At 29.5% G+C, this 60948-nt stretch overlaps 4 protein-coding genes across 5 annotated transcripts; all 4 read left to right on the top strand.

The window, feature by feature from the left end:
- Positions 1-11973: 11973 nt before the first annotated feature.
- LOC116770764 (uncharacterized) lies at positions 11974-13846 on the top strand. Its single transcript, XM_032662364.2, has 3 exons — positions 11974-12335; positions 12872-13064; positions 13137-13846. The coding sequence occupies exons 1-3, from the start codon at positions 12078-12080 to the stop codon at positions 13415-13417; spliced, it is 732 nt and encodes a 243-aa protein (XP_032518255.2). The 5' UTR covers positions 11974-12077; the 3' UTR covers positions 13418-13846.
- Positions 13847-14042: 196 nt separating this feature from the next.
- On the top strand, positions 14043-17602 carry LOC116770731 (uncharacterized). Of its 2 annotated transcripts, none has more exons than XM_032662326.2 (3): positions 14043-14338; positions 16530-16719; positions 17318-17602. In XM_032662326.2, exons 1-3 carry the CDS (start codon positions 14105-14107, stop codon positions 17581-17583), a joined length of 690 nt encoding a protein of 229 aa, XP_032518217.1. In that variant the 5' UTR covers positions 14043-14104; the 3' UTR covers positions 17584-17602. The 2 variants fall into 2 exon arrangements, 1 of the variants encoding a protein (XP_032518217.1); XR_004353552.2 differs by lacking the exon at positions 14043-14338 and adding an exon at positions 15913-16161.
- Positions 17603-18603: 1001 nt separating this feature from the next.
- LOC116770703 (uncharacterized) lies at positions 18604-20297 on the top strand. Its single transcript, XM_032662295.2, has 3 exons — positions 18604-18918; positions 19023-19215; positions 19588-20297. The coding sequence occupies exons 1-3, from the start codon at positions 18661-18663 to the stop codon at positions 19890-19892; spliced, it is 756 nt and encodes a 251-aa protein (XP_032518186.2). The 5' UTR covers positions 18604-18660; the 3' UTR covers positions 19893-20297.
- Positions 20298-27781: 7484 nt separating this feature from the next.
- LOC116770660 (uncharacterized) lies at positions 27782-29805 on the top strand. The gene is made up of 4 exons (XM_032662229.2): positions 27782-28094; positions 28316-28508; positions 28600-28903; positions 29358-29805. Exons 1-4 carry the CDS (start codon positions 27837-27839, stop codon positions 29371-29373), a joined length of 771 nt encoding a protein of 256 aa, XP_032518120.2. The 5' UTR covers positions 27782-27836; the 3' UTR covers positions 29374-29805.
- The last annotated feature ends 31143 nt before the right edge of the window (positions 29806-60948 follow it).

Raw genomic sequence — 60948 nt, 5'->3', positions numbered from 1 at the left:
TTATTTGAGAGAGTAATAATTTGTATCATACTTAAAATTTTTGCAGTCACAAAAATAAAGTGGCTTCATCTCTTTTAAAATAATCTAGAAATATAAAATTAACATTCAGCAACGAACTAAAAACCTAGATTTAAACAAGTCACTAGAAGTTCTTTTAGCAAGTTTGCAGGACTAACCCACGTTATATATACATTCTAGATTCAATTCAAAAGTATCCTCGTCACGGAGCTAACACTGCCACTTATACCAGTACCAAATGTATTTTTGAAAGTAATTAAAAACATGATTCTTATTTCCTTTACGGTATGGTTGAATGTCGCAAAAACAGACATGTACCTTTTATATACGTTTGGGAGAGGTCACTGGATAACGTCTAAATTAACAAACATATAAACGATGAATTACATAAATTCAACCGAACAGGGTCAAGAGGCCGCATTCAGTGTTTCACAGTGTAATTTATACGTTTTGAAATTCTGAAAACCCTAAATGAACTTCATTAGTATTATACTTTATGTGAATTCCCAACTTATTGATGATTCCAAACTTAAGTATTTAAATTATTGAAGTCTACTTCATATTACAAATTTATTAAAATTCATAACATCCTTCATGTCTTACATTAAATCTTAGTTTGGATTATCGTGGAAGTTAGAGACATGTGCTGAAGACTTACAAACGAACTAGATTTAGCTGACTTAAACAAAGTTACGTGCAGCGGTTGGTGCTGTTCTGTGTATGACGTTCATTCAAATGTTCCATTTACCAACCGTCACTTGAATATGAGTGATGTCAAAACAGGTCAAGAACTGGCACTTCTGTTGCACTGTTAATTAATGGTACCAAATAGGATTGATTTTAGAAGAATGAATTGTTACCTCAGTTAAAATGTTACGTTTATAAAAGAAGGTACATTTTTCATAAAGGCACTTACAGAAAAAGCAACGTTTTATTTGTTTATAATATTTAAAATTAATTCAAAAAATACCCGGAATTATATTTGTGACAGTAGTACTTAACAGAAAATTCTTAGGTGGGTATTTTATTCCATTTTTAATAATAATGACATACAATTGTGCATTGGTATTTAGGGGTTACCATTGGAATTCTGATCGCTTAAAGCAAGTAGACGTATATATTGGAGTTAATGCATTCCGAAGGGGAGTTCAATAAGCTATAGAATGTATAGATTAATGAAGATTTTCAAATTTTTTGGAGTGTCCATGTATTTATTTTGTACAATGTATATTTTTATTTATGTTTCTTAAAGATAAATGTTTGAATTAAAATTAAAATAGACAATTCTAATCAGATATTCATCGACACGAGTAGAATTAGAACCTGTGAGTATTGGAATTTTCCGTTCCAGCAGAAATACTAACAAAATATTCCAGAACACTTGTAGGTTTTAAAGTACATTTTTTGAATTTTTAAATTATACCCAATATATTTTCTAAAGTTTAGTACAAATATAAAATTGCTCTAAATTATGATGACTTTCAAAATATTTTTAAGTAAAAATAAATAACTTGTCTGAAAACATTTATAGCCGTAATGCAATATAAAAGTTCTGATATTTATACTCTGTGTGTTTTGGATAATCCTTGCTCTATGGATCGAAGTTTCCCGCCCTTACAACTGTCAACGCAGTTATTCACCCTACGTCAAGAAGGTTTAAGAAGTTATCGCAAACCCAATGGGGAAAGTAATAAACGAGTTTGCATTTACATTTCGATTTAAAGGAAAAACTTTATTGATTGTAGACACCAGTTCGGTCCTAAAAGTGCTTGGAGTGGTGTTGAAGTTGAAAAAGAATCGTATTTTTCTTATTTAATGTCTTCTGACATAGTTGTGACGCAATGTTTATTTCTTTTTATATTGTTAGCATTTAGTCAATAAAACAGTTATGGTAAAATAAAATACAATTATTTTTTGATAATGCAGGTATCTAATATATGCTGCGTGTGTTTGTAATTAATTTGAAATTTGCCCACTAAATTTAAGGACACATTGATGTTTCAACTAGACACGGTCAGACTGCATACATTATTATGTTAATGTCAAAGGGGTCAAAAGCTTTAAGCTAGCTGTAACTGTTATAGAGCGCTCTGTTATAACTGCAACTGACCAAAACGGACATTTGTGTTTCAATTTGCTCTTAAACGTGATTGAATATAGGATTGTAATATTTCTTTATAAATTAATTTAAAATTGCTTTCCGTACGTCATAAATAGTAACAGGTAGTTGTTTTATTATTATTCAGTTATCTAATAAAAATTGTGTGTATGTAATAACCTTCATGAATAAATATAAAAAAGTTCGTACCTTAATGTTAAAAGTTAAATTTTAATGTGGGTCACCATAAAACCTCACTTCAATGAAGTTAAAAACATTTGCAAAAAAAAAGGTTTATGAAAATTAACGTGACGTATACACAGATTAAGAACTACATACATACGTTTAACATGGTACGGCTAGCAGATAAATTGAATGGAATATTTTAAATTTAAAATTCATACACCGTACTAGATTTTATATGAATACTTATTCTATGACGTCAAGCCGCTCTTATAATCTTTTTCCTTCTAATTGATTGAATTAAAAAATAGTTTCATCTTAATTTCGAAATGGTTTTTTATAACTGGCAATTATGTAATGAATACCGATAATGTATAAAGAAATAGTCGTGACGAGAAACATAAATACAAGATGTTTGTTGTAGCTTACTAACTGTACTACTGGAAGCTGCGGTACATTGCGGTAAAACTATAGAGCTCCAACTGTGGCTAGGCATTGTACCCACATTGAATTACATTTGCAACTTGTAATTTGCTTTTATTGTACTAGTTTTGTATGATATTACTGTACAACGTTTAAATGAATAACACCTGGAGCCTTGTTGAGAACTTGTGAATAACTTAAGAAAATACTCCGCTTTATCTTTGTCCTACTTTTATTATTCGTTTTCGTTTTAAAAAGAAACTACATAGTGAATGATGTGTATGGAAATGACATTCTTGACTTTTTCATATGGTCTTATTGGTTAGAAGGGATTGCCGCTGCCACTCGATAGTGTTAAGTGTTGTTTAAAGTTCGGTGTTTATGGTGAACTATGAGATTTCAAAAGAATTTAGGAAGGAAGGATTTTCGATAGGAAGCGTTTGGTAGTCGTACAACAAAAGAAGCACAGATCAATGCAAACATCTTTACTTTTTTAACTCTAGGTACTTTGTCGTTGTTCTGTACAATTTCATTTAATGTTGTCAAGATTTTAGTGCCATTTGCTTGACGGAGACGGAATGAATGTTTCTGATGTTTTCTTATTTAAATGGAATTTAATATTTTATATAATATGCTTTGAAATAAAGACTCGTATATATTTCGTACACTTCATTGGCAAGTTTACGATTTGATCCGTGTAGTAGAAATAAGTCACCTGCTCGTAACAAAACAAAATACTTTTTGGTGCAAAGAAATATAAAATCATTGCTAAAAATTGTTTTTAAGTCAATATAATGAAAAACTTTTTTAGAATCTAGACATTGAAAGTCTTCTTACTTTTCCTTTAGAGCAAGTTGTGTATAAGAAAGCTATTTGAATCTCAATTATCAACATTCCTTTAAGTTTTACCGTAACTAAAAACTGCAGTTTATTTTCTTGTATACAAAAATAAAAATAAAATAACCAAAAACATTGTATTAACTCAACGAAAAAATATAATCATTGTAAACTGGGTTAAACTTTTAAATCTTAATTGAGTTGCAAATGAATTGTCCGTCGTGGCAATACTTATAAATTGGCGTCAAATAACGCATAATTACCTCGAAACTTGGAGTGGGGTCTCGCTTGTTAATTGTAAAACAGAGGCTATTGCCGTACAATAAATCTCCGTCGACTTAACGTCGGCACTGAAATATTAACCGCGCGCCGCTTTTGACGCCCGGCCTAGACGAATAAATAACAAAGGCATGGAAGAACTAGCAATACAAATTTGTTAGGTTGTTATTTGTTATTTATTTATTATCTGTTATGTTTGTCTATGTTTGTTTTGCTGCAACATATACATTTCAACTGTATATTAGAATGATTTTATTACATTAATAAAGACATTTACTTCTTGCTATAAAGACAAATTATTATGTAACAAATCATTCTCTTGTTTAGATTTCATATTATAACTACATTAACATACATATATATAAATATATATTTATTATAAATCATATCTAGCGTAATTAGAATCTTTGATTTCGAATGTCTACTATGCATTCTGTCTGTAGGAAGGGCGTTTTCGCATCAATCAAGGAATTAGAGTCCTAATCTCATTTGTCCTATTACTGCTCCGCCCCTAGTGGTAAGGCGCGAGCTTTACGTAGCATGCTACTTTTTTTGGACGTTAAACCAATTGTATTAACATTATCGATAATTTTCTTTGACGATATAGAAAAACTAATAAAAGCATTAGTTGTAGGATGCTTATGATTCCAATGCTTTAATAGGCATGAAGATTACACGTACAAAAACTTAACTCAGCTTCTCGAAATACATTAACATAATGGATTACATTTTTATGTAAATTGAAGCAGTAAAACTTTTAATGTAATTAATTTGAAAACATTTATTTTCCTATAAAAATAGTTCTGTTGCAATTTGGTAAGTTTTTGTTCGTCCACATTTTAACTTGCTCCAATTTGTTGTCCGTGGAGGACAAAGGTGTAGATTACACAAAATGTCACCAGTACATTTATCATCCAGCTATCTGTACGGCAAACATAAAGTTTCAGCTATCCTATATCCCATACATATTGTCAACGGTCACTAAAATAGACGGTTATCATGGAAGCTATCACAAACGCAGCACTTCCTTTTTTTGGCGTTTTATTTACACGACGGCCACATTGGTTTTTAAAAGTAAGGTATAATTAGAAAAAAATCTTTTCCATTGATAAATACATAGTTTAATATTTCACAGATAAACTTTTTTTTAAAGCTATTTTTTAAATTACTGTTCTATAATTCATTATGATATTATCAAAAGTAACCTGAAATCTTAATCTAAATAAGGAACTTAAGAGTAAGGACTTTGGGACCATGAATATTATAAAACGATAAATTATGAACACATTAAATTAATACGATATATATCGTATAGACTTTTAATTGTAATAATGTTCGTAATATTTTACTAAAGTGTGGAATTTTAAGTATGGCTTCACATACTTGTACAACTGGACAGTAATACAAATGTTTGAACAATATATCTGAAGCGTTAATCACGAGGATGTATATGTTCAAATTACTGAGTAATAAATAAATTTACATTTTACTTTAACATTGCTACTCTTCAGTAAGCGCTTAATGAATTACAGCAATATTTATTAATAGCCACAGTAATATTTAAATCGTTATATCATGTCATAAATGACGTCACCACCGGATCTATGCCAAGGTCCAGTATTCATTTATAGGTTGTTAACAAATTGTCAAGTTCAATGATTTATGTTCTAGACATGAAACAGCTCATTATATTATAGGCCACATCACTTCCTGAGAATGATGTATCGCGTTGACATTGACCCGTTAACTACGGTACTCTAGCATTTTGAGTAAATTATAAATATACATATAACTTTTCGGAAATACTAATCAATCTGAAATATAAAGATTTAGTACAAGATTATTTCTGTTAATTAAATAGTTGAAAGTTTTTATATAAATAAATATATTTTGGCATTGACAATTCGGTTTAACATTTTAACTTCTACGATTTAAGTTTTGTAAGCTATTATGGGCTCTAAGCTGTGAAAAAATAAACTAGTCGCGAAATTTTTGAATCTACTATCATTAAATTTTTGTTATAAAATAAAACAACAGATGACGTTAAACAGATAATAAGAATGATAAAGGTTTAATAGGTATCACTTAAATTTCTTTCATATTAATATACATATATATATGTATATATATTTTGAAATAATCCAGTAGTGAAGCTATCGTTTAGAAATTGTTATTTCAAACCAGTGCATATCAAGTTGAAGATATAATACTGAAATGATAGTTTCAAATAATTAAACGAGAGGATTGCAAAAGCTAATTTCTAGATCTTTCACGAAATTAAATTTATATAATGACGTTAAAGATTTGTGCCATTGTTACTCGACTTTACGGTTACTGTTAGCTTTACTGCTGGCATAAATTGCTAAGTTTATTCATCGTCTTTCCTCAAGCATGAAACAATAAACTTCAGGGCCTTTTCTTGTGCGTCATAAATATCGCATTACTATAAGTGGCCTTAATAAAATTTTAATATTGCCCTGTCATAATATGACGATTGCAATAAAAACAGGAATTGTAACGCAATGTTACGGTCCTTATAAATGATTTGTTTATTTCAGATTTGCATTTTCTTGTCCGTACAGTCAATATGTCAAATCAAAATATATGACTGAGATTATAGCATGTGAAATAAATGAAATGTTTAATAAAAATATTCAAAATAAAAAGTAACACAATACTAAAATAACCCTAAAATATTTGATACATATCTTATGATAGGACTTCAATACATTGTTTACTTTACAATTTCCTTGTTTCAAAAGCCGAATACTCGAAACACTTTCAATGCATCTCCACCGGCGCGCGAGATATTTCCTGTCTTCGACTTGTTAAAAGTTATTCCTTTATAACAACATACGTATTTCCAACGTCAATGAAGTTTTTGTTAATAAGTATAGACTAAATTAAATACTTCTAAAGTTATTATCATTCTTAGAAATTAATTAAGATGTTAATTCAAGAGTTTCTCGTTTAATAACCAGAAGTTTTTCAATAATAATTTAAAATCGGAATCGATATCGTTTTAATGAATAGGGGAAGATTCTTTCTGCATAGTTCTTATAAAGAGGGACGTGGAAACTTCAAATTAAGATTCTTGGGAGTTCAGCGGGGAATAAGATTAATGAAGGGAGCCACCTGGGGTCGCTCCTAACGACGCTAGGGTCAGAGAATAACTGTTAAAAATAATAAGCGAAAAAATTTATAATAATCGGTAAGTTCCGGAGACAGTTTCTCCCGAATCGAAATAAAAGAAATTATATTTCATAATAACTTCGTACATCTTAATCTCATTGTGACATTTTTGTCATTTTAGTATATTGTCACAGGTAATACTCAAGTTTTCATTCTATTCAGCCGATGTTTGAACAAGTATTTATTACCTTCCGTCCAATAACACAATACATTATAAAATAAAATGTAGATTAAAAATACTTTTAACGATATCTTGAAATAAGTTTTATACAATAATTGATTTCTATATTTTATATTTTAAAATTCCAAATAGGTATTTTATTTTAATAATAATGTTGTCTTCATTTAATACATTTTGAAACACTGTTTCCTTTTCTGCTTGTAAATAATTCTTTATAGAGTTTAATAACAATGGCCTCAAGTATTTTGTTAAAAGCGGATGTTTTGCATGGCCGTAAAGTGCTACATACTATAGTGGCACATTAAGAAACTTAACATTTATGGTTTTTCATCTGGATAGATTTTATGATGTATGCCGAAACGCGTAAAATGTTTATAGCAATAGTAATTATTATATTATACGAAACAAAAATGTTAATGGTCTAAAATATATGTGGAAAATAATTTTATTGGTGCTAAGTGAGATAATTTACAAGACCTTTACTCAGGATACACACCTTTATGACAATTAAAGTTACAGAGTGACTGTACAGAGAACATACGGACATTTTACAACAAAGCAATGTTTTTCCAACGTTTTCTATACTAACCTGTAATATGTTCTATTTTACTCCTTTTGAAATTCACTGGAGCGTTAATAAGACTATGTAAGCGTTACACAATGAGAAAATTAGGGCTCATAATAGTGAATGAAAATAGCTCGTCAACTGTTACTCTGGATATCACAATGAGGTGGCAACAATGGACCTATATTCCACATGGACTAAATGAAACAAAACCTCTATGTCGAAAGAGTTAAAAATGCTAGAATGTTTGTCTATTCAAAACGATGAAAGGTTTAATAACGCCAAAGTGAATTATGTATGTTATAGCTTCGTGTAGCCAGTAATTTAGACGTGTATTGCAATATGGGATGGTGCTACGTAAGGCATAAATTGAGAAGCGCTTTTGGTAGCATGTTGGTAAGCTATAAATATTTTTAAGAATTTCAATCTAACGTTGCAGTACGTATGCATCCAGTTGCGAGCTTTTGTTTCATTCAATTTCAGATGCAGGGTAAGGTTTTGTTCAAGTTTCGTAATTTATACCGGAGTGGAATGGAGATATTGTCCTTAATAAATTTGATTACAATGAATATTGCTTGGAAATATTTAGAAACTATATATATATATATATTGTCCATTTTCGTTGTATCGATTCCATGTATTCAAAGTAGTTTAAGAATTAGTTTTGATTTAAATATCTTTTAAAGCAATATTAAATAGATACCTTTATAAGCGGTGGTTTGGAATTAATTTGATACTTATTGTAGATAGATTAATTTTTAATTAAATTAAATTTGTTTATAATGAAGGAAATTATAATGGCACGACAGTTCTCGAAGGTGCTAGACATAATAAATATTTTTTTTGCTTTTGAAACACATTTAATGGTTTTACGTAGAGTGAGACAACTTTATATCCGTTTAATCGATCATGCAATAAGTTATTGAATGTATATAAATTTATTATTTCTAGATTAATGTTCGTGCATATAGTAAGTTTTTCCATATATAATTAAGCTAGGCGATTTCTAATGTCTAGTTTGTTATATGCTAACGTAGTCGATCAAATCGCGAGTTGACAATGTATTTGATGTAGATAGAGTAATAATGCGGATTTTATGCACTTCAGTACACGGCGCTGAAGCTGCATTGTATTTTATTACTTTTTGCATGTCAACCGTGAAGTTTATGGACGCAATTATTGTTGAAACACGCTAGAGATTTATGGCAACAATCGAGATGTGAGGTTCTGTTATGCTGTTCACAGGATGATAATAAATAATATGTGACAAAATGCTAACAAGATAACTAAAATATAACCTTTCTCCTAAACTCTTTAAATCTATATATTTCAAAAATCTTTGTATCGCTTATGAAGAATTTAATTTATTAAAAATAAATGCAGATACTTTAAAACGAGAAGAGATAAAAAAATTATAAGCTTTCATATATTATTTTAATCTCTTTCTTTGGTTTTGTCTATTGACAAATTAAATGATGTATATTTATATTGTTTCAAAGGATTAGCTTCTAGGCACATTTGCTTCAAATGAAATGTCATCCGTCAAATATAGACGTTATTGTGATTACCATTAAAGTCATTTCTGTTTTCCTTTACAGTCCCAGCGCATAACCTTACGTCACACCAATTATCTAAATTAAATTTTTCAAACAACATGATAAATTTATTCAAAGAATTCAAGCGTCTATTATTTACATTCTGAAACACTTTAAAGTGGGAAGTACGTAGAATGTGTGAGTGCAAAAGTTCGTATACAGCACAAGAGCTACAAAACAGTGAATTCTAACAAGAAATACTCGAAGACGCTGAGAACATCTCATTTCGAGAGAAATACAAGACAATGCTTTTAAGCGATTGTAGGAGGGTCCAGAGCTCATATTTTACATTACTTGCAGTATGTGGGGATTTTTACAAAGTTTCATTACCCCAAAATTTCATAAATATGCACCCCTTTAAATGGGACTTCCAAGTATTATGTCTGGTTTCAGTAATTTGTCGCGCACTTATTGCACCCTTTGTACGATTAATCTTTATTAATATGGTTAAAAGCCAAACAGAATAGAACGTCGCTACAGCTTTTCTTAATAAGATTTCAAACGTGATATTTAACGAAAGTTAATCGTTATAATATAAATTTATATTATAATTACTGTACTGAAACTGGTTGTTTTGTTAGGATAGTAATAATATGATCATGCATACAAAAATTATACTAATATATTTAATGAATCAGTAGAATAAATATTACGTTTTCTATACGACGTTGACTCGTAATGACGAAAAATATAATATAAATGATGTTTTCATATTAAAGTAATACATCGAGACTGTTGGGTGATCATGTAAAAAGCTTTAAATAATCAATTTTGCTATAAATAAAGCTGATAGAAACACTTGTATCGAGTGCAATAGTACTGTTTAATCGTCTTCGTCGACATTTTTGATCACTATGTAAATTCACGCGTCTTAGTCCGATGATATATATTGTAATAAATGTCATGAATCACTGAACGTCGTGACTGCACGTAATTGCTTTGCCAATCGAATTAATTTCTTCGGTTAGTACTTTACGATACTGTTTTTCAAATTGATTCCTTTGAGATATCAATAATTTTAAAACCGATTTAATATTCGCTATATTTTTAAAGATTTATGGCAACGTCGGTTTTGCGGTATTGAATTTTATAGGTTCCTTCATTATATTACGTAAATAAAATCTGGTTTCGAACTAAAAATGTATATATATTTTTTTTCTGTTATGCATCTGTAATAAAGATTAAATGATAAAAGAGGTGACTTCTAACATTTTAATAGAACATTATTACTTGGGTTTTACTACCGAAAGTCGGATCTCAAATTATTAAATTTGTATTAAAAAAAAGCAAAACCGTGTAACCCTCTGTAATAAAAGGTAATGATAGTAGCTTTTGTTATTCTACAAGGAGGTTGATTCTCCGAGGGAACAATATTCTGACGTGGATTATGATCTTGTTTTTGAATAAGCTTGAATAAAATGAGCCTTTCCATGTGTAATATTATGTTTTATAAATTTTGTTAAACAAAAGGCTTTTTTTAATACTATGTGGAAACAAAACATTGAATATTTTACAATGAAATTAGATAGATATTTGAGAAAAGGTATTTTTAATGTTGAGCTATTTGAATAAAATGCAATAGATATTAATTTGTTTGTTTATATATAACCTATTTATAAGAATCTTGTAATTTTGTTGTTTAGGAAACTACTGAATAATTTATTTCGAAATTTTACTTTAAGCGATAGCTAGTTTGTAGTATTTTAGGTAATTTGGTTGTTTAATGAAATTAATTCTTGTTACTTTCTATACTGTGTTCTATATGAACTATATTTTGATGTTAAAGCAAAAGTAATTCTTATCTTTATATATATTGATATTTATGTATATTTTAATTTAAAAATTTCGAATTTAAATTGAAAAATTTGTTCGTATATTTATCTACATGATAATGTTTAAATAACCTTCAAAGAAACACTGGTATGAAAAATAATATAGACAGGGCCTCAACCACTCAGAAAAATATGTATGTAAAAAAAAATATAAATACCATGTTAATTTTTATGTTTGCTATAGCTTCATTCTCACTGAATTTGTTTGAATATTTAACCCTTGTAATATTTTACGATATTACCTATGAATTAACTAAATCTTAACCTTCATGGTATAGTGCAATTGACAAGGGATGACGAGGAGAAGGTCATGAATCATGAGAACATTAAACCCTCGAGCTATTTAAATAGTGACAGTTAAAATATCTAAAGGTAAGCAGTGAACCAGGTTAAGTCGTTTGTTTAATCACAGAAGTATCTGCTGAGACAAACGAAAATGATTGTCTATTTTAAAGTTGTAGTATGAGATTTAAGACTTTCGCGAGTATACATTTAAATGAAAGTAATATTTTCGTATTACTAGTATTTTATTAATTTTAAAATAAAAGGGAGTATGTATTTAGTTTTTAAATCAGAAAATATTAGTTTAATTTCTAGTAACATGTAACTTACCGCTTTAATTTTATTTTGTGAAAAACAAATCTAGTTTATAAAGCAATTTTATTAAACTAGAATTACTGCCAAGGAGATTCCATACTATTTTAAGTTTATAACCAAAGTTCATGTAAATATCTGTGTAGAATTTATCAATCTGTCGTTCATGACAATGACGTACCATACAATATGAAATTATCAATGTTAACTTAATAATTTGTTATTTACATTTAAAATAATAATTTTCTAATCATTTAAACTTGTTAGTTTCTATGTCAAAATGAAATCATATGGATGTAATTTAGAATGCGTAGACGATAAAAAGACAGAGAAAGTTGTTGAATTTGTAGGTCCAGTAAAAATAGTTCTAGTCGATCAGCCGAAGAATTCTTACAGACATAAAACATGGGCAGCGGCTTTCATAACATTGGCTCAGATGTTGATGGCAGTAACAACTATTTTCGTGATATTTTATACACTAACCTTTAAGAAACGGGAATACTTGAAAGCGTTGCATGTTTTTTTATGCACAGTTGGGGTAAGCGAGACCAAGTCGGGGAATTTATATTTTTTATTCTGATGCACACTTACACATGTAGTTTTTTTTCTGACTGAACATGGAAATAATATGAAAGGGAATAAACGCTTGTATTGTATAACGTATCTAAATATATATAAACGTATAATTGAATTTAATTTCCTGGTTTTCTCATAACAATACCCTTTTTCTTAAATATCGATTATTGTTTATATTTTTCATTATTTTTTTATAACAAAAATGATATGAATTCGAAATCTGAGTTTGGGTCTATAATTATTCACATATACATATGTTTGCCAAAATCTCAATAGATTTTATGAGCCAATAAAGTTCTTAGCTAGAGATAATATAGTGTCACCAGACGACCTCATAGGGATCACACGAAATGAGCAACATTTAGAAATTTAGTGTGGATTGAATTAAAAGTCCTTTCTTAGGATTTTGTCTAGTAAAACTTATCAAAAGGGCTTATAGGGAGAATAGGGCTTACGCAGTAACAAAAATTTCGGTAGTAATTATTTTTTTACTTTCAGTTTCAATTGGTTATGCCGACTGGTGTTTTAATTTTGAACGATTTAACTGGTGCCTCGGCTCCAATGAGTTTCGTAGATCGGAGGTTTGAGCATGGTATGCTGCAGATTTTTAGCTCCGGACTTGTAGCCGGTGGAGCGCTCGCTTCTTATTTCGCTTATAATCCAACAACTTATACACTTCACTTTTATATAGGTTGCATTTTAATGTATTACATTTTATGTTTGACTTACTTCTAAATTTCGTTCATGTCTTATTATTTTTCAGGTGCAGCAGCCACAGTTCTTGCGTTGTTAAATGCTGCAATAGGGATTACAGCGTATCTTATAGGCCTTATCATATCTAAAAGTAAGATACGTATAATAATTATTATACATCGTCTTATTGGAATCCCAGCTATAATAGCATCATCGGCGTGTTTTATCAGTGGCGTTATAAATGTTTCGTTCAGAGAGTGGGTGCCAACAGTTGAAATGTTCTACGCTTTATTGATATTTTGTGCTATTTACACAATTATTGTTATATATCAACCCTTTAGGAATATATAAATTAACATACAAACTTATTTGTAGATTTTTTCTAGTTTTATTCGAAATATTATCAATATGAATGAGGCTTATATTTTGTGTCATTTTAATATTATACTGGGACCAATTCTAAAATGTTCTTTTTATTTATTATAAATGATCTGAAACATCATGTAATAATGATGTAATGTAAATGGTAATAAATTTTAATCATATTTGAATTTAATCCAAATTTATTTAGGGATTGAAAAGGGTTAACCGATTTTGACAAATTGTAGGTTGTTAGATACGTTTTGGTTTCGCTAATGTCACGTAGTCCATATCAAATATAGAAATTCAGAATGACTGGATTTGACAATACTTAGTTAGGTAATTTATTGGGTTTTCAACCAAACTTATGGAACGTAAGATTATATGGAATATGGAAGACATATGACAAAAGAAAGACCAAAAAGGCCTAATGTTTTAATATTTAAATACAAAATATACATATTATAAAATTATATAAGCATTTCTTTTACATCATGTTGGGAATATTATTTATTTTTTTTGTAAATCAATATATTTGTAAATGAAGTATTCATTAGACATTTATTTCAGCAATGATATAATTACAGTATTTGAATTTATTTTTGCTCAGAGTTCCCAAATGACATTATAAATTTGTCAAAATTGAAATAGTTGTCAGATAACATTTTATAAATATATATGACTGAGAAACCTGATCAAACCAATGACTCAAATAGAAACCCGAAGCCCAAAGGGGCAAAGATTCAAACATTGCGGATCCTGATCATAGAGCCCAGTAATCGTTACTGCAGAAATGTCTGGTGTGCTATATTCAATGGTTTATCTCACGTTTTAATAGGGGCCGTTGTTATGACGGCACTGTTCTATTCATTGGTTAAGAATGATCTTCATGCCTCATTGTGTGCTTTTGGTGTAAGTATTCCTAGGGCTTTTTCTATTATTAGTTTATCTGTACCTTTGAGATAAGTAACACTAGTAGGATAAATATTTGTAATTTATTATAGTAGTTTTTTTTTTTGTATTTTATTTTGCCTCTTTAAATAATAAGGAATAAAGAACATAATGATTGTGTTAGTATTTCTAACTGTTCAATAATACGTTATATTGGAACAACCTTTCTACATCATGCGAACGTAATAAGCGTAAGCCTATGATTAATAATATATTTATATAAGTACATACGTAATTATTTATACTATTTGTATACATTTATGTGTATATTTATTTGTGTATTTATGTATATATCTATGTATGTACAATGTCTAAATTTTCTTTTATTATATATATTGTATGCTTATATATAAATCTCTTTATTTTTTTTTCCTTCTCTATTTTTATTGTACCTACACAACGCTTTCTCATCTAGTTTCCTCTATCAAAAGGGTTTCTGGTAGAGATCGCTTTTAAGAGATAAGTTATTCTTTGTGCATCACTTTTCTTTTGTAATTAATTTTGTAACTATTTCTACTCTTGGTACATAAATAAATAAATAAATATTTTAATATGGAATATAATTCTGAGATAAAAGATTTTATTGAGAAAATCTAAAGTTTAAAAGAAATCTATATATATATATATATATATATATATGTAAAATTGAATTCCCATTTTCCTTGAACAAGTTCTCACTCGTAAACGGCTAGATCGATTTAATTATTTTTTTTGCTGTATTTGTTATTGTCAGAAGGTTGATGAAATTAAGAAAATCGGTCGAAAAATATAAAATTTAACTATTGACAATTACCTATTACAAACTTTTTTAATATACTTTTTGCTAAGCATGTTTTAAATAACTGTCAGTTGTCTATCAGTTGTTCAGATAGATCTCACACCTTCATAACCGTTTACGAAGATGTCATAATCCTAAAGTAAAACTGTATTTTTTTTTCTTTAATTAGAGTTATATTAGTCGAAAATAAGGACTTTATTATTACTACCCATGATCTATGGTTTTAAAAACGATCTGTAACCCTTACCCAGCTCTCTGGTCTGAAACATATGTTAGATGTGACAGAACAAGGCTTGTAGGGCTTATTATTATACTTTATATATAAATAGCAACTTACAATTGTGGTTTTGTGAAGATGGCTAATGAAGTGTTTTGATGTCTGGATCTCTTTTATACGCTAAGGCGATACTTTTAGACCGTTTTGTAAAGAACTTTAAGATATCTTAATTATTGTTATAAGACAATACGAGTGAATGTTTAATTAGATTTAATTTTGCGTATATGGTCAAAGTACACTATAGTTGTCGGTACAAATATAAGGTTAATAATCGCTGTAAATTTTGGTATGCTTATCTTTCTCTATTTATTTGCTGGCTTTATTCTTACTTATTTTGTGAAATATTTGTATCATAATATGTCAAAATATGATATTCCCATTAAAACACAGTAACTATAAACATTTATTTTCAATAAAAAGTTTTAATGCTATTTAAAAATTGTCTTAAAATGACTGTATTGCACATCGTTTGTACATCTAGATATGGCATACGTCATTCCGTGTCAAAGTTACGTAACTTAATGAAATTTGGCCAATAAATGTTGTATAAAATATATTCAGATGCGCACCATTATATTTGATCCTGGCGGTGAATATTGGAACATAGTATTTTGCTCTGTTGCCATCGGTTTATGTCAACTGTTTATCGGTGGTACACTAACCACTGTTTTTATGTATATGTTGCATAGAAATTTTTCTGATATACATATATTTTTATGTACATTTGGAGTAAGTAGATCATAAATACAATAAGAAACATATCTTATCTTTTTGATTGCAATGAAAGATGTACATATTTAATGAATCCACCCGATATTCTCAAACATTGAAATCCTAATGTAGTCGTAAAAGTTTTTAAAAATAAACATCAGGTGTCATAAAGCGAGAGCTTCAAGAAAAATGTAATTGAAAATTTCATTAAAACTGATGGTTATCAACTAATGCAATACAAAACTATAGAATATTACTAAGGTTTAAAATGTACTTAATTTTAAATAATATTGAGTTATATTATAGAATAAATAGTAGTATTACATAATCAGATTTGGTAAATTTGGTTTAGGAATGCGATTCCTAATTTATAATTTTAATTTCAGTTTCACTTTTTCGCAGCTGAAGCAATTTTAAGTTTAAATTATGCGAACGGTTGGTCCACGCCTTTGCGGCTACGGCATAGAAGATTTGCTCATGTATTCTTGCAGATATGTGGTTTAACTTGTGTCTTTATTGGAACAGTAGTAATTGTAACATCTAAGGGTGTATCAGGGCGTGTGCACGGTGTTGCCAGTGAGTTTCTATACATACATATAATTTTATTTATCCTAGCAAGTTAATAGTAATTAATAAAAGTACATTGACATTTGAAATTTAAAAAAAAAATGTGAAATTTATTTTCAGTTAGCTATCATTTTATCAACTCTTTTTCTAAGATCTTTGAGGTACAGATATAAAAAAAATAAAATCATTGAAAATGTTTAGCATTTTCTAGGTATCATGAGGATAGTTAGATAACGAAAAAATTTGAGAGAAAATACTATTTTTAAATTACATGAAGTCTTTGTAATTTAGTTATTCTTATAAAATATATTATTTATTAAAATGACTAATGACTAAAAATATATTTAAAATTGTGATTCTTTTGGATTTCAATCCATTAGGCAGTAACGTGACAGCTATCTGTTATCATATCATGTGATTAAAAACATAGAAAACTAACAGACTTCAAACAATCAAATATTTTTATTGTTTTATCATAGGTCATATTAAATTTTACAATAAAAATACATTTTAAATCTGATTTTATCGGAGTCTAATCAATAATAGTGCCGATATTACAATCGAGCAAATATTTAATATATTTAAGTAATCCTTTTTTCACTTCCAGGCCTCGCAGCCACATTACTGGCTTGTTTTACGTTCTTAGTAGGTCCTTGGGCTTTGTTGAAAGGGCGTTATTTGAAACTACTCCATACTACATTTGGAATTCCTACATTCATTATGTCCTCAATAAGTCTCTGTAGTGGTTTATATGAATCTGACTTCATGAATTGGTCCGGTTCCGCCGTGGTGTTTATTTTGACGGGATTTATAATTTTCTATACAAGTTTTATTGTTGCATCCAGTTTTATAAAATGTATGATGAGAATATAAAAATAAAACATATATGTTTCTTTGTATTTTAATATCTACTACATTAATATTTTGGTTGGTTATAATCGTACGGAATTTAAAAATGTCGATGATATGATGCTATATAAGTTTATCTTTAACTAATTATTTACTTAAAGATAAAATGTATACAAATTAAATATTTATATTGTGATTAAATAATATTATAGATATCTTCGAGTACAACGTCACCAATGTTCATGATTTGTAAAATTCTTATTTGTAGAATAAGATGTATAAACCCGAGTGAAAGATAACCCGAGTGATTTTCATGTCTTGACAGAAATTTAAGATTATCCGATTTGTCTCTATGTACGTGATGCAAATGATGTAGAGATATGACCACTCATGTATATCTTTGTCGCTGTCAATTATATTAAACTTTTTCTAAAATTACACGTGATATGAAATATTCATAAACAGGTTACAGTCGTGGGTAGAAGATTATCTACAAGGGGGTTAAGACAATAAGATTTTTAAAGATTCATATATACGTCTGTTATTTGTAAATCTTTTTTTGCGATGTCAGGTTGGTGTATAAATTAAACGATGTGCATTGATGTATAACTTTATTTCCAAATTTATTAATTATCATCAACCGTACGGTATTTGCTTAAGATTAATCATTCCCTGATATTCTATAAAGAAACATGTTAATTATGAGGTATTTTTAATCGTATACAACAATTATCATATCGAACACAAAAGGATTTTATTGATTTTTTTTTCTTATGATCTTTTCACAGCAAATAGTTTAATTATTTAATTCAAGGAGGTTTTACATAATACTCTGATTCTCCTATAAGTTGCAGTTTTCAAAAGCAACAAAATGAAACTGTAATTTGTGTGAATGATCAAATTAATTTTATCTAAATATTAATATCGTAAGTGATAAATGGTGTTTGCTGCAGTTATTATGTGTTTCTGGAATATCGCAATCTGTATTGATAAGACCGTTACGATTACCTCCTAACTTATCATATAAATAGAATTTAAACCAAGATTCACTTTATTTTCGTTTTCTATGAAGCATTAAAGTATTGTAAGGTATACATAGAAATGTCTTCAAATTCCGCTGATTTGAACGGCACTGGCGCTGGGGTTGAAGTGGTTTCAGGAGGAATTCCTGGTAACCAAATGCCAAAGATAGTTCCCACTGGCGATGGAAGTTATTGTTTAAAAATATTTCGATCATCATTGAACTTATTGGCCCATTTATTAATCGGGATAGTAGTTGGTGTGTCACTCCTGTACTGTTTTAGAGGAGGTTTGCCTCTTGGTACTACCGCGATTCATATAGTGTTGTGTGTTATTGGTGTAAGTAAATTTAATTCTATTTAAGTTACTTGACTTATTTATATAAGTGTTGTGGAAAGTTTGTTATAAAAATAGAAATGATTTCTCATAATAATTCCTTTTAGTTTCAGTTACTTATGTCCGAAGCAATTTTATCCCTCTGTCCGTATAATGGATGGTCTAATTACCTGAGATTAACTGATAAAAAGAGGACACACGCAATACTACAGATGGCTGGCTCAATTCTAGCGCTTGCCGGATGTTTCATTATGAGCATTTCAAAAAATGTTAATTTCAATACATTACATGGAAAGTTTGGTAAGTTACTTTAATACCCCTGAATGGGAATAAAACAATAAATTAGACTAAAAAACTTAGAGAAAAAATTATTAAATTTTAAAGAAGAATTTTAATATTAAAATTAAAAACAAAAAGGATAACATTGATTACTTAACGAAAAGATTGCTTTGTATTATATATAAATATATCTTTTGTAAGTTATATAAAGACTATGTTATGGCAGTCATTAAATTTTATTTAATATTAATTACCGTACCAGAATAAAATATACACTTCAATGAAATCTATAAACATTTCTACAAAATATAAATCTATTGGATTCCTAATTTCCTTTTGGTTATACTGTATAAATTATATAAGTAATACTGTAATAATTTTTACATATTTCAGCCTTAGTTGCAATGGTCTTTACTGTAGCCGGTTTCTTGAATGGCTGGACTTCGTGGTACTCTCAAGAATTACGTAATTGTCTACCACCCGCTCTGTCCAAAATAACGCATATCGTGTTTGGTATCGTTGCTTACGCCATGTCCGCTGTAACACTGTGCTATGGTTTGAATAAAGGCAGCTTCAGAGGTTGGGCATCCGAGGACTTCACATACACTCTCATGGCTTTCACCGGCTGTTTCACCTTTATTTGCATCATCAGCCCACTTTTCAATTGCTTTAGTAAAACGGCCGCACTTATAAAATGAAAAAAAATTGAATTTTTATATAGAATCTCATAATTCCATCCTTGTGATTGATTTTTGTTTAATCATATTTTTGTAGCACACATAAATATAACAACAATATAAAATTAATTGGGTGCCAAAATGTGATTTTTTTCTAATTTTTTTTTTGTAAGGATATAAGATAACTTTACATAGATAATGATAATAAAATAATAAATGAGATTTGTACCAGCGATTATTTACAAAATGTCTTGCGATCTAGCTACATAATTGTGTATTGATAGAAAGGTACGCTTATAATATTAAAAAAATATGTTTATTGTAATGAAATGTTTACAAAATATGTTTATTCATGTCGTTCCAATAAAATTGGTCTCATTTCACTTTACCTTTGAAATAGAACCTTTCAGCGATGTCGTCTGAAACTTAAGATTTTATTACAAAACACCACGCAGTGTAATTTTTAGAGGCACTTTTTTTGTGTTTTTTAAAAAAAAATTGTCGGTTTGAAATGTTATAAGAGCGAAGAACAAACAAACGTATCTAATAAAATATATGATTATATATAGATGTATATTGAAAAAACAATGTTTTGGGTACTGACTAGGATTTGTACATTTAATGTCATCGATGCAGACCTTTCAAGACAAGAAAACAATGAAATAGTATTATTTGACAAAATTCTATAAGGAGTAGTGAAACGTGATGTAGATATTATATACTAGAAGTCTAATTCTGATGTTATATTTTCTTGATAACTCAAAACTTCCACAAAAATGTTGATAAAATACAATCTGATAAAAAATATACAATTTAGTACAAATTCCAATTTAATTGTCTTTAACAAGTGAAAGCATATAAATCCTTCCATAAAGTGCTTGTTAGTTTATGCCGTTCAGTATTTTCCTACTGTCTATCGATGACAGTTTAAGAAGTAAATAAAATTATGAAACGGCCAGCGACAAAACTCTCTCAGTATTTCAATACATTGTATTTTATTAGCTCCATCTAGTGGTATCGAGCCAGAATATTAGCAATGGCTGTCTGCATTCCCCAGTAGTCAGATGTATTTAATTAGTTACGAAAAAAAAATCGAACGAAGAAAAGAAAGAAAAAAAATTTTACTTCTACACGCGAGACCATGATGATTTTATTTAAATGATAATTAATTATTTTTCGGATAAACTACGCGTGATTTATTTTTTGTAAAAAACTACACACTCCCGACGTTTCGGTTACTTTTCAGCAACCGTGATCACGGGCAGACGAGATGTGGCAGACGGGCGGACGACTAATTTAAATGAATAATCACTCTAATGAAAAATCACTCTAACCGATATTCAAATTTTGAGAAACTGTATCACTATATTCTCTGAGATACTGGCGGCCTCGTAAAGAAATAAAAAAAAAATCAAGTCATCCGACGCACAGCCAAAATTTTATTCCATTTGCTTTTATGTTCTACTATGATAATGTTAAAAGATAATATTATTTAAAGTAAGATTTATTGTGAGTAGATAATAAATTTATTATAGGTATTTATGATAATAATCTAGCTTCATATTTATTTATTTATTGAGGTTTATTATTTTTAACAATTAATCCAGTGAAGGCAGCGTGTAGATAGAACTACTGATGAACGTCTCATGAACTTAAAAGCCAGCAGCAAAGTAGTCTTACTTTACTTTACCGGTAACGGTAGCAATTGTACTTGGGTAGATTAACATTCTCAGGGATAGCAACCAGTAAATACACTGGCACGTGACTCGAGTCTTCTTTAAAACTTTAGAAATTACTTGCAATTGCCGCAATTAATTAAAAAACATTTTAAAAACGTCGCATCTTAAAAGTATACAATTTCTGCTTATGTGAAGTGCATTTCTTTTTATTTCAAATAACAAAAAAACGAGTAGCAGTGTATTATAAGCATATGTTTAGATGTTAGTGAAACCACGTCGACATGACGTTATAGCTGAGTCTTCCAGCAATTCTATTTTTTTGATTTGTTTATGTATGTGGTCCGTTTCATAAATAACAAGAAAATATATAAAGCACACTAAAAAAGTAGCTATTGAAATAATTTAAACTAATTCAATTTATTATTTTAGAAATTTGTAGCTCTTTACGACTTAAGGACTTACTTAAGAAGTTACACAAATGTATGTACGTAATGAAATTTGTAGTTCTGTTATTAAAAAATAATAGCCAATAATGAATATAAACCTCCGGCCGGTATTTATGAATTTAAGTCAAACCTGTATATCTATAACCTCACTCATGTTATTAAGTGATAAAAACGCAGTGCGATAATGTAGAGCATCATTTGACCACTTTCTGTACCTTTCATACCATATCAAATACTTGTGGCTAATTTCAGATAAAAACAGCCCAGTTAGTAAACACTTGGTAGCCATGGTGATTTGTAGTGTTCCAAAGCTAAATGTCTTTGGCACTGCGTTGTCATTCAATAACTATGGTCTCTACATTATGGGATCATATAAGTTTTAGAAACTCACTCTTCACACTTTTGGCTTTTTATTAGAAAATATTTTTCCAACTATAATCATCGTAGCCGTTAATAACTGCTGCCCCAGATAAACTTCGTCATTATTCTTTATCAAAGAAAAAAGAGAGTACGGAACGAATGTAACGCTAGGTTCTCTCATCCATTTTAGAACGCTCAGACCTTATTGATATTGATCGATTAATCTTCAAGTTATCGTACTGTGAATTTGAGCATATTAAGAACTCAACCAGGAATTTATAAAAAAGATTTTACAGGCACCAACTATTATATGCTGAATATTTTTTTCTTATACTTGTCATGGGTATTTTATTTTAAATCAGTCTTCCAAAAACCTCTGTTACAAAGCGTTTATAGAAAAGAGTTTATGTGGCTTAATGTTGCTAAAAGTAAATACAATGGTGTAGGCGCTGTAAGGCTTATTTAAGCAAGTGAAATATTTATATGCCTCATGCACTATTATTTCTAAGATTTGTGGCTAAAACGTGTTTTCCGTGGTGATATAAAGTAGATTTATATACTATAAAAGTAAACCTAAAAATAAGTGACATAAGAATTCGTATCTACAACCCGTTAGTCACAGAAAAGAAAGTTTGCGTAAATCATTATTAAATAGTACAGCTTTGAAAATTCGTTAGCGAACTTTACTCCTCGATTTTGAAGCCATGAATATGGCAATGCTTTAAGTTTGTATGACATATGACTTTGAGATTTTTGCCTTCGCACTGCAACAGTTCTTTATGAAATAAAAATCAAATATTTATTTTTTACTCAATTTCATGAGGAGATCTAAGATTTTCGAGAGTTTTATTCATTTAAATGAAACCAATATTTTTCGGATGTACTACGCGTGCTTTATTTTTTGTTAAAACTACATACTCCCGGCGTTTCGGTTACTTTTCCGCAACCGAGATCACTTTCATGTATTTGTTAAGATTTCATATGAAAATGATCTACTAAAGGTAATTGATACAGATCGTTTTTCACCCTCGACTATTTGCGCATACGGATAATTTCCGGCAAGTCACTTACGTGAAATAAAAGGATTTTAGAAAGACAGACAGTGAATAACATATATTTAATCGACCTTGAACATAATTTCTTAAATTTGTTCAATGTACAGGAACAACAGTTTCTGCGGTTTATTGTATGTACATATATATAAATATTTATAAATTAATTTTCATCCAAATTTTAAGTGGATCCTTACTTTTACTTTAAAGGAATAGGGTAAAAAAGTTGCCTTGTAAAACTACATAAACGTCTCTGAAAACAAGATACATTGTCATGATTCTTTCCTTTTAATAGATTGGGATCGATTGCAATTAAAATGTAATATGTAGAATTAAAAGTCCTTAATGATATCTAAGACTTTCGCGAGTTTTATTCATTTAAATTAAAAGTCCTTAATTAAATATCATATCTAAGCTGAAATCGCTTTTATAGGACTTGGCTGCTTAATTAAAGGCTTTCGTTTTGTTATTAACTTTGTTCGTTGGTTCATCGGAGTTTTGTAGCTTAGAGCAACTAGCAAGGAAATATACAGCCAAACCTTTAGTTTTGACACCAAGAAATACTTCAGTGAAGAAAATAAATTTTTCCACCATCATATAAGTTATAGCATCATATAAGTTATAGCATTAATTGGTGTCAAGCGGAGACGCAAAATCTAGCACAAAGATTAATTTGCAAAACAAGTGGCGCAACCAATTCCTAACTACCGACTTGTTCCGCCACATTAGTATTTTAGTTACTTTGAAGCTTCTGATAAGGCGGGAAAAATGTTGATCCAGGCTTATTGAGAGACTGCTTAAAGGTTCACAATGGGGATGAGACTTCGTATCTTTCTGGATCTTTTGTCAGCAGAGGGTACAGAAAATTGGCTGTATGGTCATCTAGATCCAATATCTCGGTATATTTATTTAAGATAGATTATGTACCAGGGGAAAGACTTGGCAACAAGGTCAAATTCCGAGCTTCTCTTTCAACCTGTATGTCAACATCTATGATACTGAAGTTTGGTCATAAAAGGAGTCCCACTGACATTCATAAAGTTTAATTGTCTCCGAGCTATTACTGATCAATCGGTAGACAACAGGATTGAATATTTTATTTTCAAACCTATAACCACCAGAATCCAGAGCGTAGAAAATTTGGGCTCTCAAAGGCAACGGAGACGGCGACAGCGTTGTGGATATACATATTTCGGCGTGCTTATGAAAATTATATTTAAGACATATGAAAAGTACACCTCAGCTATACGACATATAATTTGCTGTTCACAAAGCAAGTGTGACTATTCTTTTGTGGTTGATGATGGCATTGGACTGGCAAGAGATTTAGAGTGTACCTTTGATGTAAGTCGCATATTTAGTAAGAAGAAGTACAGCTAATGTATATACTTACGTCATTCAATTGAAATGATGGAAGTTGGATTATTCTTTGAAATTATAAGCAAAAACCAAAAACTGGTTGTCTGACCTAAAGCAGCCTTTTGCTTAGGACCTTACTATAATACCACTTACTCTGAATCTAAAGAAAAATGAGTTTTAGAAATAAGATAAAACTTTAATTATTAATCGTTTAATTTATACTTAACTGATATAATATGAAATTTTGTATTTTGATTAAATAGAATTTTTCTAGGTACCACAAAAGAAATTCTGGTTCTCATTTACTGATATTAGAAACTTTGACAGTTAGTACATTAACTTTGTACTTTATATAATAGCTAATGACCTGTAAGATATTTGATAACGTATCCTGTTTCTCTAGTCATCAAAGGGGTCAAAGGTAAACATACATACATAAACATACCTCCTTTTTCCGAGCAAAGACGTATAATAGATGTTGCCTTATACTTTTAACACAAAGTCAAAGCCGAAAAACCAGAAGTAAAAAAGTCAAAGCTCTAACATGTACAAACTTCTTTTGCCAGTGAAGACTTTCTCAAGATCAATTCTCTTCATATTGTACCTTTAATAACTGAAATATTATTCATAAATCTTTCTACCCTTTCTGTGTGTTATGTTGTTATAGGTTATAAATTAAGTTTTTTAAATTTGCTTTGAAATGTTGTTACATTAAAATCTCAATAATTAAAGATAGGTTTATCTTTTTTAGTACTGATAATAATCATTCATAACATTGACGTTGTAAAAGTTCTTTAAATTGTGCCGGTTTATGAATAGAAGATTGGTAGAAAGTATGTGTAGCTATATCGTATTATAGTAATAAATTTTCGACAAGAATTTTAATCGTCCATAGTTGAAGATCCACATAGAGTATGTATAAAAATAGCCCGACAGCCACATTAAAATCTTGACTCATTGTGTCATACTTTTATCACTGATAGTATTTCTCACGTATTTATGATAACAGATAAAATATTTATCAAGATATTATTTTTGTGCTCTCATTATTTTATATTACAATTTTTATTGTAAACTAAACATTAAACAACACATATTTATTTGTAACTGTGAAAACTTACTTTAATCATGAATTATTATTAATATTCTCATAAACAGTTATGTCCTGGGTTGTATATTCTTTGATCACTTGAATAAACTACTTATTGTACGAGGATTATTTCATTGAAATTATTAAGTAAAATATTTAAGTACTTGTGACGCCTTTATGTAATGCTACAAAAATCGTTTATTAAACGTCTATAATGTTATCAAACAATACATAACTGATAATCTTACTTATTGAATCAATACAGAAACTTCATAAAACTTTTTTTACAACGGATACAGAAAACTTGAAGCTTGTTAAAAACTATAAAGTTTTGATATATAAATAAAATTGCAATACAAAGATATCGAAGCTATTACAGACATTATTTTTAATGAGGTAAATTGCAATTGGTTTAATAGTTATATAAAAGGGAGGGTCAATATCAACTAATTAAATTACAGGGTACTTACTACTCAGTACAGTAAAACACAGAACCTTTTGAGAGGCTTTTTAAAAAGATAATACAAAACAAATGCTTCGTTAAAGTTATTCTTAATTTTAATTATGTTACAATTATGAGCAAGTAAGTGTTAAAGAAAAATCTCCAAAGATGTTAGCACTTTAAGTTATTGACATATTAACCGAATGTGATCACAATTAATACTTAATTGAACCCTTACTTTTTATGAGTTGTTAGGTAGATGTTCCGTGCCTCCGACTTTGGAAAATTCTGTATGATTTATCGAGGTATGTGCGAACATACGAACATACATAAATAACAAAATATATTTAGTCGAATACAGAATCCCTCCCTTTTTGGAATAGATTAATTGACCTTAACATTCTACCTTTAAAATATTAAGGAATTATATTTTTTATACAATTTTTTTTCAATCAAAATATTTGACTACGCTTGGCATTAAAAATGATGTATTTCAATATCCAATATCATTTTAATATATCCGTTATTAGCGATTAGACGCTTGTGGCCAAAATGATTAATTAGTTTGCAAATTCTGTCACCATTATATAATAGATTATTTATACTTGATGCTAAGAAATTAACTTCTTTATATTTGGCGTATATGGTCTATAATAATTAAAAACGAAATTATGGAAAAAAACATTACATTAATTAATGTGATATTTTTATGTAGTGAGGTACCTATTAATTTTTTTACGTGTATCTTTTGAGGTGAACCAATTAGGACCCAAATTTCTTTTTTGTTTGTGTTCCAGATTCAAATTTCAGCTTTACTTTTCAACAGTGGATCAATTTAAAAGCTTTAGAATTATTTCATTAACAAATTCAATGTTTTTGTTGAAATATCAAATATAATCATGCTTATTTTGTTATATATTAAAAGAAAAGACTGTGTATAAATAATTTTACCGTTGTGATAAGTGAATTTTCAATAGTTGTCGTTTTAAAACTCCGTCCTTCTTATTATGTATCAATAGAGTAAATTGTTTGTACTTACATAATGGCATAAATGCGGGGATTCCTCACTTGTGACCTCGATGTTTAAAGATGTATGTTTATTACGCAATTATCGACACAAGACACGTGCCTGAGTAGTCTCAGTAAAGATAAAACTCGCTTTTGTTTTCAAATTAAAACATTATTAAGAACTCATGCAAAACACTATTTATGAAAAATATAAATCAGGCTTTATTTACGTAGTTACTCACGCTATTATAGTAAATTAAAACTTTGCTTGAGAATTAAACAAAATGCACGAATTTAACCTGTTATTAGAGGGCTAAGTCACCTTATAAGTTACGAAAAAAAAACGTGGTCAATCATCATTAGAATTTTTTATATACTAGCAATAATACTGGATCGTACTAGAGTCGAAAGCGATAAGCCTGTAATTATTATCTGCTCTAACGTGTTGTATATATAAATTCGAAGCAAGTTGACGTTCTCATTTCTTAAAACGTGCAAGAGAAGCTAGTGCAAAAAAACATAGACTAAAATGAATCCGAACCCTATTGATGTTGGGAATAACGGGGATCCTGAGGGAAAAGTTTCCGAATCAGAATTTGTAAACCGGATGCCGGAGATCTCATCTAATGAGGGGAGTTATGGTTTAAAAATTTTTCGATCCTCGCTTAATATACTAGCGCATATATTAATCGGTATAACGGTTGGAATATCACTTCTTTTCTCATTCAGAAGAGGCACATTACCTCTGGGAACAACGATGCTGCATATTGTATTGTGTGTGATTGGTGTGAGTATATTTCGGTGATTTCTTATAGTGAAATATTTATCATTGCGAAAAAGTATCCACATTGATTTTGCTTACATTAGTTCGAATATTTACTTTTGTCTTAAATCATCAATTTTGAAACAGTAATATTTTGGAATAATTTATATCAGTGAAGGGGAGGGAATTGTATATAGTATTTAAAAAGTATTATGAGAGTGTTATCGTATTTTTTTTTGTTTTAGTTCCAATTACTTATGTCAGAAGCAATTTTATCATTGTGTCCTTACAATGGATGGTCAAATTATTTACGCTTAGCAGATAAGAAGAGAGCGCACACCATTCTACAAATCGTTGGATCAGCTCTAGCCCTTGCTGGTTGTTTTATTATGGTCTTAGCAAAAAGTGTGAATTTTAACACCTTGCATGGACAATTTGGTGAGTAATAAGTATTTTACACTATCATGACAAGAATGACTGAAATCTTAGACATGAAAATCATATAACTGATATTTGTTTATCTTTTTAGCCCTGGTTGCAATGGTATTCACAGTAGCGAGTCTGTTTAACGGCTTAACTTCCTGGTATGCTTTCGAATTACGGAAGTGTCTTCCAGGAAATTTATCCAAGATCACGCACATTGTTTTTGGTATTGTTGCCTATGCGATGTCTGCCATTTCATTATGCTATGGATTTAATAAAGGGTCCTTTAAAAACTGGGCCTCACCACCCTTTACATATACTATCATAGCATTCACTGGCTGCTTTACACTAATTTGTATTATTACTCCAATTTTTACCTTCTTTGAAAAATCTATAGGATGCTTGAGAAGGTAATATATTTGTAATATTATTACTTTTAGACTCTTATTCAATAAATTTATAAGAAGGATAACATTATTTAATAATAAAAGTGTTTTTATATAATATTTCTCTATAAATAAGGCATTAAAGTAATAAAATATTTTTGATATTAAGTGAATATAGTAGTTTCAATTGTTATACCTCAAGTTTCGGATTCTCTGTAATGAAATTTTTCTTATATTGCTTAGTAAATATGATATATATATATATATATATATGTGTGTGTCTATTTATTTCAAGTATAAATTCACTACGTAACTGGAGACATCTGCCTTTATTGACTTAACTCTGATAAATGATTATATGGCCATTGATAATAACAAACAAATCATATACTATCGTTCCAGCATCTGTATTTGTAAAAAATATATATGCGAATCAATTTTGATACTGATAATATGACACTGGTTTAATATATTGTAGGAATATGAGAGGATAGGGGAGGCTCGAACGACATATAAGCAGTTGTCAGAGGAGATCAGGACTTTTTTTGTGTGACAGATTAATCGATCGTGGTTTTTCGAAGTGTGTTTAAATCTTTCGTTTGTGTTATATTCAGATTTCATTTCACGATAAATTTAAATCGATATAGTTAAAAGTTATTAATTTAAAATTGTCTTTAGTTTTATGTGAATTTAATAAATTAATATTGAAATTGTATCGAATATTACTTTTAAAAGTCAATTCTGATGTTTTTTTCTAAGAATGTATATAGCTATTCTGATCTGCTTATGTCGCCACTAACATAATTAAAATTTAAACAATGTTATGATTTGTAAGTCATTAAGATAATGTTTATACATAATATTCATAACAGTTGTGATTTTATCAATCAATAAATAATGTTAGCAATAAAATTTTACGACATGGATATTTGATGAATACAATGATTACACAGAGAGGAACAAAATTATAATTTTCTTACTCGTCGTTGTGCCGATGAAGTAAAATCATATATAAAAGGTCATCATGATAGTTAGACGGATATACAGACAGAGACATTTTTTTTTTTTTTGATGACGCAGGGAAACTCTTTTTACGAGCCGTCTCACCGGCCTTGGTGGGGCCGGAGAGGATGTGTGAGACTCGACCTGGGCAGGCCCCTACTCACTAAAACCACTGCGAAAGCCATCGGCCGCTATGTTGGTGCACCCCGGATCTGTCAGCAACAGGGCAAGACAGAGACATACCTAATGTTGGGTGTTAATATTTTATAATTGTTTATTAATATATAAAGCCTTAATAATCGATGTAGTGCCTATAGTATTTTATGATTTTAATCCAAGAGGTAAAAAGTTCGTGCTATAATATGCTGAAAGTGGTAGGAGTTCAAAACCATTGAGCTCAAATCTTCACTATAGCAACGATTAAACCAATTCTTTGCCGTTTGTTCTTCAAACATTTCACTAAAATTTTCACATATTTTCCTTGCTGCCACATTTTCTTTGAACTATCGTTTCAGTGATATGTCAACAATATATGGTTTCATATTTATCTTATTTATTTTAAAAAAGTATGGCGTCGTCAATAAACAAAGAGATAATTATTTTAAAAAGGGAAACAATTGTACTCTTAAATGAAATACAGACTAGTTTTAACAATAACTTGTTTGATTTGTGGCGTAGAATTCTCACAAATGAAAACTAATATTACTTATGAGATACTCTTTATATAATAAATAGTGTTTTGAAGTTACGGCAATCTTATGAGTAGGATTTTGGATCTTATGAGTAGGATTTCTTTCAGTCACCTTTTAGAATGTAGTCCGTAAAACTTGTGTTATTTAAATTTTTTTTGACTATCATTTTAGATCATAAACTTAAAGATTAATTACAATAAATCGAAAGAAAATTAAGATTCGTATCGTATAAGTATGTATATAAGACTCATATACGTATAATTATAAGTTTTGGAGAATCAATTAACTCAATATTAGTGCCAATGACTTTATGAATAACAATAATATATACAAAAAAATTATTGATAACTTATCTTTTGGACGTCAATTGAAGATATAGTTTTCATATGGTGACATAGAGTCATTATATATGTCTCTGAATCCTAACTATGCCATCGATGTTGTCCCTAGACCAGAATGAATCATGTAAAATAAAGACAAGCGGCATGCCTAGTATCGTAGTAACACTAGCGCTATTGGGGCAAAAATGTAGAATATTTTATTTTAACTTCAAATAATAATAAACGATTGTTATAACTTTGACGTGTCTCCATTTTATCCACTTATTCCATAGTAACTCCCAAATGACTAAACACATTAATATATTGTTCCTTGCAAATTTATTTCTTTTATGTAGATAGTGTCAATTGGATTACTATTTATCTCTAAAATTTCATAATACATATGCACTTCCTTTTGATTATGATAAATTTGTTTTTAGATCTGGTGCAATGTTACAAATTCCTTTTAACCGTAATCTATATGTGGCTGAATTATTTAAACACCATCCAATGATTTTCAACGAATAACAAAATAAGACAAAATAAGGACAAGCAAGCACTAGGCCGTTAATAATTTGGTGATAAAGATGATTCGACTGCAAATGAACTTTTATAATATATGCAAAATATAAACTTATCTTTTAAGAACTGATGGAACTTCGACAAAGATGTAAGAAAAAGACAAAGATAAAGATTATCTCGATCATTGTTAAATAGGTGTGTAGTATGTTAGTCATTTAAATCTAAATATTTATTTAATTAAAATATATATTTATATTCTATATATAAATTTTTATAGGAAAATTAAAAGGAGACTTTTTGCTTTCAACACTTAGGAATTCCGGAAATTCTTTCCTTACTTGAGATAAATTGTATCTATCGCTCGGATACATTTTTGAGAGACTTAGCGTGTCTTGCAGTTTTCCGTTAGAGAAAAGATGTTTAGGGTTCCGTATTAAAAAATGTCTTAGATTTTAATTATAACTTAGGTTTAGAAGCAATATAAAAATTTAATATGCTGTTTACAAGACGATTGTAAGTGTCTCTGTGTGCTAGTAATAAACTAAAAAATGTATATATTGTAATTTATGAAGTTGTACAGAACTCTTCTTTTGCGAGACTAAAAAAAAAATACCGTTTAATATTGAGAAATACTTTCCTATGAATTGTATGTGACTTGATGATTTTTAGTTTCGTAATTTCAATTTAATTTAAAATAGTTCAAAAACATTCATCAGAATCGAAAATCGTGTTATTTTTATAAACTTTTCACCTTTCATAATTTTCAGAAACCAAAAACTTATTGCGTTGTTTTTAATTAAAAGAATTTATTATATATATATTTCACTTATAATATAAAATGAAAAACTAAAACTATTGAAAACACTTTATTATCTGAATGTGTTTTAAGATATTAAAATAATAATAGAAAAATTATATAAATGAATCAAGAAGTGTAAATATATTTATATTGATAGATATATTTATTAAAAAATATGTATGTATTAAATTATAAAATAGTTAATATCGCTTCTAAAATTTCTATGGTCAGTTAGTATTTATCAGAAGTAAGTTAGCGAAGGTAACAATGCTCTAATCCAGAATGTGCGTATCGAGGGCTATTACTCTTCTCTGTAGTTTCCTTTAGTCTCAGATGCCATAAAGATAAACTGCTCCTACACGAACTACTTATCTATTGTGATCGTTTGATAGTTTCTGAACGAGTGCACTGGATTTGTTTTCGGATGACAGTATGATTTTTATATTTTCGCAAAATCACAGAAACTTTACTACAGACTAATATCAAAACATATAATTCCAAGAAACATATTTCCGCATTTTGCTTTATTTCAAAATATTTATACTCACTTTTATGTTTTCCATTTAATATAAAAATTTTACACAAAAGAATTTTAAAACCTAAATAAATTTTACCAATTTAATCTAGGAGTATAACTTAAAAGTGTTTCGTTAGACGTCGTTGTATTTTATTTGGATTTACGTTATTCAAACCATTCGATTTGAACCCGTTCCGCAGAAAGCTAAATAAGGTGAGCATTTTCCAAAGGTGTGGACATTCCTTAATACTTTTTTATATTCCGTACTAACGTCGACTTATTATATATTGCGAAATGTTTACTATTGTAGGGAGCATCATATTAAATTTCATCTTTTTTAATTTTTAGTGTTAATAAGTTCAATTTGTTAAAAGAAAACATTGGTAAATAAATCGAATCTACAATAAGAGTTTGTTTTTATGTAATGTTATTAATATACGATTGAATTATAGATAGAACGAAATGCCTAATAGGCCAGGGTAGAAGCCTTTTAAATTATTAAAAAGTGAAAGAAAAATATAGTAGAATGAAACTTATATACATATATTTTATATATATTCGACATTGGAAAGTAGGGATTTCAACGAACAGCAAACACAATTTTTTTTGGAAAAAGCCGATATTTCGACGGGTGATTTTTCAATTGAAAATGAGGGTGCTTTTTTGATATTAATTCAAAATAAGCTGAAAAAATAAATATTTCTTATCAAATAAATTACAGTGTATTTGGGACATTAAAATGTAGATTTTCACCAAATTTTGTGACAAAATAAATATTTTTTTGAAAAGATAACAATAAAAAACCAAAAACTGGGATATTTGAATTTTTCTCATAATTTTGAGGTTATACGAAAAAAGTGTAAATACAAAAGTTTTAGATCTTTTTATTACCTACAACTTTGGCATATAACATTTTTCATTAGGACTTTTAGTTTTACCGGAATTCGAGAAAATCCATTTTTTACCCTTAAATACCCACTCCCGTACCCTCCCCAACCTCAGATCGCTCGTAAATTATTTTTCCTTTAATTTTTATTGTACTCCTCTCCTTTTCTAATGGGTTTCATCCTACTATAATTTTTTCTTGTTTTAAAAATTATCGATATTGGTCTATAAGTAGTTCAGGCTATCTTCAGTTAAAATTCATTAGTTATTGCTTACCTACTACGTTTTATTTAAATAATGGGTATTATTAAATTCATTAATAATAGAGATTAGTTAAAAATTGTTTTTCTTAATCTTCAGTAGATTTACAGACACGCTAGGTTTTTGTAACAGTTTTTTTATGGAATAGACAATTTTAATACCGTAAGTACACATCGATATCATGTTTGTATATTAAAGGCATAGATAACCAACGTATTGTAGGAATCTTCTGCTGAGGTTTGAATATAATAACTGATTAGTAATAGCTGGACATTTTTTAAAACATGTTATGAAATCTTAACAGTTGTCATGGTAAAAAAAACAAAAAAGAATAAAGCCATAATACAATATATCCATATAAAAGCTTCACAATGTATATAAATATTATAAATCAATGAATAAAGTCCAGACGTATTTTTAGGCCTTAATAGAGCCTATAACACTTGAGCTAATTAGCATTCATATTATTGATAAAAGTGAGGATATCAGTTACTTTACTGTTTTTTCCAATACAGAATTAAAATCTTATGAATAAGTGATAAAAAATTCTAACAAAGACTTCATATTATCACTAAAAACTGAAAGACTGAACAAGGAAACATTATAATGTTAAAATTTATTGATTTGCTAGAAAAAAAAATCGTACTGGATTCTGTACTGAACTTTCATTTCAACATCTTTGTAAATATATTTTCTGTTCATTGAAAAAAAAACTTCTGTAGGAATAAAATTAAATTTTATACTCGCGCATAAGAAGGGATACGAGGAAATTATATTAGCCCGCGTAATCAGCAAATAACAAGGTATGTTTTATAGCTTCGTGCAGTTCACGTTAGGAGGGTACTTTTACCAAGGTAATTTGAATATTAAGAATATTTTGCACTATCATAAGCCGGGCAAACATTGAAACGTTGGGACCGTAATATAACGGAGTTGGTCAGCACAATTAAAGGGTCCCATTTGGGCCTCTAATGGAATTAAATCCAATTAGATTTTAGGGTTACGAGGTGAAGTTTACAGACGGAAAATAAATAACGCCGCGTTACAGCGTGCACCTGTTTAGATTATTTGGTTGGAAATGTATTTGTATCTGTCGTTTGAGATGAAATGTTTGTTATTTGTTTGGGTTTATTGAAAATTTGACAAATTGAACTTGGTTGTAAGTAAATCTTGTTATTTAGTATACATTATGGTACATGCTTAGATATTAAAAAAAATCTGTGTCAATGTTCTTTCGAATACAGAAAAAGGATTAGGAATGAGGAATCGATTTGATAAACATATGTCAGAAATTCTGTATTATGAGAATGTTATCAGACGAGTTAGAGGACCCCTTTTTTCTTTTTTTATCAGTTCCTAATCGGCTTAGTACGTTAATGTGTTTTTCTTTTAACATCATCGAAGATAAATATGGGGAAGGAATTGGTACAAGCCAAAACGTAGGTAAGAATAAAAGAGTTAAAGTTAGTTCCTTTTTGTAGATTGTTCAAAATGTCAATCGTATAAGAATAAATTTTCAGTGATTTTTGCAAGTATTGGTGGAAAGCGCAGACTGAATAAAATCAATCACATTTAACCCCACAGTGTAATCCAAACATTCGGAATATTCCAACTTGTTTGTTTAAGAGCATCGCATATTCTATAAAACTTATGAACTTTACTCACACGAAGGAATTTTCACAGCGTTATCTGATACGTGTGGTTTTAAAACAAGTTTCTTTTAACTGATAATAGCAGACTTTGCAGGATACCCGCGTTCTTGCTTGATGTAAAAAGTTTTCGAGACAAACCTAATTCAACATCTTTTGTGGATCGTAGCTTTGGAGTAATTTTTAAAACTCACCATCTTGTTTATTTAATACTAATGAAATAAATAAACATAATATTTGTATGTAAAAATATTACTTGTCTTCACTATTATAAGTATGTATTTAAAACATGGTATCAAAAATTGCATAGGTAATTTAAATTTTAGTAACAAATGAAGGAGATTCGTATACGATCTAAAGATTAATGTAATTTTATTGTTTTTAAAATTTTTTGGACAGAAATAAAACTAGTCATCATCAGTCATTAAGAAGAACGAAGAAGTGTTGGGTTAATTTTTTATAAAGATATCAGGACTGCGTTGTATTCAATAGATTTTAATTCAATAATAGCGTGTATGAACCACTCTGATAGTGGAAAAAGAGATAGATGTTGTCTTTCATCCGAAAATTTATAAACCCGGAATCCTTCTTATCTTACTTTAATTTTTATTATCTTCATCATTTAATTCTTAGGGCTGGAACATCTGGAAGCAACGGGTGACTATCGTAAAGCCATCTACTACAACATAAACGACTTATCATTAAACTATACTTTTAACAGGACAAAAAGTGTCAAGTTAACATAATATGTTTTGGATTTTGGATTATTTTTCTGATGTTTATAGAGCTACTTATGCTGAAGTTGCTATTAGGACGTAAGATTTTCGGCTTTGTTAAAAATTTTAATTAATTTTTTTTTTCAAAAAAGATTTTTTACTTTCGTTATAATAATAATAATCTAGTGTTCATGAATATTAAGTATATGAGGAACATAATTTACAAATATTTCAAGACAATTCACGAAGAATTCAATAACAAAGACATTTGTTAGCGCGTTGGGGCTGGCTTTCATTTGGTCTCTCCCCTAGGCACTTAAGTTTACATTAAACTTGTCCAAGCGCGAAATTGATCTTTTAAAGAGGGGTCCTCAACGAAAATATAATTTGCCACGTGTACAATTGATATTTCAGGAATTTCAAGTGACTGCGTTAGAATTATTATATACAATATAAGTTTGTTAAAAAAAAATATAGAAGTATTATAGACATGTTTCTAAGTGTTTCAATTACAGATGTTAATTTTTCTAAATGTTTTATTCAGCTTTTCTATTGGAGATTTGGTTAACGTAATGAAATTTTATAACTAATTTCCAAAACAACAAATGTCTGTGTTTTAGAACAATACACTTAAATCAATTATATAACTTGTTAAGACATCGAATTTAAACTGTTTGACTTTCTTTTCTAACAAACTTCATAAAGGAATTTGTTTATCCAAATATTTCAAACTCGGCTGACGCGAGAGGGAATCTCACTTAAGGGGCACAATATTTTATTTCCATACACCGAAGTATTAAGGTGTTATAGTATTTATGGAAGTGACGTACAATGTAGTCTCGGCAAAATTTTCATTATGATATGTAGTAATATAAACTATTAATAAACAATGATGAGTAATTTTTTTCATTAATTATTTTAGTATATTAAATATAAATATATTAAGTAAAGTGTAAATGTATGCCATGTCTACAAATGTACATCGCTGTTATTCTTAAATCACGGTGGGAGTAGGACGTAATCATGGATTAATTTTCTACTTGGATTATTTTCAATCCACCTTGGTGCCAGCTTCGGATGTATCTTCAATTTAAAGATCCCTTCTCGGCTGATAATTTTAACTCGAAACGTATTAGGGTGTACATATTTATTATTATATATGAACTTCACTTGACGTTGACGATCAATACATCGCATTATGAAAATTATCTCTTATCTGATAAGGTCTAAACTTTAGACTCTAAAGGAATATTTACTTCATGTTGCATTTGGTCATGGAAAAGAAGTAATATTTGGTTTGAATTCCTCGGAATGTGACATCATATTGAGGTAACTAAAAGGCATTGAAGTTGTAGAAGACATTTTGTTTCTCTTTTATTTAAGATATCTTAAAAAGCCTAAGCTGGGTGACAGTTAACCTTATAAGACATTGGTGATCTTTTTGAAGTTGGTTAAAAATAAAATATTACAACGAAAACATGTTTTATAGAGGCTTCGTGTGTGTAAACGGGATGAAGTCTTTACTCCTGTATCATGTCATATCATAAAAATGTCGTAAACCGCAAAAACGCTTTGTTACGCCTACGATATTTTGGGTAATTTTAGGACAAATATCATTCCTTGTACGGTTTATCTAATATTTTTCATAACGCTTATTTTTTGTAAAGTTTCTTCGACGTCAGTACATGCTTATACAACAGACTATAAGTAATATATATACATATATTTTTAAATAAATATTTTTAGGAGTATTGTGATTGTCTATTACGATGTTATTTACATTTCTACAATCGTTAACAATATTTTAAAGTCGTTTTTTATATCTTCAGCGTATATCAACTTGTAATAGATGCGTATGCTGTGATATTGTTGAAAATGTGAAATTTATGTGCCATATTTATCTTCGCACACCTACTCGTGAATGAAGGTTCCTTTTCATTTTATGGCTCGAGCGAGATTTATGACGGCGTTAAAATAAAATACAATTTCATACTACGCTCCCGCTCCTGGAGTGAATTAGAAAAATCTACATGTGAAATATCAAATCATATTTGCAAGCGATATTGGACTGTGAATCAAGCCGGGTATATTTTGATTTAATATTAATATTATTATATTTTTTCTTATACGACATTTTCGTTTTAATAATAATATTACTATAGGTATATTTTGATTTAAATATATATTTTTATGTTTTATTTCCACATATAATTTATTCCAACAAAATATATTATTTCTTACTATTGATAAAGTGTGGTAATAAATATAATTTAATTGCCTACACTCAAACACATCAATTGTTTATTACATAAACTATAATATTTTCTATGGGGAGGCAGAAACTTTAGATTCCCACAAGCTTCAAACCCGACACACCTCTTTCGAGGCAGCCACATTTATACTAAGCAAACACTTTCATCTGTTGCAGGTGATGCTAACTTGACCTTCATTTGATTTATGCAAGCAACAATGCATCATTGCTCAAAAGAAATATTTTTTTTTTTTTATCGATTTTGTAGTCCTTGATTCGACTACTGAATAATATTTTATTTACTTGTATTAAAACTTCTATGTTCATAAAATACCTTTATACCAAAACCTACACTTTACACCAAATGGAGTTGGTTCTAAGTTGATACCATATTCATTTTATCGAGAGCCAATGAAAAAAATTAACTTAACATTTCATAAATCAAAGTTACTCAATGTCTCTTTCAAATTTGAACAGATATTTAGAATTCTTTAAATATTTATTTTAATAAACGCTGTCTTTTAAACCAGTACATTTTAAATAATTTTCTTTATTATATTGTGTGAAGATTAAGTTTTTTATATCAACTTGACAATATGTATCATATTTTATATATATTGCAATTTGAACGAAATAAAATTCCATGTCAACATTAGAATAAAATACAATTGTATGAAGTAATAGTGCATTCTAAATGTTTATGATCTATGTAAAACTTGTTGCATAACGAGTTATTTTACTTCTAGTATTACGCAGCTGCTGATGTGACGTTATTGAAATTAAGATTGTGTTATACGAACTGATTATTAAGGTGTTATAACTCACTCGAATATAATATAACTTTCAACAATACTGGAAATCTCTCACTTGTTTGACTACTGCTTAAATGGAGAATTTTCTCTTTAATATTATTTTATAAATTCTCTAACACGTATCTTGGGATCAAGGTTATCATATTATAATCATCGCAATCACAAATATAATTTAATCGAAATATACGAAGAAAGTTGTCACAAATTCTCTTTAATATTCTTATAAATAGTTTACTGGGCCGTATAATTGAAATCCCCATTCAATTTTCGTCACACAAGAGTTCGTGGCACGTTCACAGTCTACTGATGTTCGTTTATGATTAAGCAGTTAATTATGAACTATAATATTTACGAGCGCTTTCACATTAGGTTGTAACGACATAGTATTAAAATTTCAAACACATATAGTGTTTTATGAAAAGCTAAGGGAGAAGATACGTCATAAACTATTACTGGAATAGTTTTGGAAATCGTGAACCTTAGAGCTAATTTACTTGCCTTATAAGTAAAGGTAAGCTAACTGTCTCATCGGTTATGTAGTGAGGTCGTATAAATTTAAAACTTAAAGGAGTAGGGGTCATGATTAGCAACAATTAGCAGATAATCGTCCCGATTAAATGTAAACAGGTTTTAGCAGGCGCGGTCCCTTAGCGAAACTACTTGAGCGCGGTAGAGTAATTTATTACAGAGGAAATAAAACGGGTGTTTATTACTTTGTAGCTTTTCAGGGAAGGCATTTATTCCACTTGTACATGAGCTAGACTGCCGCATCTTAGATTGGAGCACTTAAGAATTTTCTGTTGTTGCTTGCTTTTATCTGAAATTTGTGAAATATGACAAATAACTTCGGGATTATTTAAAGGAAAATAAGGGATTAAGAATGCTTTTCATTGTTACCTTAGCGATGACTTTGTTTTATAGAATAAAGATACTTTAACGAAGGTATTTTCATAACTTGACTTATTATGTTCTGACAATTTGTCATAAGAATGTCGGGTTTTTGCAAATATTGAAAATTAAAAAAAATTATCCTTAATGTTTTGTACATTTTACAAATCTTATGCATATTTTCGAAGTAAAAACAAGTCTTTATTCACTAAATGTCCTATAAGTTTTCGTATTACTACGCGTTTTTCATAACTTTAAAACTACATACTCCCGACGTTTTGATCACGGGCAGACGAGATGAAAATGTTTCAATATCTGTACTATAAGTTTTTAATATCGGACCATGCTATAATTTTTAATAAATTGTTTCTGAACTTAGTTTTTGCAATCAGTAAAAGCGAATGGCATAAAACCGGCGGAAGCCCGGGCAGTATATTCGGACCATTTATTATACGGAAGATTTTTATATAAATCCTCTATTCCTAATTGATTAATGAATTATTGTATTGCTTTGTCTGCCTCACATGTATCTATGTCTTTGTTAACAAATGTGTGTGTTTTGTAATAAGAATTTTGAAATGCAAAAGGAAAAACAGTACCTTCATTTATTTTTCATTTGTGGAATCTTCACACGTTAATTTATTTTTTTGCTGTTACATTGCAAAAATTAAAGATGTTAATTTGAAATAAATTTATGTATGATAATACAAAACTCATATATTTGAATGTTTGTATTTTCAAATATCAATACATAAACAAATTAAAGCTGCAAAAGGTATTGATAGTACAAATTAATTTAAAATCTATATAAGCTGTAGTGACATAAAATATAGAATTAAATTTATAAGTTAGCAACGTTGACATAAAATTTTCAACTTTGTGACGCGAGTTGAAATGAGAACTTTAAAATTAATTTTAAAGTTTTATAGAAAAATGTTGATGAAACGGGTCAGCTGAGTTCGGTCCTTTGGGATGCTGATAGCTGAACATTTATTATGGTATCTGTTTAGTCTAATTAACTTATAAATCTCTTCATACTGTATATTGTTCTGGGCGCCGATAAGTTCGTAATATATATTTATTTATATTATTATACTTTAAGCATACTTAACATAATAAATAAGAAATCCTCAGAACTAAACTATTTAAATAACTCTTATTACGTTGAGAATAAAGCTTTTTTTTTTTGGTACAAAATGATATCTTTTCTAAAACTTATATTTAATTATCGGATTAATTTAATATTGTTGAATATTTTCAAATATTTCTTCTCATATTATATAATGACGTTCATTTAGAATATCCGATACATCAAACAATATCGCCTTAATATTCGATCAAACAAGTTCTCCAACAGTCGATTCAACTATGCCATTGATTCATACTTGATTTTTCTGGCATTCCAAATAACGAGGCCGCGATCATTAATCTCCCGACTACCGGTAACTAAGCATTGATATAATCCGATCATATCGAGAATCTATTCGATTCAGTGGGAATGAGATGACTTTTGATTGCCTATAGATGAATTAGTCGGGTCATAGATGTAGATGGCGTAGTTTATCAAGTACAATAAATATTGTTTCAATAAATGTTTCTGTAGATGTTGAGAGAAAACGTGCCTCAAATATCCAACATTAATAAATTATTGCAAGCCAAGTAATTTCCATATAATATTATTTTCTATGGCAGCATTAATGATCTCAAAGGTTTTGTTGTAACGAAACTAATATAACAGTAACATCAAACGCATATTTCCAATTTTGCAAAAGTTTTTAAATAACTCCGGGCACAATAACCGTTAAAAGTTAGGGGAGTTTTCATTGTATAAAATAAAACTTTTTATTTATCATGCTGTTGTAGATAAAACTTTGTGTTTTATATTATATGTTTATTATTTGGTTTTTAATTCTTATACTAAAATTTTTAATGTACTTATAAATCCATGTTTTAATAATTCCACCAACATAAGCGAATACCGTAAAAACTATGACAGTAATATAATTAAACCGAATGAGACAAAATAAATTAAAAAAATAGCTTAAGCTTGATGAATACAATATATCACTCGGCTAACTTTTTTAAGGCTGCTCGTGCACAAATAGTTTAATAAGAACAGATCATATGCATTTAATAATTTCTCATATGACTGAGATCATTAACCTGTATTATGTTGTTGTTTTTGTTAATTGAACCTAAAATGTGAAAAAAATAAACATAATGGAGAATTTTAATACTATAGCTTTAACACGACAAAGTTAGCTTGGTAATAAATATATTGTTAACAATTTTTTTACTATCATGTCATAACAGCGTTCATAGCCGTTAATAAGAGATAGTAGTCGGATAAGTGTTTTATTTTAGAGGGTAGATGTGTTATAATTAATGTGATGATATTAGTGATTTTTTTAACAATGTTATTTTCTACAGATCTTTTTATAGTTTATATAAAAGAACAATTAATGTAAATTTATATTTTGATTTGTAATTTATGAAGATTAGTCACTCTACAAGTTTTCGTAAAACGAGAACTTAAATAGTAACCAATCTGTAATCAATCATGTTTTATTTAAAATATTAAGTTGCTATGTAAAGTTTCAATGATATAATAATTAATTACTAAAATTTATGTTATGATTTATAATAATTTCAATGTTTTAAATTAATCATTATACCTTAATATTTAAAATAAAAAGAATTAGTGTAATGACTTTACAGAAAATATACAGGAATGGTGATTATTGAGACACAGTAGTGCGAGAGCTATCTATGAGGAAGCTTATCTAATCACAAGTGCAAGTTTAAACTGGAATGGAGTAGTGCAAGTGAATGTGAGTGCTATTTTGTAAAACGAATAACCCGACTGATGAAAGTGATAATGAGTCAGTATTACTGAAGGCATAGTTCTTAAAAACCAAATTGGACTTGGTGCTCCGACAAGGATGATGTGTTATGTCGAGATAAAGGTAAATATTAAAAAGAAAATAAATAATGTAGCCTTTAAACTAAACTCTTTAGTATTTTGTAAAAATAAGATCCGTATAAATTTGTATGGATGATGACTAGGTCAGTCAGAGATGACAAGCTTCATATATACTGGGAGATATATCCACTTCATGTTTGTTTAGACATAACTACAAAATTATATCTGATATACGAGGATTGCAAACCACAATCACTTTTACTAATTCAAATTAATGTTTTAACCTTCTAAAGTAACTTAATTAACGTTTAGAAATCTTAAAATTATAAAATAATGACACGAGATTACAGATTCAAATAATGCAATCGGAAAAAAAATCTGTTCATATTTCATATTGCGCAAAGGCTTCTAATTTGAAATGGTATATTACAGGAGAGAATGCTGAACGATTCATTGGATTGCTGATATATTGCAGTGCTCTGCTATGCTGACTTTGTAATCCAGGGTAATTAGCTATGCTGATTTAGTAGACGCATTAGGTTTTGTACAGCTTATGTTATTAAGCGAAACGCTAACGGTCATCGGTCTGATACAGTAGGATTCAAAATTACGGGTAACATTAAATTAAATAATGCCAGTGAAGTTTAATCAAACCTTTGTTTGTTTTGCTTTACATAAATAAGGCAAAATAAAATAAAAAATCTATTTAAAAGAGGTTAAATATTTCAAAAAATAAAAATGTTGTCATACTATACATCAGTACGATATCTATACGATTTAGTTTTTTTATCACTATTTACCGTTTTGTTTTCTGTAACAATCCAATCTCAATAGTATGTAAAGGGCATAGAGTACAATATGCTTTAATTTCAATAAATATAATCTTATCGTTTCCGTAGGTAGCATCTCGTTAATCTATCAGTGGGGGCACGATTGCCTGCTGTCTAGCGGAAACACATCTTTGATCTCCACCTATCAAATGGTATCTATGTATCGATGCTAAACTCAAACCTCGTTCTATTCGATTCGAAAGTGATTCAACCAACTATTATCAATTAATATTAAAAATGATTTATTTATAATATCTGGTGAACTTTGTATTTTATCGTAAGATTTGTATGGGAATCGTGAGTTACATAAGTGACTGTATAAGATGCGTCTGTAAATCTGAAATTATGTTTATCATCTGATTGGTTAGTCGTCGGGTGCTAATTAAAATAAATGTTTTACAACCTAACATGTACAAGCATTTTTACACACACAAACACACACACACACACATATATATATATTTCATCATTATTCTGTCACTTGAAGCATCTCTCGAGAGTAAAGCGTATTATGATATCAAATATATAAAATATCGTTTGAAGCCCGCCTTGGGACTATAGGCAATCAAGTTTACAAATTAACAATAAATATTCATACATTGAATGATTACGCTCTCTTTCGATTGTCACGTAAAGAGTTTATTCCAATCTATTTATTGATACGTTTTTTATGTTCACAATGGAATTTGCTCTCTGCTAGATTTACGATATTGGAAATCCAGTATTTTTTGAAACACAACATCATTATTTTAACCTTTTATTTCTATTTCATTTACTTATTGTTTAACTGTTATGATTAAAAAACATATATATATTTTTAAACATATTTCATTTATATGTTTGGATTGCAGACAATACGTAATATTTTCACATTAGTTTTATTTCTATTATAAAAGCAAAGGGAATTGATGTAATAACATATAACATTAATACAGATACATTATAAACTAAGACGTGACTTTGGCCACTTGAAGGAACTTTCACGTCTAAGACAGCTGCACTAATAAATCAGAAAACTTGATCGCTAGTAAGTCACGTTCATTAAACTTCAATAATATGTCATATTAAATGTAACTAACAATAAATATTTATCCAACTATGAATGCAAACTGTTTAATATAATCAACTGTGCTATAATAGGCAAACGGATTTAAGTTAAGATTTATTGAGAAATTCCCATAAAAAAAAAATTTTAAGTTTTTTTTTAAATAATTAATTACACTTACATTTTCTCCAATCATGGCTTACTTTTTTTATAATTAGAACTGCCTCGGTTATAAATTGGATACTTGCTTGAATGGAATTTTGAAGAGAAAATTGCATTGAAAGTAATACATTGCTTAAATGAAGGTGTCTTCATTGCTCGTATCACGCATAAAAACTTACGTAATAAGTTAAGGCTTTCTGTAAGTGTGATGATCTCTGATTCTGAAAATGTCTCGATGAAAATTACTTGTATTAAACTCTGGGTTTCATTAATATCGAAAGGAAACCTTTCTTTGCACAAACAGATAATCACACACTCGGTTTAAGACGTTACTATTAGTGTAATACTGATAAAAAATTCCTAGAATTCGCCTGTTTCATATTAAATATTTGTTTTTTGGTAGATAATAAAAAAATAAAAAATTAAGTATTAATTATAAAAAGTTATTTAATTATCGTCATTTTAATAAGGTTGTGAAATAACAAAAATACTAGCAGAGCCCTGCCACGTTTCGCTGTGGTTGCGTGGGCGAGAAATGAACAACAAAAGACAGCATACGTTTTATTAAACAAAAGTTTATTTTTTCAATGCTTGTGGGTACACAATATTTTTTGTATTCCCGTGGTTTAAATTGAAATGGTATATCGGTCGAAATGATGGGAATTCAAAGAATGAGGAAATCTTCACCTTTGGAAGGCTCCGTGAAAATAGTTGCTTTCGCTATGTTGTTCATCAATTTTGAAACTGCGAGTCGTGTGATGTTTCAGAGTTTTGGCTGGTAAATGGCGTACTTAGGGGTATATTAGTATCGTGAAAAATATATAAAACAATCCTTGAAGCGTGTTGTATATCGTGTCAAAATTTCAGCTGAATCGGTGCAGAACCTTTTTATTTTTTGAAGCATACACAAACCAAATTAACATTTTTATATATTATATATAGATTTGCCATCACAGTGCATGTCTAGATCTTTTCCTTTGTCCATAAACAAGAGTTCATCGTATAAGGTAAATAAATATTTAGTTCCTCGTTTTATTTTAGTAATTATAAAATACTTTACGTTTATATATCGTGGAATTTTATTTATTCTAGAATTTATAGTGAAGGAATTATTTTATGAATAACCGCCTTATTTTCATTGAATTGATCAAAGAGGACTGTGCTGCTTGTTTTCAGAAAGTTATATTAGATTATGTGTTTTACTCAGTACGTGTGTTTTGAAAAAAAAAATCTTTTAGACATCTTTTACTTAATACATTTAAAATTAGAAAGACGAAGGAGTCTGAACGGAAAGTCTTGAAATGTTTTTATCTTTTGAGAGCATATTAAATATAATAATTTTAATTATGAGTGTTGTTTATATCACCGCTTATACATATGTACATATTGTCACCTTTTATATGTGATATGATACTACACCTTTTATTAAGAATTGAGCCTGTAACGACAATCAGTTAATGTTTAATTATTAATTTTTAGGGTTAAAAAATATTAAACTGGGTATATTGTTCCGTTGAAATTAATGGAGATATAAAAAAAAATACAAATAGTCCGAAGTGATGCAAAATATATATTTTTTTAATATTTATATCACAGGAACTAATAAAATATCTCGTTGAATTAAGTATGTAGCTATATTTTTTGTTTAAGAATAAAAAATAAAAAAATGCGTCGTAAACAAATTGTTTGGGAGAGAGTTGTGTATCGTTGGTATAAACGTCCCATCTATCTAGCCGATTTTGTGTTCTCGTCTCTTAGTTAAGGGATCATTGTGTCCAAAGATTGATGACAGGCTAATCGACAAAGATGTCTTAATGAACAGCTTCACTCTTGTGACAGAGCTAGTAAATAACACACATAACTTTTTTTTTAAATTTTGACTTACGTGATGTTTATTATATTCAGAATTAATTAATCTTCCTATCATATTGTTGTAAATAGTGTTACTTAGAAAGATAAGGAAATATTTTCTGTATGATTCTGTACGTTCTTTGTGATTAGAATATATAAAGAAACACATAAATAAAATATATGCCAGTACCGCTTAATTAATATACATATATGTGAAGGTAAATATTCAAATTGGACTTGAATAAATAATAAACAAATCATAACAAAGCTCGAGGGAGTATTAGAAAATTTATCAAGGTACTTTATTTTATTTGCACAGTAATTTCCCTAACGTTTCGAATATAATATATTTTCTGTATGTAATCTTTAGTACCGGCAATAAATGAATGACACATGGAAAATGTTTTATATATATATTTGTTCATTGGTGTGGAAATCGTGAATGTTTGATTCGTAAATATGGGACTTTTGCTATGTATTGGTATGTATATTTGCATATTTATACATTCTTCAGATGTGGGTGGTCAGTAATAGCTGCTATTACAGCTACTTGCAGCTGGAGGCAGTGTGATTGTCTGCCTGACCTCCCAGCGATTGCGGAAATATTCTTCGAATATGTGAAAATGTCAGTTTGCTTTAAATTCGAAATCATTTTGACGTCTGCAATTTAATGTGGTATGAAATATTTTAACGGAAAACTTATATACTAAACATTATACAATATTACTGGCTTATACATATGACTACAAAAACGTGTCACTTTTAGCTTAGCCTGGTTGAATTAAAATTTGATGTTTATGTATTTACAAAAATTCAATAAGGTTTTTAACATATATATTTTTTTGAAAACTATGGCAGTAGCATTGTTGCGTGTAAATTGTATACTGTACAATAAATACAAAACAAACTGAATTATCCTCGGAAAGTTCAAATTGGAATTAATTAGGAAGTGACCTTTGTCTAAAACTTCGAATTCGTCACCACCTGTTTGTGAAACAAAGCTTGTAAACAATGTTCGCAAAATTATCTCAGTTGGAAATTATTCCATGTTTCACAAATTATGCGTTCAAAGAATATTAATTTTGCATATTTGTTAAACTCACTCATTCGTATATACCTAAAGTACATAATAGTATTGCAAATTTATATTATATATTATTCATTTACACGTTATCCAAATGTGTAATAGATTAGTAGATTTTATTAACGGGCTGCCTATTTATTATTTATCACGAAGAAATTTGATCAGAGTAGTATCAAACTAATATTTAAGATAGTTGTCAAATAACAGTTACGGTTATACTTCGCTGAATAATTAAGAACGTTGGAAGTCCCTCTCGTTTACATGTCACCTCAGTCCTGTTACTCTTTTATTTTCATTGCTTTATATTTATAGTCAATATAAAAATCAGTTGAATAATCTCGCCCTGTATAAAAATATACTCGTATAATAAAGAATTTCGTAAAGTCATTTGTAAAACCCTAGATTTTAACAACCTCAAATTAAAATTAAGAGATATTATAAATTTTATCAAGACTTCAATCAGCCCATATAAAACACAATTAAGTCCGGGATCTTGGTTCCATTATGTATGATTATTTGCTTAGGGAATAGTAATAATTTTATATAACGATATTTATTGATCCAGTCGGTGATCATTTTAACGATGGAGTCGAGATTGCGTGATAAAACGATGTTCAGCCAACAACTACCTCGAAGTTATATAGCGTGAGAATAATAATTAAATATCTGTAAATCTATATCCTGGTTTTGCTTTAAGATGTATAAAATAGATTTGCATACTATTAACTCTTCGTGGAAATATAAATCACCGCCTTATTTATAATATGTACTTGTATATTTAATGTTTCAAAAACATGTATACACAATAAACCTTGTCTTTTGTGAGTAATTTGTCAGTATAACAAAGGCACGTTTATGGTGAAGCACGAATTAACGAGGGCAAAATACTAGTCACATCAACTCAAAGGAAGTTTCTATGACGGTTTTGACCGTCACTCAATGCTCTTTGATGTTGCCATAAGGGTCGTGTCAAATGTTTTGTGGGCAGCCCTTATTTTGACTCAAGTGTGTCATTGACTGTATTTCCTTAGGCCTTAATTTTTTGCCTGTTGACAGTGCTCAAGTTAATAATTTACTAAATAGGAGGAACCATTACTTTAATGGGGTGAAACAATTTAATGAATAAATTTAATATGAAACTAAACAGTTAATTTTCTCTATTTCGATATAAAGACAATAAATATGTATGTATATCAAGATGGAATATAAAAAAAGATAGCAAAAGTTTTTTACTGCGAAAAAATGTCGACAGAATTTTTGCGAACACCAATCTCCTTTTAATTTGCATAACAATTAAAAACAATGTCCGACATGGGCCGTAAAAGGGGAAAGATTTCGGGATATGTGCTATTAACATACTGACAGTGATCAGATAAGAGAGTTTTGTGAAAATTTAGTGTATAGCGTGTAATTACAGAGACCTTGATAAAATCAAGACGACACGCCTCGACTTTAATGTATGTTTTATTTTATAATCCGCGTTATACTCTAATCAATGATTGGACGTTTCTGGAATCTTTTTGATTTATATACATCGATTAAATTTCAATCTCAGTAAAGATGTTTGAGATAAATGCGGTTTCTTTTAATTTTATGATTTCGTATAAAAGTAACATATATATTTTTTGGAAATAAAAATTTCGCAGAAACTCGATAATCATCCAAGTACTAAAATGATTATAGTAAAAATGAGACATAACAATCAAAAAGATTGTATTCAGTAAAAAGCAGTATCTGCTTTAGTAAGCTTGATTAAAATTATTTTAATAGATTAGGAACACCTAACACTTTTTGTTTCTTCTTAGGAATCAGTCTTGGCCACTTGTTGCTTCCCACGCTACAGATCTGCATACATTTTCAAGCTCTTTCATTTTCGCTTAGCATAAAACAAGCCCGACACCAAGTCATTATACAGTCTCGGATTTCGAGGTACTGCCGCATAAATTTACGCCATTATCAAAATATCATGAATGAGGCAAACCGAGCATGAAACGAATTTAACCGGGGGTCATTAACGCACGCAACGCACTTGATCTTTTTGTTACAAACAGGCTCAGCTTGAATGCGGTTAGTCTATAAACTAGTTGCCGCCTACGAGTCTCATGTAACGCTTTACACATTATGCAAGCATTTATATAATTTAACGTACTTAAATCCAACGTAAGCCGTCAACATCGGCCGACTGACTAAGTTATCAACAAATGTAACATCATGTTTAATGCGATGTGTTTTAACTAAAAAAAACTTGTTTGTTTTGGTGGTGAAATTTCTTGCATTAAAATGCGAAATGTCTTAACTCTTTCTGCGGACGATATCTGGCATTTCGTCGGAGTGATTCATGAACCTTGACGTAGATTTATAATGGTCTCATGTGACGTTATGCACCGAATACCTCTGTTGAGTCGGACAAACAATATTTTATAGTTACAGTGTAGTTTAGCTTAGCTATTACATTTAGATAGTGTTGAACGGTTATCTTTCGTGTTTATTTTAATAAAAAATATTATACAAAAAGAATCCATGACTATAATTCATTTCTTATTATATATAATTTAAAAAATATATATATTTTTTTGCTAAATAACAAAATTTTTGATATCATCTTGCAGATCAATGATCTGACATTTTTTTACAGCGTAACGTTAGGTTCTGTCTAACGACGGCGAATTGGAGATTCGGAAATTATAACCATTATGTAAGATTATTATCGAAGTGTTATTAAAGCACACCCATTTAAATATAAAAAACGTTACGACTTTAATAACATTTTTCTTTCCTCTCTAATATTTGAGCATTAAATTTTTTCCGCTACCCTTAACATGACATAATTGCAGGTATTGTTATAGTTACGACTTACCATGAATTAAAATTCATTGTGCGATATAAAATTTCTAGCAGTTGTAAAATAGTTAAGAAGGAAATAACTGAGCACATACAAGATCGGTGGCATTATTATTCCGCTGTGAGACTTCTACACATTGCAAGCACTATAAATCATAAGAAATTATAAAGCAGATCCCACTAATTGAAAGCACTTGGCACAGTTATGGTAAAGCAGAATAAAATAACGCACATTTGGGGCAAGTGTTCCATCCATCGTGGTAATTGCCAACAGCCGGAAGATAGCTAGGAGTTATGACGTCACATAACGTGCTAATGACGTCATAACTGCATTGCCCTCAGCGCTTCAGCAATAGATGCAATGCAATTTACTAAGAAGCTATTCCGTGCGACGTTTTAACGCGTTTTACACCTGCCTTCTGAACTAGAGGTTGTCAACGCCCGAAACTGAGATTTAATAAAGTTTATTATACGAAATAGTTTCACAACTTGAAATATATTACAATTCATATGATACGTATTTCTCAAAGTAATTTCCACAAGACTTGTTTAAAGTTTGCAAAGCGGATTGTCCTATTTGATAGTTAGGATAACGATATCACTTGGAATAGTTCAGAAATATCGAATGTATTTTTATTATAGATACATATTACGTTATTTCCAATTGTTATCTTTAAGGTACTATAAGTGGGGCTTTCATCGATAATTATAGTAGACCATTTTTTTCAACTATTTTCCATTATAGTTTTATTTCCACACAGACAAATGGGAATGAAAAAGTCTATATGCGTTCGGAAACGCGTATCAGACGGTAATGAGAAAGGTTGGACGCAGACAATGGATAAATCCCGTGATCGCATCGTTAACCGCTGGAATACAAAAGTTCTGCCAACATTTACATTTATCAATCAAACTATTCTTTTTAATTATTAATAATTTTAATTCAAAGAGATGTAAATGTAATCTATGACCTTTTGTCATCGAACTTGTCATGTTGAATCGGTAGCCATGTTGAAAACGAGCATAATACAAATTTAATCAAAAATTAATCCCGTCGCTACACAACCGCGTATAAAGCCGTAATATTGAGCTATAAATATCTAAACGGTAGTAAAATTGTATAACCTATTCATCCGTTTTAATAATGCAGCTTTTTATGAAATTTAGCATCAAAGTATTAATAGAAAATATATAAAGATATTTTATCATCATTTAGATTATTATCTCGCATATTATGATATTTTTTAGCAATATATGAAGACATGGTTTTATAATAATTAAGACGTAAACTGTAGTCTAGGAAAAAAAAAAAAAAAAACAAATTTATTGCTTATGGTTGTTTGTAACTGAATGTGTGGCTCGCGTGTCTTCACAACGTAGATCAGAGGTGTAATGTAATGAGTTGCTCGGAGATACCTTGCTGCGATCGTGATTGATTCTGTGATGAATAACCTTATTTATTTTTAGTTCACATGATACATCGTTCTTGGTGCTACATAAAATACTTCCTGTGGTTTATTCTGGAACCTTTCTATATTTGTCCCTTGTTGGCATAACAAAAAAAAAAATATAAAGTTTTGCCGTACATTTTACACTTTAATAGCCTTAAGGATTTTTACCTTGAGTGGATGGAATTGATATAAGATTACATTCGAAATGGATATTAAATTAATAAATGTTTCTGATTTAATCAAGAAACTGAACAAGTAGTTTTTGTTACAAGGTATGAATGTGATTTAAGCTACAATGCTCAATAATAAAACAAGGACAAGTGGACTTAGAGTTCTTTAAAGTATTCAGTGATAAGACTAGATCTTTTCGAAGAGTCGAGGATGTTGGCTAGAAGACGTTAGGTAGGGGACTGGTACTAGGCACGTGGTGGATACGAGGTGCTGGGTCCACACGGAGCACGTGGTGACTCGAATTACTTCTCAGAGCAGATCGCTCAGATGGTTTCATGCCGTCAAACTTCGAAGAGGCTGAAGAATGTTCTACAGTGTGTCCTGAACTAGAATTATAAGGTGTGGAATAGACCGTATACACAAAAAAAATGGAATCGATTGCGTCCTATGGAAGAATAGTAATTAGAATCCAAGTAAAATTACAATAAAAATATATAATACATACTATATCCTTAGATATATATCAAATTTGTGTCTTGTAGACTTTAGAGGGATAAGGTCTCGCAAACAATAGTACGAGGACTATGCCGTTTCGAGAGGTCAGTATTCGGAAATCTTTGACGTTGTGAAATATAATTAATTGAAATAGATTGAGATATTAAGCAAAACAACGTAGATTGAAACTGAAAAAATAAAATATTTAATACCTCAATTAAAAAGGCAATGAGATCAGATTATATAAAAGTCATATTAGTATGAAAATTGGGCAAACTTGAATCGGATACTGAAAAACCACTGGAATGTGGAAGTGGAACTCTAAAGAATACATATAGATTAAATAAATTAATTTGAGTATGCGACCACAGATTATAAAAATTAAGAACCACAACTTGATATTAGATGGTTATACAAAATAAGGTTTAAAATGTAAAAAAATAATGAGAAACTCTACCTAACAACCTTCACATAAAGAAATACTGACTACAAAAGAACCAAAAAAAACGGAATTATAATTGCAACGTATTTGTTCATTAAATATTTCCCAACTTTAAATAAGGGGAATACTTAAACTGTTTATCTGGATCCTCGGGGAAAGCTTCCCTTTCGTTATATCGAACAATTCAGGCGTTGTTGCTCCAGTCCACTCAAAATATTTGTCGAGAGTTCACTTGAGCGGAATTAACACACTTTTCAATGTCGCAATGTGCTTTCTAAACAATGAGACCCTTTCGCCGCTATGCGTAATGGTAATGTAGTCCTATAATCCAGTAGCGTTATAGACATTGATAAAAGCCATCCTTGAATCTGGAGACAGAACAAGCGTTCATTTATTTTAATACTGAGATAAAAGGCAATTGTTCATATCTTTTCAATTTAATTTTAATACTGCACATGTTTGTCTACTTTATTGTTAACGTTAAAATACTCTACAGTATAATAGTCCACATTTTAAACTGTACATTTCTATACGATCCGAGACCAAGAAAAATGAGCAAAAAGCTTAAAAATATATAAGTTAAGCAATAATAATGTTCATATGTGCTATAATGATATGCAATTCGCTACTTTCCTTTAGATATTCATACAACTTTTTCTTAATAATTTTTATAGTTAGAGTAGCAGTGTCTTTAATTGAATTTGAATACACTTACACATATTTTATAGCATAAAACGGAGGATGCATTGATTATAAAATTGAATGTATTCTTATTAAAATATGCGCATTAAATTTTAACGTGTGAAGTGAACTTTTGATTATCATGTATTTACATTAAAATTTTTCTAAGAAATTGGTAAGGATTTATGATCGTCAACAAGAAAATGTCTGTTACGAGTTTCAGTGTTTCTAACATCAAATTATTATGAAGCTATTGTTTATATTACGTATTTTGTTATTAAACAGCTTCACAACACGTGCACATGTTAAAAGTTCATATTTTGTGTTTAGAAGTAAATGAAGTCATTATTTTTAAAATAAATATTTAAATATAAATAATTAGTTATCGTTTTTTTTATTACAATCCCCAATAACGATGAATGATGGTGGTAATGAAAGGAGTTTTCATATATTTTACATCAAATACAAAAATCAGTGGCCAAAATTTGTTAGCTACAATTCATTTGTATAGTTGATATTATAATAATGTATAAAATACGCTTGAAGTACCGAGTTTTATTAAAAATATAATGTTGAATCAAGTTAACAGCGCTTTTATGGTATTGTGTTCTTGATTCTGTTCTGGAATAAAACCTTCTATAATGATATTAGCCATAAAGGAATTTTGCACGAACGAGAGGTATGCAGAAGTTAATGAAATAATTTCTGGGAAAGTAAGATCTGAGACGGGTGCATTGCCCTGGGAGCGAGCAATTTGCATTTTGAATACTAATGACTGGCACTCACTGGCGACAACGGCACAGCACTATAGAATAATAATAAAACAGCATAAAGTGTAATTACTGATACAAAAAGCTGTTAGTACTTAAGACGTTTTAGTTTTGCATAATATGCGCCAGTCAGGTGTTTTGCATATAGCGTCTAAACTTTTTGACTTGTGGTAACATCGAAATGCATATTTTCTGCTTTTTTTTTAGTGTCGATTGTATTACAGAAATATTTATAAGGAATATTCATTAGCTTAACTTCTTTTGAATTCGGAGCAAACATGTAAGTATTTAATAAAAGTCAAGGTTATTTTTATTGACATTCCCCTGAGATGAGGTGCAGACTTAATTTCGGATTCCCCCACGTACAATACAAAAACAACGTATGTTCCTTCGTTTTCTCATATCTAGGTTCATTTACATGAAAATTTCATTATGTGAGCTCCCTACATATTGACAACATCAAAATATTCCGAATCATCCCGTGTACAAAAAAAAAAAATGTCAAGTGTGTTATGTAAATGAGCTGTTGGTTCATATCGGTTTTAATATTAACGTTGTGAATGTAAAAAATGTAAAAACCTCCACACATTATATACGGTTAATTTATTAAAAATGGCCTTAAATTTAAAACCTTATAAGATATGTTATATATGAATTTCAAAATCTATTGAATATTAAATACGAATAGTGTAGAATTATGCTTATATAAGGATAAATAATATGAAATAAAATATAGTGTTAAAATTGTACCAACTGATTTTAATTATACTGTAATACATGAATATGCAATTTATATGTAAATATTGGTTTAAAAGTAACTTAATTGATTTATTCACATTTATAAAGGAAGACATTTTTTTTCCTGTGTAATTCATCATAATTTCAAGTCAGTTTCCGTCTGCAATTAAAAATACATTTACTACCTCCGTTAATTTATTACCGTTGTCCTTTCATGATATTCGTTTGCGTTATATATTTCATTTCGAATGATTTTAAAAAGGAATTATTAATTTTATGTAATATATTATTAGTTTAGAAATCGTATTAGAGTTTTGTTTGATTCATTAAGAACGCTACAGTTTGAACATTAGAAAATTAGTTATTGTTTACGGAATCGTAAAGTTCGATGGCAGTGGGCCCAGTTTAGTCGACAAAGTGATAAGCAGTGCTTTTATTAAATTTTCTCGCATCGTCTGACTAATGTTGCCCAGCTGACGCGTATCCGACAGAATTACTTTCTCTTTTTCACTCGCTTCAAAAATTTTAGAGACTAATAAATAATTTTCCAGCTATATTTTATTCAAACATTCAATTTTAGCAGCTATGAAAATTTATTCTAAATTACAACCGTTGCGAGTATTTTATGTTTTACTACGAAAAGCTTGTTCACTTTGCGAATAATATATATATATATATATATATAAATATATTGTTTCTTTTGTATTGTTTTATTCTATTAAATATAATTAATCGTCAGTTTAAACAACTTAAAAGGCGAATAATTTCGATCATCCACAATAGCAAAACGTTTGTTCTTGTTCACATTAATTAAGAATGTTATTTGCGAGCTCTACAACGGATCTGAGCACTCGAAGCGTCGATTCCACGAAATTCATTAATTAATTTAAGCATTCATGCTTAATTATCGGACTCTTCAATTAAAATCGTTTTATATTTGTTGTTTTATTTGTTTTGGTTGCCATACAAGCAGTGTTCCGATTCAGAAGTCTATGGCTGCCAGATATAATCTAGAGAATATGTAATTAATCGCGATAATTTTGATACATTTATGTTTAATAGCAAGAATATCCCGTAATTTACAATGACGTATCAATGTTCTGATACAAAATATATAAAATTATACAACATATCTGAAGCCGTTTGTTTTTACATCCGATTTCCATTATAAATATAGTCGTTTTACAGGAATACAAGATGTTAAATGTTATCGCTTCACTGGTTCAAAAACTTTTAAGGGCTTTAACTTGTCAATAATGAATGTTCATAAACGTTGATATTACACCGAACAGATTATATCTCGAAGTTAATTCAACAAATATTTTGCCCTCAGATTTTATTGGAAATGAAGCAGATCAATAAAACTTTGTGAAAAAGTATAAATATTCAAGACATATTGAATCTAGAAGATAAATAGTATCAAAATGTCCCGGTGAGTCAGTTTTTTTTATAAAATTAATCATTTTTGAAACAAGATGCTTGATTATTATCGAACAAACTAACAAAATTAATATCTCGAATATATTTGTATTGAAACGTGTAACTGTAAATAATGTTTGACTGTAAAGGAATATTTGAATTCCTTTCTGATTTGAAGTTAGATTTCGAGATAAATCTTTCAATTTATCAGAAACTGTTGCGGTGTTGCTTTTGATATGGACGATACGTCCCGACCGTTTATTTGATGTTACGACTTTTTTTTGTCCAATTATGTATGTTCTTAAATTATTTTTAGAATGAAATATTTTATGCCAGATACGAATAGATATAACTTTTTATTTTGTAAGTTTTATCTATCATTCAGCTTTCGATAATTTGATTTACAAATAAAGTCAGTCGAAAATATTTATAAAATTATGTATATCAACCTATTTCATCTTACTACCGAAACCTATTTACTTAGAAATTTTAATATATCCTACTAATATTATAAATTAACAGTTTGTGAGTATGTATTATTGTTTGTATATCTATTGGTCTTGCGTGCGAAACCACTGTACAAATTTTGATAAGATTTTATAGCAATATAGCTTAGGCGCCCGAAAAAGACAGGCTATAATTAATCCCAAAATCACTTATTATAGTTAACGGAGGATCAAGTCCTCACTGTTTATTGAGAATTGTCGCAAAACTGTAGATATCGCTGTCAGTTTTAATACGCTTTAATTAAGTTTTAATACACTTTGCATTACTCTTAGAATTGAACCTAATTTATTAGAATTAGACTGGTTTTCGACTTCATCCTCGTATACATGAGTGTACTAGAACGAAATTACAGACAAAAACTAATAATATGTAACCTTTTTTTTTATTTAGGCATTACTTGAGAATATCGGTTCAGTTTTCAATGATATCAACACATAGGACAATATTTCTTTGTTAGTCAAAGGACGAAACACATTTAATATAAAATCGTTCGTTTAAAAAATTTTGTTGTTACAAATATGTGTTGTGTTTATTTTAATTAAATTTAAAAATGTGGTCGGTGTAATGGAAGGACTTTTGAAGTTCGTAAGGCGCTCGTTTTCTTTTGTAAATTTTTTATATCAATACCCCGGTTCCTTGTTGAAATATAAATACTTACTTTTGTTATTTAGAGTAATAAAATATATAATTTATTAATTTTCAGACCAATTGTATGCCTCTTTTACTTACTTTAATATATTAATGTCTATTTATTTTAGTTTGTTTCAAGTGCGTTGCTTTTATTTTACTTTTCTATTTCAAACATGTATCTAATATTGTCTAGAATCTTTGACGCTGACATTCCCTGGATACATGAGTGTAAATAGAACAAGAAATTCTAAACTGTTAACGTCATAGATGTATAAGAAGGCTTAAGATTTTTCGTCAGCACATAAAAATTTTGAAAACAAAAGTCATCGTAAACACTTTTCATTTATTCAACCTGATTTAATAATCTTAACATCGGTTTTTAGCAACCAACATCTCTTTTTCTTATCTAATTTGAAAAAATACAATAAAGGATTCCAATCGACTATTCATTCTTAATATTATAATTTTATAAGTTTATCAGAATTATATTTAAATAACATTTTTTAGAATAAAAACTAATAATGTATATGTAGAAAATCAGTAGAGATGAGAAATTTCAACGCCACAGTCGGAGCAACGGTATTATAACTATAATAATTAAAATTTTAGAGTATGTAAATTTCAACTATTGTTAAAGATACGAAGTGAAATTTTCCCTAAATTAAGTACAGACGACAGACATAACATTTTAATTTAGACACCGCAGTGTTCTCATCTTCACTTGGTAGCCACAGAGAACTATTGTCTTCGTTTCCCCGAAATCAGTATCTTTTAATTAATGTTTTTGTCTGTCTGTATAAAGGAAAACCAAAAGACAACAACTGGGATGGTAAGCAGAAAACGAGAATGCATCGTCAAAAAATCTCATTTGCTTTTTCATTCTTTTTTTTTTTTAGTAATTTCTTGGTTTTAATTGAGTTCCATATAATTGAATTTCATTTACGGCTCCAATTTTCAAAATTTTCTCATATACTTAAAAATGTTTACAACAAATGCTTCCAGAGCTGGGAATCGCAATTAGTTGTATTCAAAACTGAACCTTTGAAAGTGGGTCACCCACATATGACTGTGTATGAAATGGCAACTATTGAAATGCTTGAAATATCGTTTATTTCTTGCCAGGATGCCAAGAAACACGACGCTATCTGGTTATAATATATAAAGTAAAAGTTAATATTTAAAAACAACAATTTTGTATTTAAAAACAACAATATTTCAACCAGTGCTTTGTTTTGCATGTTTACATTTTTTTATTAATAAATTCTTTCTTAATAATTCTTTTAGAAAGAATTGTGAATTTTAAGGCCTTTAAGTATAATTTTCCGGGTGCTATCTTCGATGGAACTTTAATGTTGAGATGTTAATTTTGGTGCGATGTGATTTGGGTAAAGCTAGTAGTATCCGATATTACCTAGTTGTATGCGAGAAAAGAGGTCGAATTGCAACGAGGTTCAAATATAGTTTTAAAAAACAGTTTAGGTAAAATTTCTAGGGACGAAACCTCTTAGCATTCATTGGATTCACCGTGCGGGTGCCAGGTCCATCGCGTTATAGGGAGAAGAGCTTCAACAGTGTTTGGGTCTTTAGGTTTAGGTTTAAGGGGCCCCTATATAACGCGCGTTAAACGCTCACCTCCACCATCCGAGCTCCTCTCTCTACCTAACCAATTTTGAAAAAACCTACTAGGGCTGCCTCTAAAGTACGTTCCAAGAATGAATTGATATTAGTTCTGGACAGGCCCAAGCCTTTTAGTAGGTTGTAGAGAGATTTTGCCGTTATAACTCTCGCTGCCACTTCTAACGCGTAAAAATCCACGACGAACCTATTTCGAGTGAGTTCGTTTGTGAGCTCGTAATATTTATTGATCTTGATGGCATGGTCTTTGGGATGTTAGTTTCCCAAGGAACCGCAAATTGTATTATCACAACTCGCTTTAAAATTCGCGAATACATAAATATATCTGGATTGGACAAATATCCTCTGAGATTTTGTATTGTTTCTCATACGTATCTATCATTATAGTCCAATCCGAAGCCGTTTTAAGATTAGAGCAGGGCTTGAGGTTTGATTTTGTAGCCCTAGTGCCTTCTCTCATAAAACTTACTTATCGCTCATTTGTGGTTATTTCCCTTTGCGCTCTGGCTACCGATAGTCTAACCGTTTCACATATGACTTCCAGAACTCTATCATGACGACGCGATTATTGACTGTTATCCAGGAGTACCTAGACTGCTATCCCACCAGCAAATGCTTAACAGTTCCAACTGCCTTTCCACTGATATAGCAAGTTTTTTCGGTACCTTTATCCCATCTTACTAAATTACTCTGATCTGAAACAGTTATTTGGAACGCATTGACATAAAATTTTAGCAATGCTGGCGACCAATCATGAATTAAGGTGCGCCATTTTAGAGCAAATGGGATGCAAAATCTCCTATGTCTAACCACTTATTCTGCATCTCTAAACTAATTGCATGGATCTTATATTTATCATTCTCGTCTTGCCGAAAAAAGGCTTAAATATATCCGAATCTTGAGCCTTCTTACTTGATCCTAACTCTACTCTGTTACTTTGTGCTCCTATCATAAACTGCTTATGGAAAAATATATATGCTTTGCTTATGCTTTGAAGTCTTGACTCTAGCATCTCTGTATTTTGGGAGCGATGTAACGATTTCATCGTGGGATTTCCCCAGGATATATCTCTTGGAAACT

This window comes from Danaus plexippus, chromosome 7 (assembly GCF_018135715.1).
Source record: "Danaus plexippus chromosome 7, MEX_DaPlex, whole genome shotgun sequence".
Lineage (NCBI taxonomy): Eukaryota > Metazoa > Arthropoda > Insecta > Lepidoptera > Nymphalidae > Danaus > Danaus plexippus.
Note: the sequence above shows the minus strand (reverse complement) of the source record. Positions and strands in the feature narration are given on the sequence as shown.

Coding starts and splice junctions, on each gene's coding strand:
- LOC116770731 (XM_032662326.2), top strand. CDS start 14,105: ATGACTGAGAAACCTGATCAAACCAATGACTCAAATAGAAACCCGAAG. Junction 14,339..16,529: donor CCTCATTGTGTGCTTTTGGT/GTAAGTATTCCT, acceptor TTTTAATTTCAG/TTTCACTTTTTCGCAGCTGA. Junction 16,720..17,317: donor GCGTGTGCACGGTGTTGCCA/GTGAGTTTCTAT, acceptor TTTCACTTCCAG/GCCTCGCAGCCACATTACTG.
- LOC116770660 (XM_032662229.2), top strand. CDS start 27,837: ATGAATCCGAACCCTATTGATGTTGGGAATAACGGGGATCCTGAGGGA. Junction 28,095..28,315: donor TTGTATTGTGTGTGATTGGT/GTGAGTATATTT, acceptor TTTTTGTTTTAG/TTCCAATTACTTATGTCAGA. Junction 28,509..28,599: donor CACCTTGCATGGACAATTTG/GTGAGTAATAAG, acceptor TTATCTTTTTAG/CCCTGGTTGCAATGGTATTC.
- LOC116770764 (XM_032662364.2), top strand. CDS start 12,078: ATGAAATCATATGGATGTAATTTAGAATGCGTAGACGATAAAAAGACA. Junction 12,336..12,871: donor TTTTTTTATGCACAGTTGGG/GTAAGCGAGACC, acceptor TTTTACTTTCAG/TTTCAATTGGTTATGCCGAC. Junction 13,065..13,136: donor TACACTTCACTTTTATATAG/GTTGCATTTTAA, acceptor ATTATTTTTCAG/GTGCAGCAGCCACAGTTCTT.
- LOC116770703 (XM_032662295.2), top strand. CDS start 18,661: ATGTCTTCAAATTCCGCTGATTTGAACGGCACTGGCGCTGGGGTTGAA. Junction 18,919..19,022: donor TAGTGTTGTGTGTTATTGGT/GTAAGTAAATTT, acceptor AATTCCTTTTAG/TTTCAGTTACTTATGTCCGA. Junction 19,216..19,587: donor TACATTACATGGAAAGTTTG/GTAAGTTACTTT, acceptor TACATATTTCAG/CCTTAGTTGCAATGGTCTTT.